At 36.7% G+C, this 72,089-nt stretch overlaps 3 protein-coding genes, 2 long non-coding RNA genes and 1 pseudogene across 11 annotated transcripts; 2 read left to right on the top strand and 4 right to left on the bottom strand.

Annotated features, from left to right (window-relative positions):
- Window positions 1–4,350: 4,350 nt before the first annotated feature.
- LOC147518622 (uncharacterized) lies at window positions 4,351–8,678 on the top strand. Its single transcript, XR_015214094.1, has 4 exons — window positions 4,351–4,587; window positions 4,899–5,055; window positions 7,665–7,697; window positions 7,772–8,678. It is a non-coding gene; the product is annotated as an uncharacterized LOC147518622 (long non-coding RNA).
- Window positions 8,679–33,093: 24,415 nt separating this feature from the next.
- Window positions 33,094–39,049, top strand: LOC147518621 (protein SCAR3-like). 2 transcript variants are annotated; one of them, XM_086590426.1, is made up of 8 exons: window positions 33,095–33,307; window positions 33,383–33,673; window positions 33,755–33,887; window positions 34,538–34,605; window positions 34,769–37,364; window positions 37,461–37,562; window positions 38,507–38,614; window positions 38,706–39,049. In XM_086590426.1, the coding sequence occupies exons 1-8, from the start codon at window positions 33,132–33,134 to the stop codon at window positions 38,757–38,759; spliced, it is 3,528 nt and encodes a 1,175-aa protein (XP_086446552.1). In that variant the 5' UTR covers window positions 33,095–33,131; the 3' UTR covers window positions 38,760–39,049. The 2 variants fall into 2 exon arrangements, with proteins under 2 accessions (XP_086446554.1, XP_086446552.1); XM_086590428.1 differs by lacking the exons at window positions 38,507–38,614; window positions 38,706–39,049 and adding an exon at window positions 37,948–38,263 and having other exon boundaries at window positions 33,094–33,307.
- Window positions 39,050–39,811: 762 nt separating this feature from the next.
- On the bottom strand, window positions 39,812–43,929 carry LOC147518620 (F-box/LRR-repeat protein At3g26922-like). Of its 3 annotated transcripts, none has more exons than XM_086590430.1 (5): window positions 43,632–43,929; window positions 43,359–43,437; window positions 41,606–42,635; window positions 40,784–40,954; window positions 39,812–40,313 (listed from the first exon to the last, which is right to left on the bottom strand). In XM_086590430.1, the coding sequence occupies exons 3-5, from the start codon at window positions 42,449–42,451 to the stop codon at window positions 40,056–40,058; spliced, it is 1,275 nt and encodes a 424-aa protein (XP_086446556.1). In that variant the 5' UTR covers window positions 42,452–42,635; window positions 43,359–43,437; window positions 43,632–43,929; the 3' UTR covers window positions 39,812–40,055. The 3 variants fall into 3 exon arrangements, with proteins under 3 accessions (XP_086446556.1, XP_086446555.1, XP_086446557.1); XM_086590429.1 differs by having other exon boundaries at window positions 43,359–43,505; window positions 43,632–43,778; XM_086590431.1 differs by having other exon boundaries at window positions 39,812–40,309; window positions 43,359–43,505; window positions 43,632–43,732.
- A 5,473-nt stretch (window positions 43,930–49,402) lies between these two features.
- Window positions 49,403–61,123, bottom strand: LOC147518619 (chaperonin CPN60-1, mitochondrial-like). Of its 2 annotated transcripts, XM_086594796.1 has the most exons (7): window positions 61,097–61,123; window positions 60,810–60,962; window positions 60,374–60,473; window positions 60,183–60,285; window positions 59,822–59,927; window positions 59,637–59,747; window positions 49,403–49,889 (listed from the first exon to the last, which is right to left on the bottom strand). In XM_086594796.1, exons 5-7 carry the CDS (start codon window positions 59,925–59,927, stop codon window positions 49,834–49,836), a joined length of 273 nt encoding a protein of 90 aa, XP_086450922.1. In that variant the 5' UTR covers window positions 60,183–60,285; window positions 60,374–60,473; window positions 60,810–60,962; window positions 61,097–61,123; the 3' UTR covers window positions 49,403–49,833. The 2 variants fall into 2 exon arrangements, 1 of the variants encoding a protein (XP_086450922.1); XR_015214093.1 differs by lacking the exon at window positions 49,403–49,889 and having other exon boundaries at window positions 59,392–59,747; window positions 60,806–60,962.
- A 169-nt stretch (window positions 61,124–61,292) lies between these two features.
- On the bottom strand, window positions 61,293–62,413 carry LOC147518618 (uncharacterized). 2 transcript variants are annotated; one of them, XR_015214092.1, is made up of 3 exons: window positions 61,826–62,413; window positions 61,446–61,744; window positions 61,293–61,349 (listed from the first exon to the last, which is right to left on the bottom strand). It is a non-coding gene; the product is annotated as an uncharacterized LOC147518618 (long non-coding RNA). The 2 variants fall into 2 exon arrangements; XR_015214091.1 differs by having other exon boundaries at window positions 61,299–61,354.
- Window positions 62,414–65,892: 3,479 nt separating this feature from the next.
- LOC147518617 (F-box/LRR-repeat protein At4g14096-like) lies at window positions 65,893–68,442 on the bottom strand (annotated as a pseudogene). The gene is made up of 3 exons (XR_015213118.1): window positions 67,634–68,442; window positions 67,373–67,537; window positions 65,893–66,431 (listed from the first exon to the last, which is right to left on the bottom strand). The product of XR_015213118.1 is annotated as an F-box/LRR-repeat protein At4g14096-like (transcript).
- Window positions 68,443–72,089: the final 3,647 nt, after the last annotated feature.

Here is a 72,089-nt window from a genome sequence, read left to right as displayed (position 1 = left end):
GACAAGCAAAGCCAATCAAAGATATAAATCATGTTTTTTAGTATTTAGTAGTGTTCTAAAAATCGGTCTAGGTGGTCTCTAGGCGCTAGGTGGTGCCCAACTGATTTGTCTAGGCCTAAGTCAGTTCAAAAAGCGGTCTAATCGGCTCAATTTTTATTTTTTTTCAAAAAATAATTAAATGTCAAAAATAAAAAGTTCGTGAATACTTTAGATTTGAATGAGTTTAAAAAACTAGAGTCCAATGTAAATTATATGCCACTATAAGATAAAGAATGTGTTTTTATATGAATTGAAGTCGCTCTTTGGTCTCCCTATTCAATTTGAGAAGATCACTTACCATCTTCTTCAACTGTTATGTCCATTTGTAATAAATATTTTTGTTTGTGTTTATTTTTTGAATTATGATAAATACTTAATATCTTAATTTTTTGTAGCTAGTATATTATATGTATGACTATATATTATAATATATTTATTAGGAAAAAAAAAACGTCTAGTGCCTAGACTGTTTTAAAAGGCATAGGCACTAAGTGCTCACCCACCGCCTAACGACTGCACAGCGTTTTTCAGAACATTGTTTTTACTAAAAATACAACAACCAAAAATGCAACAACAGGGATGGTTAGAATTATTCAATTAACAGAGTACATCAAGATGAGTATATTTAATTCTTTATTAGGCCTACACGCCCTCCTAATATATGGCACTTGTAGCATTCATTATATTCTCTAAGTTCAGACCCACCGTGTCTTGTGTACCTTGGATTCTCTGGAGGAAAAAATGTACCTAAGATTCCCCCTCAAATACTTTTGAGGCTAAGAGAGGAATAAATCTTCAGTGCGACTTCATTGCGACTTCATTGCAAGGCCCTGCGGGGTCCGGAGGTTGCATAATTGCCAGTGTGCTTATAGCCTAAGGACAAGTAAAATATAATCAGAGAACAGAAGACTCCATAAATGTCCATGTCAGCAAAGCAGTTACAATAGCAGATTCTGGAATGTCCACGTCACCGAATTAGTAACAACAAAACTCACATCTGTAACTATTAAGTCGAAGAAAAGAAGGGTGATCTTGGACACACCCATAAAAACACTCCCGTACCCCAACTTTGAAATAAATAAATAAAATTATTTAAGACACATTTAAATTCTTAAATTATTATTATTTTTTTTTTTATTAAGTATATCCAAACAAGTGTTTATCTTTCCAGCAAACACAAATCCTTCGCACTTATTTTTCTTTTTTTTTTCTGTCATTTTTTTTTCGCTCTTACGAAAAGAAATTAGAAAGGGTAAAATTATAGAATTTGGGAAAACAAAGAAGTCTTCCTCCTCCTTCACTTATCAGCCATTAATGCATTTTTTTTTCTCATTTTTCGCTTGAGAAATTTTCAATTGGATATATTTCTACTAAACTCTTTTAACCCTTCTACAATTATAAAGAAAAAGTAATTGCAATAAAATAAAAAATCGAAATTGAAACAATTTCTAGAAAAGGAAAAAGACAATTTGTTTTCTGGGCATTCTTTTACCTTTATTAGAAGTTCTATTATAGTGCAGTGTGCTGCAGTAACACTATAACACAAAGATTCAAGGTCGCCCTTCTAGAGTATTATTACTTTCACATTTTTTTATTCGTTGTTTCTTTTTAGAATAAGTTTTTTTGTTTTTTCTCTTTTTTTACTCCTATTGGAAATAAGCCAAATTAATTTGGGAGATATTAATTGATTGAAGTGGTTATTGGGGTATAGCAAAAAGTTAGTTAGTCATAGGGTACGGGAATATTTTTATGGGTGTGTCCAAAATCACCCGAAAAGAAACCGACTAACTGCGCATTTTTTTTTATTTTTTTATTTTTTTTATTTACCAAAAAAAAACTAACTGCTCATTTTTGTGTATTACAAAATACTGCCCAATATTTTTGTATATAAATACTGCACAATGTAATAGAATTTTCAAGCTAGAGAATAAAATCTTCTTTCTCTTCTAAATAAAATAGAGACTTTCCATGCAAGTTTCTTTTCACCCCAATAAGTTTCTCTCCTTTTCTTCTCCAGATGAGTATAAAACTAAAGGTAATTGTTTTGTTTGAAGTGTATTTTGTCACCAAAACGCTTAGGAAAGCAATTGCCAAAACATTGAGTTAAGCCTAAATGAAAATCCTCGTGATGGCTGAAAAATCGAGATAGCTAGCCACAATGGTAGAATTTAATTTTGTTACTTACGTGTCTTTCTTTATTTTATCTTCTTTTTCTTCTATTTATTTATATTATTATTTTTATACATCAAATGTGTACCATGCTGTTAGTGTAGACTAGGGGTGCGCATAAAACCAGTCGAACCCACAAAATCAAACCGAACCAAACCAGTCGGTTATGCTTATTAGTTGGTTCAATTCGGTTAAGTATATGTGAACATAGATAGAGTCGGTTCGGTCATCAATTTAATCCCCAAACCCAACTCGAATCGACCTGCCATATATAATATATATTATAATATACATATTTAACTATTTAATTGATTTAATTTAAAAATATGTGAAAACCGGTCGATTCAGGTTGGTTAATATCGGTTAAACCGTAACCCAGTTAGTTTGGTTCAGGTATCAGTTCAGTTCGGATAGTATAACATAGTTGGTTTGATTCAGTTCTGGAAAAGTATAAGCCAATATAATAGGGTCGGTTCGGTCATCGATTTAGTCTCAAACCCGACCCGTGCACACTCCTAGTGTAGACAATAGACATACATATCAAAACTCGCTGTTTAGGTTGATATATAAATCATGGCCGGGCTCCTCTCTTAGGAGCATGGCTTAGCATGGGTGAAAGAAATACATGGGCCTAAGCGGACTTGGATTGTTTATGTACAACCGAACATGACCCGAATAAGTAGGGGAATGAGTTGTGACTTGTGAGAGACCATAGCCAACCAAAACAAATAAATGACATTTTTTGTTGTATGTTATGTACAAATCAATGACAGTTTTGTTTTTTTATCATAAATTAAAGCTAGGCTGTTATAAAGTTCCCTTATCCCTTTTTTATTAATAAAGTTAAAACTTGTTACATTTTCACACTAGTTTGTAGGTCTGTGCATACGCACCGACTATTTTAAAACCTTGTTTAAGAATATATGTAATTTCTTGACAAAATTGTTTTAATTGTCCTTTAAAAACCCGTTTTAATTGGGGAGATATCTTGTTATAATAATTGACCTAATTTAGAATTGTGATTCTAATTTTAGTAGGAAAAAGATTCTCGTTTTAGTTTAGAATTGCTAGATTTTCCTTTTTCAATAGGGAAAGAAATTCCCATTTTAATAGGCAACGACATGGAATTTTTTAAAAATCGTATGTAGTTGAATTTCCTAACAAATCATTTTAATTGTTCTTTAAAAAAATCCATTTTTAATTGGGGGAGATATTCCATTATAAAAGTTGACTTAATTTAGAAGTGTATGTGATTCCCGTTTTAATAGAATAAAGATTCATGTTTTAATTAGATGTTCTTTAATTAGAAACTAGCATTTATGTACGCTCGATGAGCGTTGAATTAAGCATAGCATTAAGAAATTAAACATCTCAACAATTTAATAGAAAAGGCTATTTCTTAAACTAAATAGGTATGACAAAAAAAATCTTAAGCCCATAAATGGGCCAATCATATTGCCACGTTAGAAGCAACCAAATTACTAAGTGTTCAAAACATTTATGATTGGGTCCATTTTATTGGTTTTTATTATTTCATTTATAATGAAGGACAAATATGTAATTTCAACAATATAGCGAGGGCAATAAAGGAAACAAAATTAATGACGTGATGAATTCACTGTTGCTCCTTCCGTTTTCTTTAAAGAAGTTAGATGATCGAGGAATTCCCATTTTAATAGAAGCTAGATTCCCGTTTTAAGTTGGTTTCTTAAAACCCGTTTTAGGTTGGTGACGTGAAATTTTAAGGAAGCTCGAAAAATACCTTGTGTGAGCTTTAATATTAAGACTAGCTTGTACGCCAGTGCATATATACCGACTCTTTTGAAAATGTACTTGCCCAATAATAATTACTATACATATATAAATTTCATAACAAATCATTTTCACTACACTATAACTGTATTTTTGTGACAAAGGCTTTTGAGGTTTTGTGACGCCAAAATGGTGTCAGAAAATTTGTGATGGCAATTAAGCGTTAGTATTTGGTTTTTAGCGTCACAATAAATCAAAAGGTTATTTAATTTTTTTTAAGAAAATTCTAGAAAAAATTAGTGACGGCATATGGGCATGAAAGGTATAAAGATTTTAGCTAATAAAAAATTGAAATCAGCACACGTATTCTGCACAGGTGTCAAACTCGAAAGACATCGGGTTTCTTCTCGATCTCAACTCTCTGAAAGAGTGAAACCCTCCACCCAATTCGCATCAGATTCAGAAACGAGAACTGAGAACCCCACTCTCTCTCTATTCTCTTTGATCAAAACAAATCATCTAACCACATCCTCTCATATCTTCAAACCCCATTTCTATCGCTCTTGCCATTTCGATTGAATTTTAGTTTTTCCAGATCTGGATTTTGCGAAGTATTTCGTCTAATCTGTAAGTTTTTAATTTTCTTGTAATCTCTTCATTTTTCTGTCAAGTATATTCTAATTCCGAAATTAATTTTGCTGGCGTTTTAATCGTTGAGTATGGGTACTCAGACTAGATCATGATTTCCTTCGTTAGTAATCACATTGTTTTAATTATTTATATGTTAGATGATGTCCAAAATAACGAGATGTTGACAGTAAGTATAGTGAGAGAATGTTATAATTATTGGATAATTTTTCCAGTTTTGTTTTAGAAATAAGTTGTCTTTATCTTATTGCTGTGGGAAAATGATTAGTTGGTTCTCTCATTCTGTGCAGTGTGAACGAAGATGGAAGGCTCTTTGTATGGAAAATTAACAAAGGTCCGGATGCAGAAAAGAAGCAACAAATTACTGGAGAAATAGTTGTCGCCGTTCAAATAGGAGTAGAGGGAGCACTGGTACATCCATGAGTTTGTTGGCATTCTCATAAACAGGTAATGTCCTCGACTTGTGTTTTTTTAAGTTATAATAATATTTTGATAGGACACTCTTTGCGTTATTGCAATTGGTGGAAGATATATTTATATAAGTGGTGTTCTTACTGTTACTGAGTGTGTTAGTACTTAGTAACTTCTAATTGACCATTTACAGGAATATTTGATTGTTGGGATCGGAAAATGTGTGCAGAAAATTGATACAATTACAATTTTGTATCTAATTTTGTACTCTATTAAGCTTTGTTGATGGTTTATTTTCTTAGAATTGAATTTTGTTTGCCTGTTGTCTAAATTTTTGAACATGGTGATTGAAATTTTGCAAATGCATGTAGATTCAGAAAACTTTTCATTATCTTTATGATTTATGTTATACTGGATATGAAATTGATGATGGAATATATTGAAGGAAATGTTACTTGATGATGCTTTGATTTTATTTTTTATCGTTCTCTGAGTATTGCCAGTTTTTAGTTAATATACGTGTTTGTATTTCTAGACAACATATTATTCAAATGAAGTGGAGCGTATAGTGTGTGATTGGAGTTGAAATCATTGTTGATTTTACCCTCACAAGATGATTAAATTTTAAACTTGAAAGCTGGAAGTCTGAATTTTTTGTATATCTTATTTTCCTAATCTTGAGGTATTTATAAGCATATTAGAATTCTTTGGCAATATATAGCTAGTAGACAGGTGTAAAATGCGTAAAGGATAGATTAAGATTACAAGCCAAAAATGGAAATATAACTTAAAAGATTATACTCCCCCTCAAACTTGCCGGTCTCTAGTAGACAAGTTTCGAGCACAAGCTGAAATCAATGATTGTGAGGACCTTTAGCCAAAAGATTGATAGTCTGGTCAAGAAATGGGCTAAATTGAAGTATGTTGTAGTAACCGTTATTCAGAATGCAAATATTTATACGGGCTTGGGCTTTCCATGTTCGCCCCGAACACACGGCCCAAGTCCGTCAACAAATGGTTTATTCCACTAAAGGTCATTGTTACATTACCGCCCTAATCCCAAATTATGTGTCAGCATTTATGGGCTCCATATTATATGCTCGTTAATCTCCCCGTGTTTAAGATATCAAATGTCCGTTGATTAAGTCAAGTTACTGATAACTACATTAATCAACTTCTTATGTCCTTGAGTAGTACCACTCAACCTCATTGTCATGTCGGAATAAATCCACTTGCAGGGTTTACATGACAATCTTTTTGAGCTCCTTAAGGGGACATCATCAACCCGACTTCTTGCGGAACACGGATTCTTTCTATAATCAACAACACACCTTACATACAATGTCATTACCCAATCCATCGAGTTTGTTGATTCACAAATGAATCTCACTCATTGATGATTTAAAGCAATGTACAATGCATGTAAGTGCCCGTTATTATATCCGGATTAGGAAGACAAACATCCATAATAACAGAGGCGTTTGTTCTCTTATATAGTCAGTATAAGGATAAACAACCTCACTTGGTCCTGTTCAATACACACAAAGTGTACTAGTGTAATCCTATAGTCAAGATAGACTAATACCGGATGATACTACAACCGTATTTAATGGTTTGTCCAAATCTATCTAGGTTGTGAACGACATTACTTATACTTTATAAAGATCGATGGTATGATCTTACGTGTTCACACCATATCATCATCTACAACATAAAGTATTAGACACATGCATATAACTAATAACATATATAATATGCATAACATTTGCCCATATGATTTTCATTGAAAATATAAAGAATTAGAGTTAATACAAAAGTAATGCTTTTAGTATATAATCCTATCATCTGTGAGTGTCAAAAACACTCTAAATCATAGTCAAGCTCGTTGTGCATGGTATGAGCATGGAAAACTGTATATATGGTCATGTAAGTGGTTACTGGTGCTAAGATTAGTGCCACCTGGAGATCAGAGATGATATGCAACCGAGGCAGCTTAAAAGTAACACATGAGCAAGGGAACAATACTCTGATCAAACACTGGACAGATGCACAGTTGGTTGTTTCTTGGATGTCTAAGAAATGAGATTAGAACCCCAAAACACACAAAGCCTGTAGTATAGCATCTCGTGTACCACCTGTAGTATAGCATCTCGTGTGCCCAGTTCGTGTTTGAGAAGGCATGAAAGGACAATGGACTAGCAATCGAACAAAAACCAGGAGAAAATCAAGGTTCTATTGGGATAGTTTAAGATGTACTGTTAACTACAGTGAGATGGTCAGAGCGTAGAGCACTCATAAATTGAGCAACATGATACACATTGTCAAGCGAGCCAATGGAAATATTGGAACGCAAAGGCAGCAACTCAAGAGTCTAGACCCAACAAAGAGTAAAGGGGGCCAATGTCCTTGATATAAAAAATCCTTCCGAAAGAGGGGAGACAATTGGCAAAACATAGATGGTGTGTTTTCTATTAGCACAATGTTGCCAACATAGAGCAGAAGAATCATAAGCTTGGAGTGGGCGCTGTATAGACTGAATGGGAAAGCGGTCCTCAGCTGGTGGCATTGCTATGGGAACTGTTGAAGACTTGTGATAAGTTTGGCTAAAAAATTTAGCACTAATGTAAGTGGAATGGCTTGTGCAGATGCAGTAACTGGATCGGATGATGACACAGCAGGTGATTACTAGTATTATTGTTGTGTCCTGATTACTAGTGTTTTATTGCTGATGGTAAGACTTATTACATGTCAGTTTGAACAAGCTCATACAAGTCCGTTGATTAAACACCTCACGCGACAGGTAGGCCCGAGGATCAACTGGGTAGCAGAAACTGGTAAGTTATGGGGCAATTATTTATATGAATCTTTGAATATTAATGCATGGACTCATGTTTTCTTTTTGTAGTTCGGTATAGTAATGCATAGACTTTGTGTGCATATGCTGAAATTGTTTATAGGGTATCATCATATGGTATTAGTGCTGTATATTGAAGTTAAGATGGTATTGAACTCTCTTTTGTATGTGTCTGTTTTGTGATGAGTATATGTGCCATTGATATTAAGGGACAAAGCTTTCAGTCCCCATGATAAGGGAAGTGAAGTAGGTAGAACAAACTAATGAGGCAGTTAGATGGTGTTGATGTCCTTTAACGAACACATTATCACTAGTTCAAGCACTGAATTGAGATAACGTCCCTGGTAGAAAGTGTTCATTACCATTGACGCTATGTGCTGCAATTAGCATGGTATAAGCTTAATTTTTTGTTGATTTAATATCCTGATGCAAAGGCCATAGCTAAGTAGGTCGCCATACATGCAAGAGTCATTAGTTTACTATATTATTTGTTACTTGAGTAGGTTTTTTGTTGTCGTGTACTATGGTAGAGACTTAGGACAGGTGGTGTATCACTCAAACTCCGAATATTTCTAATAAAAATTTAATTTAAAGGTCATATCCCATAGTCATGGCAAGTTGACATATATGCAGTTTGGAGTAGCTTTTAGCAAGGCGGTAGCTCCGTTTCACCCCCTTTTGTACTGCGATATAATCAAATTTGAGAATTTTGTAGTGTGGTAGTGGTGCTGGCACGTGGTGTCAATGTGTGCTGGCAGGTGGTGGTAGTGTGGTGTATGTGAGAGTATGTGCAGGTGCTAGTGTGTGAGTGTGGTGTGTGTGTGTGCAGGTGCTAGTGTGTGAGTGTGGTGTGCTGTTGTTGCGTGCCTGCTTGTAAAGACTCAAATTCTCGTTAAGGGTATTTTTGTAAATTTCATATTTAACCTAGGGACATTTATGTAATTGGTCGGTCGGGTTATATTTCAAACGTACGTAACTTAATGAAACTTAACTCTGACTCATAAGCCACGTTAGGTTAGCAACTCATATGTGAAAATTTGACGAAAATGTCGGTTAGAGGCTTTTCTGCGTTCGAAGCTGGCACGAGTTAACAGCTTACACGTATGAGTGGGTTATCGTGATAGCCTGCGGTGGGATAGAATGTAGGAGATTAAATTGAGCTGGATGGGCCGAAAAAAAATAATCACGACGCTAAGTCAAATTAGTCAGTGGTTTAGAAGTCTAATTATGCCTTAAGCTTAATTTGGTCATATTGGGCTTGGGCCAAATTAGCTAAACAAGAAGAAAAAAAAAAAAAAAAACCCCGTATCGCACCAAACCAAAAACGCACCAAACCAAAACTTCCCCAAATCAAAAAAATCGCACCAATTTTCTCCAATTTTGCCCAATCTCTTAATCCCTAGGAGAGAGAAACTCAAATTCTCCCAAATTCGGTGATTAAAACCTCAATTCCTCACACCCAAACCTTGACAACACTGAACGCGAGAGTGGGGATTCGAAATTTCTGGAAATCGCCTCGTATCAAGGTAAAAGGTGAGTTTAATTTCTTCCTAAATAGATATTTAAACTAAATTTCGATGGATTAGGGGTGTATGGATGGAATTAATTGAATGGGGGTGTTTGTAATGTCGACAGTAGCTGTTGGTGGAGATAGAGTGGAGCGATTTTGGTGGAGCAGAAAGCTAGGAGCTATTTTTTTTACTGGCTTGGTAAGGATTTTGGTATCTTCAATCTATTGTAGAGAATTTAGGTTAGTTCACACTCGTTTAAGATTTTGTTGATTATTGGAGTTAATGTGAATGGAAGAGTGGAATTAGTTGTTGTTGTCGGAGTCGGGAAAAAAAAAATCTTAATCGTTATGGGACGCGATATGATTGGCGTTGACGTGTGCGCCTGCAGTGGCTCGAAATATTCCGTAGAGATCGTCAGAGTAACAAAGGTCGAAATGGCCCGAGCTCTGATAATCCGTAGTTAGATGAAAATTTACCGAAACCAAATTCTTAACGTCGAGATTCTTCTCGACTTTCGTAGATAAGAATTTCCTCGTTAGTTTGATAAACTCTAACGACCGACGTATACATCTGATGTTATAGGAGTGATCTCGAGTGGATTTGGTTAAGTGGGCTGGAGGAGAACGGAGCTTGCTAAGGTAGGAACTTACATACCAATATATAGCGTGTTTATTGTCATGCATGATTTGATTGTTTTAAATTGAGAAAAATAGTTTGCGTATCAACCATGCATGTATATGTAATATCCATGTTTTGCATTGTATTCCTCGATATAAACTATGTATATGGATATCTTTCGTGTGAAATGATTTATGTGAAATCGGGGTAGCGGGGATTTATTTTCTTGTTAAAAGAGCAAAACTGGTTTTGGGAAGGGTTCACGTCTCTTGTCTCAGTAAGGAGACATAGTGTCACAGCCCGAATTTCTAAACAATTAAAATAAATGAATATTTGAAATATAAATATCTCAAACATCACTATGTTCAATTGTCTAAAAACCCAGGCTATGACGGGGTGGATACAACACATGTCAAAACCTAAAACCCACATCATAAAGAATCTTAACAACAAAAATCATCTCCAAAATTATCTTTATTACTTTATAAAAAGACTATCTTCCGTCCCAATAAAATATCAAACCACTCTAAGAATAACATGTCTTCAACATCGGATTCTCATGTCATATGAAAAGAAAACTACGTTATTACATACTTCCAAAAGATCAGACCTAATAAACTAAACTCCCAGACTGCTCCAGGCGAGAATCCAAATCACACGCCGCAGTTCCACTGCTTTCCACCTGTGTTCCCAAGAACACACCCATGTTGCCAAAACAAAGCAAACATGGGTCAGCAAAAATGGAATTTGCTGGTATGAGTAGACTAACCACATATAAACATTGTCATACTTTAATTATCCAAACAATCACTTTATATTTCCCATAACTTAATCTTTTTAAGCTTGGAAGACAGGTAGTTCCGTCATTTCAATCGGCATAGTGTTTTTCCAAGCAAAACTTCCATTATATTAACTCATTCAAATCACTCGTTTTAATATCTAAATCATTGCATTAAAACTTACCGATATCCACTGCTGTATAAGGGTAGGACCGCGTCCCTGCACAAAAATATTATTAAGTCCTACCCTCCTGCAAAAGAAAGTTAGCAATTTTATATAATATGTGTAGATATCCTATAGGTATTCCAATGCAAGCCCAAATACACTCGCATAATCAAATCAATTTCTCTTATCAAATAATCAATTTCTTTTCTTATACACTCACCATTTAGTGCCTATATACCTTAGGTCATTCCCGTCACATTCAAGGAATACCCAACCCTACATTCCCGTACACTCAAGGAATACAACTAACCCGCAAGGCGAATACCTTAGTTCCTCTCTAGGGCAGTCCAAAGAATCTGATCATTCATGGCACATTCAATGAATACCCGCACTACTACAGGAAAGCTCATATACCACTGTTATTTACAGTGGTAAAAAGCCTTTAGCCACTGTTTTCATACCGTGGTAACAACCACCATGACAAATACTTCTAACAAAACCGTGGGGAAAAATATCTCTTATATACCACGGTTTTTAGTAAAACAGTGGTATTAGAATTTACAAACCGTGGTTAATAGCCCGAAAAGTCTGCTATATTCGATGTGAACCGTGGGAAATATCTCTTATATACCACGGTTGGATACAAACCGTGGGTTATATAAACTGATATATACCACGGTTGGATACAAACCGTGGGTTATATAAACTGATATATACCACGGTTGGATACAAACCGTGGGTTATATAAACTGATATATACCACGGTTAAAACCGTGGGAAATAAATATGATATATACCACGGTTGGATACAAACCGTGGTTTATAGTTTTTTTTTTTTTTTTTTTAAATAAAATCCCCTAATTATTTGATTCTAATCATATTCATTCAACCTGCAACCTGCCCATTTTCACCATATATATCCACACTGGATTTAAAAACACATTGCTCAAATAAGCAATTCATAGTGCAACACAAACAAAAGAAATAAATTTACACATCCAACACAAAGACATTGAATTGCTAAAAGAATTTTGAACTTTTTTGAGTCATCAATAATAAAAGAAACATCCAAATTTACTTGTTATATCAAAATAATAATGACCTAACTTGTTGCATCAATAAAAAAAAAACAATCTATTTGTTCTATCTAAAATATCAAAAAAAAAATGGTGAGACCAAGCACCACACCTTAATTGGAAAGGGTCAAAACCTAGCTAAGACTCGACGCTTGGCTCGAACGCTCCATTATCTTTGGATGAATCTAAGAATTTCAAGTCGAACAACATCAAGTTCCTCTTGTGTGTATGTATCTTTGAGGGATAGATTTGTCATCCGCGATCGATCAAAGATAAAAAGTATATAATAACTAAATAATGAAGAGTAACACAAAATAGAGAATGCTAGTGTATGACGAAATATACCTTATTTTCAAAAGAATTATCTAAACAAGCTTCCACTATTTCTCTCATAAACTTCATTACGTAATACCCACACTCTTTACTACCAGGTTGGTACGGGCCCTAAGTACAAACATGGAAAATATCCATAAGCATATATTTTTCCAAACACACAGTATATATGCATAAGAATTTGTTTATTACCATAATCTTCTCCCACTTCAATTTGGACCTTTACTTCCTTTCCTTCAAGTCTTTCTATTTTCATGACCGCACTTCAAAATAAGATCAATGTAAAACCTAATTAGCAAGTAAAAGATAAGCACGTAATGATCTAATTATTTCATATACATACACAATCATGACAAACCTGTTAAAATAGATATCCATATCATTAGATGGTAGATTATGCATCGAATCCAACCAATTAAAAGTCATTCATGATAAATTAATAGCAATCAAAACCCAATGTCCACTACAAAAGATCGAGGCATGTGTGGTTAAAAAAGAAAAATTAGGCATTAAAACTATAATATACATTCCAATGAAAATGATAAAACATGGATAGTATTAAAAATATAAGACAATATCCTTACCCTGGTTAATACGATGCATGTCTTCGAAACTCTTGGTTGAAGGTTTATCATACCCAAACAAATTAACAAGTGCCTACATGTATAAATGTTGAGACAGACAATGTACTCACCAATTGTTCTCCAATATCAGCAAATCCCGTCTTGCCCGTCCTATGGTTATATACTTTTGCTGCTCGCTGCTGTGAATTAAGTTTGCTAATTTCGTGGAAAACATGGAATTAGTCGTCTTTAGGAATAAAAAACAATATATAGGTTTAATGTGATTGGATGTCTTTAATAGTCGAGGAATTAATTATCACAAAGACACGCCAAAGGCAATTTGGGGAGGTCACATTCCTATTAACAACCTAGGTTGGCACACAATCCTAGACTATCAAAGGGGCTGCACTTTGAGTTTAGATGTGCAAAAATACCGCTTGTAGATGACATCCTATGACAGCAGCAATTTGGGGAGGTCACATTCCTATTAACAGACAAGTAAAAAGAATTTTTAGAGGACCAACTATTTAAAGGTGCTTACCGGTGGGGTTTTGTGCGTCATGATGATTGCCATGTTGTTAGGGCCCTATATTGACAACATTCATTGTGTTGTTTGGAGAGAACAAAAGAGTGAATGAGACATTTCGAGGCTTAGTCACATTATTTTCATGACTTAATGTTGGCATATGCATTTTCATGACTTAATGTTGGCGAGGAAGTCACTACTTAGCTCCTAACTCTCCTCCCCTAGCTCCAACTCTCACTCGTCATAATGATTTTCATGACTTAATGTTGGCGGAAGTCACTACTTAGCACTAGCAAAGAGAAGGTTCTATTTACACAGCCAGTAGTAGCTACCCTACAAGGAATGCATATATAAAGATAGCAAATCACTATCCATAGCTCCAACTCTAGCTCGTCACACTTAAGCTCGACAAGACCTCGGCTTTTAGCTCTGTTATCCTTGTTCAACATTTCCTAAAAGTCGACTACAAGTTATAAATCGAGGGGAAGGCAGGAGGAGTCCTTTCCTCTGGAACCGGCAATGCCCGGATTTCATCGAACTGGAAGGAGAATCAAAGGTAAGCCAAAGCTTTCCGCGATAACGCCACTACCCGTTCCCTATAAGCCATAGCTCCTCACTCTTCATCGACGCAACTATAGCTCCTAACTCTCCTCTCGCCTAGCTCCAACTCTCGTCATAATAGTTTCGTTTAGTTCTCTGTTGTAAACAAAATTTTAGTGAGCTTACGGCAGGGGCCCTGTGAGCTAATTAAAGCTTAGAATATAATGGAAGAGCAACTTCAGGGAAAAACATTACTGGAAGCAGCTGTAAACAGATAAGTGTATGCCAGCTTGTGAACCAAGTGTATGCCAACTTGTCAAGTGTATGCCAGCTTGTCAAGACCCAAGACTTGCTAATCAACTACAGTCGGTACATTTTCATACAATAGCGCCTGTGTTAAAAACAATCATCAAGCATTATGACTGGTGTATAACACTGTTTAAAGTGTATGCCAGTTTTTCCAGTTTTTCCAGTTTAAAGTGTATAACAGTTTTTCCAACCGGAAGCGGTGTTTGAAATGTAAAGTTTTCGTGCACCATCTCCATTTTCCACAAATCGAGAGTACACCGATGAAGACTAATAAACCGAAGACCCTCTCTACTATCACCATCATAGAGTAATCGAAGGTCGAGTTTTCGTGCAATCGAAGGTCGAAGTTTTTTGAATACCGTCGAGTGTACCATCGAGAGTACCACAGTTTTGGGGCAATCGAAGGTCGAAGTTTTTGAATACCGTCGAGTGTACCATCGAGAGTTACACAATGTCCGAGGAGAATTACCACAGTTTTCGGGCAATCAAGGTCGAAGTTTTTGAATATTCGATCTGCTACGACTAATAAACCGATGAAGACCCTCTACTATCACCATCATAGAGTAATAGTGAATTAAGAGAACTGCAATGTTCAGCCTAATAGTAATAAAATTCTATCAACTAGGAACATACAGACTGGAAGTACTTAAGTAGTACCATCCCTTCCACATCAACAAGAGCCTCTACTACCTTTACAAAGACTCTCTTTCTCTTTGGAATTGCTTGCCAACTCCAACTCGCACCGCGTTCCGTAGAAGAGTCGGATGAGGCGACGATGCTCGTAAGTCGTAAGTCCCACCCCGTCGAGGTGAGACAGCCAACGCCTTTACTACGCCCCGGATCGCCTTCTTTGTACCGAAAGTGCATTTCAAGATAACTCATATTGATAACTTTCCCTGAATCACGGGCTCCACTCGAATGGTTCTTGGACAAGAGCGGGGTTTGCGAGTCCCTCAAAACATAGCCGAACCGGAGGTTTTGTGTAGTGAATATATCTTTTCGTCTCCTATTCGTTCCTCCTTGAGTTCATTCACTCAAGAGGAGAGCAGCGTCTATCTCGGGATTTTATGGCCTGAACGTGTGAGATCGCATTTGATCGGAACAAGTTCTCGGTATCGATCTTGACACCTTTGAACGGACTTCCCTTTAGCTGCGGCTACAAACAACTCCTTACTTGCTACCAACTCCTTAATGCCCGGACTTCGCTCCTTTTACGACCAGACTTCGCTTTAGCTGAAGCTACAAACTAGGGACTTGGAACTTGCTAGAGAAACTTCGAATTGAGGCGGCTTCAGGCAAGCAGATAACAAATGGGGACTACTACTTGCCCTAGCCACTAGGTATTAGGATACCTTTACGGACTCTTCTAAGACACTTGGCTTCCCGGGTTGACTCTTGCATTCGGCCGGACGGATAGCGACTAACTCATAGATCTGAGATACCATACACTAACTAACAAAAATCCAAAGAGAAAGTAAGAGCACCAACCAAAGGCGTAGATTGGAGTCACGTGACCGTGCCGAGATAGATTTGAACCGACGGTTCGCGGTGAATAGGTGCAACGGGAATAATGGGAATAACGAGAGGGTACATAGGGAACATGGCTGACCAAGCTCCTTTTTTTTCTAAGGATTGAAAAAAGAAATCGGCCGGTGTTCTTCCCAATCGCTCCCGCTTATGGTAGTAGATAAACGAGTGGACAATTATCATTGCCTCTCTGGCGGTAGATTGGTCACTTTATTTTATATGGACACGGGCTGCAACCGGGGGTAGTGCTTGGTTGGGAATGCTATTAACGCTCTAGCACCCCTTACTAGATCAAATAAGGCACCTACGAACCGCTAAAGATAGTTTATACCCCTATCCTTTAAAGCGGGGGACTTCTTTCTCTCTCTCGCCTCGCTTCTTCAACTACTTTTCCGCATGCCCTATGTTGTAAGGGATGGAAAGTGCAATCGCCCGCTATTCGGAGGTCTTTCTAAGATCCTCAGATCTGCTCGGCTTTGAGCAAAGCCGGAAGCTCATCTCAAACAAAAGCTATAGGGGAGAGGATGGCCAAGGAAGACTTAGCGCAAGGAATATTCGAAACCACTAGCTGCAATCGAAAAGCCTTGATCGATATTCATTAATGTGCTCAAGCATAGGTCTCATCAAATTTCTTGGAGGGGAGATAGTGTGAACGGAGAACGATGGGTTTTTTAGATCCCTAATGCAACCGCAGCCACACATACGATATGTACCCCAACGTCTTGGGCTGATGGCTGAAGGTTTGGTCACATACTTTCGATAAACCCCATACTGAAATAAACCGCTATGATGAAAGGAAATCAAAACAAGGAGTTGATCTAATTGTCTCTTATCTTCACTGTTCACCCGGAAGGGTTTTAATGATATCAGAATCACCTGGGTCGATGATACTGAGACAGCACACTCGATAGTGTTTCCCGCAGGCAGTTCCGAGATCCACATTGTTTCCACTGAAGTGATGAACCCCAACTTTAGCCGACATTACAAACTCTTCCTCATAGACAATTATATATCCAATCATAATAAATCAAACACACATCTTATAATAATAATAACAAATTATCCTACATAAAACAACAAACACACATCTAGCTTTATTCTTCCAAAATTCTAAATCTCTAATAGAAGAAAGGATAAAGAAACCACAAACATACAAACAAGAAACCTCCATAAAGGATGATATAAGAGGATTACCTGGAAGTAGTAGCAACTGCCAACAAGTAACCTTTGTGTAGCAGACAAACGACAAAAGTGGGCTGGTTTGATCCTTCCTTTAATATAATACTCACTTCGTTCGGGACTAACACAAAACAAGAACCAATTTTTTTTATCAAAATTCTGTGCTTGGAGAAGAAAATCAAACTTTTAGAAAACCCTATTAACATCAAAACTAATTTATATTACAAAATTTAAATCGGAGAGAGAGAAAAACACAAATACCTGATAGTCGAAATTGGGGAGAGATGAACAAAATCACTACTTCAAACCTTTGTACAAATCCCTAGTTTAAAAGAGAAACCGATAGAAGTTGAGACTTGAGAAGGGTTTTGGAAGTTGAGACTTGAGAAGAGTTCTGGAAGTTGAAAAGACTATGTTTTAGCGCGAGACAGATTTTCGGGTTTTGCTAGATTGTTTTACCCACGGTAGGCCTATTTTTTGGCAAAGCATTAGCCACCTTTTCTGTATAAACCGTGAGGTATATTAATGTGAAAAAACAAATTAGGAATTTTGGGTTGTGCCGTGGTATATAGCATATTTTATCCCACGGTTTTACGAGCCCAGTGGTATTTGCTTGTACTAAAATTAGAAAAGCCTTCCTTACCGTGGTTATTGACTATTAGTCACCGTTATTGTGAAAACAGTGATATATACCATTTGGTCTACCGTGGTTAATGTGCATTTCTGTAGTAGTGTCGGGTCATTCATGGCACATTCAATGAATACCCATAGATAACGCTAACGGGCCATTTATGGCACATTCAATAAATGCCCACCTAACCTATGACATCAACAGTCATAAAACTCAATTCCAAAACTTGAGGCGTTGAGAGTTCTAAAACAGTGCGGTAAATTTATTTACGCATTATTGAACTTTATTTTATATATCATTTTAGAGAACGAATGAGTATCTTGATTCCTGTATTTTTTATTTACGCGTTATTAATTTCAGGGATGTCTTAGTGTCATAACGTTGCATATCATAAAATACTGCAAAATCACATAGTAGTTAATACACATACACACGTATATATAGAGGTCTTAGCCTAAAGTCAAGTATGCTAATAGCCCTAGACCTATCTTAATAACCCAAATCATAATCCGAGTTAAAAGGTCAGATTGGGTCAACTGATAAAAGTCAACCCTGGTCAAAGTCAAAGTCAACCATAATGGTCGAAGTCAAACTGTCGTTTCCATGTTCAACAGGTTCGGGGTCATAGCCATGGTTCATGGCTAAGGTCAATGTGCATGGCTCATGGGCTTATGACTAAAGTAATGGTTCGGACCCAACTGGCCAAGCCCAAACCTTAGAACCCGAAAGTCTAAAACCAACTTATTTATTCCACCCGACCCAATTGGGGACATAAGGACCAGCCCACATAAATTAGAAACCGGCCCAAAGAAAACTAATTGGAAAAGGCCCAAACAAAACTTAATTAAACTGGTCCAAAACACAAATGGGTTCGGCCCAAAAACTAAACTGAAAATGGCCCAACACTTAATCAAAACTGGCCCAACACATTAATGAAACTGGCCCAAGAAAACTAGTTAGTTTTTGGCCCAACCAACTTAATCTAAAAATGGCCCAAAACTTAAGACAAAACCGGGCCCAAGCCTCAAGCCCAAGCCCCAGGCCCAGCCGGCCAACAGTTCACCTTCTTCCCCAATTCTCTTCCTCCAGCCACCCAAAACCGACCACCACAAGCTCTCCTCCTCCTCCAACTTCATCACATCGGTTTGACTCATAAACAAAAACCCTATAACTTTAATTAAGGCATAAACCTCAATTCCTTAAATCTAAACTTCCCCAAAGCTAGATCTGGACATAAATTTCGGCCACCATTAATGGTTCTTCAAGCTCCACTCGACAGCACCACACACACAACCAATAACTACCCTTAATCCAACCACAATCCAACAAAACAATCAACAAAACAACCAAAAATAGTTAAAATCAATTTACTAGAGGATGTCTGGGCGTGCTGCCATTGATGCTCCTCTCCGAAGCTTCAACAAAGACCCAATCTCCAAAGACGCCCACCTACAACCCATCCCAACAGTCCGACCACCAATTCAAACCCACCGCAACAGAAAAAGTTCAAAAAAAAACAGTAAGGCATTACGGCAGGACCATTCCCTTATTTTGGGCTCGCGACGACGCGCCGAATCCAACTTGGACAGTTAAATTACAATTCCGATATTTCACTAAAGTTTTAACAACACGACGAACACGACGCCGAATAAAACCAGATAATGAGCAGTATAAAAACAAAAACCTATACACCGATACACGAAAACTATAACTTCAGTGAAATAGCAAAAATAGCTACTCACCTTTAGCGGCCCGACTATCAACCAGGCTACCGGGAAAAATCTTCCTTTCCTTCCTTCAAAAAACTCCCATTTTTTTCTAAAACCCTCCATTTGTTTTTTTTTTTTCCCAAAAACTCTACGTGAGAAAACTCCCCGAAAAACAAGGACAACACTTATCCATTTATCTACGGGCTTTTATCCGTCCGTAACTGCTAGATATCCTATAACTGTTTTATCTATTATCTATTTTCATTATTATCTTTATTATTATTATTATTAGGAAAATAAAAGAAATAAAACACGGGGTGTTATAATATACACACCTTAAAAGGATCTCGTCCCGAGATTCAAGGTAGAGTGTAGATTAACCAAACAACAGTATGTCAACTAATTAAAAAAAAAAAGACATACGTGTATACGCAAGTATACACACCTTAAAAGGAATACACATATACAATATCATATAGATAGACATACTAATATGCAAATCACATACTTTGAAAACGTGTCTATAGGTATAGAACCCAAGAAATATGTTTATACGCTAGCATACACAACTCAAACGAATAAACGTAATTAGTTTATTCAATTGCCAACACTTAAGCAAACTCATTATTTCTCAATTTAGCAAAACCCATATTCTTCAAGTTAAATCATACTAAGAAGGCAATGTAGTTCCTCTCACACCGAGGCAGTTAGTTCCACTCTTAGTATTTCCCAACTAATTCAAAGCGTTTAAAAAATATACATATTATAATTTCCTTTTTAATGATCTTTCCTGTCAAAACTATTTGTTTAAAAACTCATATGTTTTATCCACCACCTTAGTGTTTACACATATATCAACATTTCTCTCAGTGTCTCACAAACACCACATGTTCGAAAATAAAAATATAAAACGTATAGACTGATTCATATTATCAACGGCCTACACTATGTCCACCATCACATAGGATCAAACACCTACAATGTGAGGCATGCATACTGGCTCACACACCAACGATATGCAAGTATACACTGGTTCACACACCAACGATGCATACTAACTCTCTACCATCACATAGGATCAAACACCAACAATGTGTGGTATGCACACTAGATCACACACCAACGATGTACATGTATGCACTGGATCAAACTCCAACGGTGCATACCGAGAGATGTTATGTATATTGGATCACACACCAACGATATACATAACTTGGACAATATCAAATATTTCAAATCCAACCTTTATCAAAAGGGTTTCTTTATTCCTTGGATAAATTCCAATTTACTCCAATATGAAATTTTAAAATAACCATTTCTTCTTTAGTCAATACTTACTTAAAAATAGAAAACTCCGTTAGGAAAACAACACTATAACATGCAAAAATTTCGATTATAAATTTCATAAGAAATTAACCGTTAAAACAAGCATTTTATTTTCCTAATCATATCCCAACATTCCACTATAAAAGTACATACAAAACAACAAGCCAAACCAAATACCACAAATAAACACTCCTACTACCCATTCACCACAATCCGAGGATCACCTAGACCTTCACTATCTAGGCTAACCTAAGCTCCGATACCAAAAATGTCACAGCCTGAATTTCTAAACAATTAAAATAAATGAATATTTGAAATATAAATATCTCAAACAGCACTATGTTCAATTGTCTAAAAACCCAGGCTATGACGGGGTGGATACAACACATGTCAAAACCTAAAACCCACATCATAAAGAATCTTAACAACAAAAATCATCTCCAAAATTATCTTTATTACTTTATAAAAAGTCTATCTTCCGTCCTAATAAAATATCAAACCACTCTAAGAATAACATGTCTTCAACATCGGATTCTCATGTCATATGAAAAGAAAACTACGTTATTACATACTTCCAAAAGATCGACCCTAATAAACTAAACTCCCCGATCGCTTGCTCCAAAGAGAATCCAAATCACACGCCATGGTTCCATCAAGCTTTCCACTGTGTTCCCAAGAACACACCCACGCTAAGCAAAACAAAGCAAACATAGGTCGACAAAAATGGAATTTGCTGGTATGAGTAGACTAACCACATATAAACATTGTCATACTTTAATTATCCAAACAATCACTTTATATTTCCCATAACTTAATCTTTTTTCAGCTGGAAGATGTAGTTCCGTCATTTCAATCGGCATAGTGTTTTCCCAAGCAAAACTTCCATTATATTAACTCATTCAAATCACTTCGTTTTAATATCTAAATCATTGCATTAAAACTTACCGATATCCATCTTTGTATAAGGGTAGGACCCGCGTCCTGTACAAAAAATATTATTAAGTCCTACCCTCCCCGCAAAAGAAAGTTAGCAATTTTATATAATATGTGTAGATATCCTATAGGTATTCCAATGCAAGCCCAAATACACTCGCATAATCAAATCAATTTCTCTTATCAAATAATCAATTTCTTTTCTTATACACTCACCATTTAGTGCCTATATACCTTAGGTCATTCCCGTCACATTCAAGGAATACCCAACCCTACATTCCCGTACACTCAAGGAATACAACTAACCCGCAAGGCGAATACCTTAGTTCCTTTCTAGGGCAGTCCAAAGAATCTGGTCATTCATAGCACATTCAATGAATACCCGGGTCATTCATGGCACATTCAATGAATACCTATAGATAACGCTAACGGGCCATTTATGGCACATTCAATAAATGCCCACCTAACCTATGACATCAACAGTCATAAAACTCAATTCCAAAACTTGAGGCGTTGAGAGTTCTAAAACAGTGCAGTAAATTTATTTACGCATTATTGAACTTTATTTTATATATCATTTTAGAGAACGAATGAGTATCTTGATTTCTGTATTTTTTTTTTTTACTGCGTTATTAATTTCGGGGATGTCTTAGTGTCATAACGTTGCATATCATAAAATCTTGCAAAATCACATAGTAGTTAATACACATACACACGTATATATAGAGGTCTTAGCCTAAAGTCAAGTATGCTAATAGCCCTAGACCTATCTTAATAACCCAAATCATAATCCGAGTTAAAAGGTCAAATTGGGTCAACTGGTAAAAGTCAACCCTGGTCAAAGTCAAAGTCAACCATCATGGTCGAAGTCAAACTGTCGTTTCCATGTTCAACAGGTTCAGGGTCATAGCCATGGTTCATGGCTAAGGTCAATGTGCATGACTCATGGGCTTATGACTAAGGTAATGGTTCGGACCCAACTGGCCAAGCCCAAACCTTAGAACCCGAAAGTCTAAAACCAACTTATTTATTCCACCTGACCCAATTGGGAACATAAGGACCATCCCACATAAATTAGAAACCGGCCCAAAGAAAACTAATTGGAAAAGGCCCAAACAAAACTTAATTAAACTGGTCCAAAACACAAATGGGTTCGGCCTAAAAACTAAACTGAAAATGGCCCAACACTTAATCAAAACTGGCCCAACACATTAATGAAACTGGCCCAAGAAAACTAGTTAGTTTTTGGCCCAACCAACTTAATCTAAAAATGGCCCAAAACTTAAGACAAAACCGGGCCCAAGCCTCAAGCCCAAGCCCCAGGCCCAGCCGGCCAACAGTTCACCTTCTTCCCTAATTCTCTTCCTCCAGCCACCCAAAACCGACCACCACAAGCTCTCTTCCTCCTCCAACTTCATCACATCGGTTTGACTCATAAACAAAAACCCTATAACTTTAATTAAGGCATAAACCTCAATTCCTTAAATCTAAACTTTCCCAAAGCTAGATCTGGACATAAATTTCGGCCACCATTAATGGTTCTTCAAGCTCCACTCGACAGCACCACACACACAACCAATAACTACCCTTAATCCAACCACAATCCAACAAAACAATCAACAAAACAATCAAAAACAGTTAAAATCAATTTACTAGAGGACGTCTGGGCGTGCCGCCATTGATGCTCCTCTCCGAGCTTCCAACAACACCCAATCTCCAGCACGCCCTCACCTACAACCCATCCCAACAGTCCGACCACCAATTCAAACCCACCGCAACAGAAAAAGTTCAAAAAAAAACAGTAAGGCATTATGGCAGGACCATTCCCTTATTTTGGGCTCGCGATGACGCGCTGAATCCAACTTCGACAGTTAAATTACAATTCCGATATTTCACTAAAGTTTTAACAACACGACGAACACGACGCCGAATAAAACCAGATAATGAGCAGTATAAAAACAGAAACCTATACACCGATACACGAAAACTATAACTTCGGTGAAATAGCAAAAATAGCTACTCACCTTTAGCGCACTCCGACTATCAACCAGCTACCAGGAAAAATCTTCCTTTCCTTCCTTCAGTAAAACTCCCATTTTTTTCTAAAACCCTCGCTGTGTTTTTTTTTTCCAAAAACTCTACGTGAGAAAACTCCCCGAAAAACAAGGACAACACTTATCCATTTATCTACGGGTTTTTATCCGTCCGTAACTGCTAGATATCCTATAACTGTTTTATCTATTATCTATTTTCATTATTATCTTTATTATTATTATTATTAGGAAAATAAAAAAAATAAAACACGGGGTGTTATACATAGAGATGTATTTTGTATGCGGGTAAGGATTACCCGGTTGTTTGTAACTAGGTGGGAGGTTCTGGATTGTTCCCGGGATGGTTGTTGTTATTTACGATGATTCGCCGTTTGGGAATCATCGGTTGTTATTTACTATGACTGGCCCGTTTGGGAGTCATCGGTTGTTTTTACTCGATTGTGGGAAATCCAGGAACTCACACCTATATAATCAACAATTTTAAAAGAAAAACTAAATATGTAATTAGAGTATTTGAAAACAATCGGTAATACGAGTATATGTATAGATATTACTATGCTTATCACGAGGGGATTTAGAAAAGGAATTGTGAATTCCTATAAAGAAGGAACTGTTGTCGCAATTCCGGAGACTGCAATTAGCTCTAGGATTCCAACTGTGGTGTACACCTTTCGAGTTGGTGGGCCACCTTTAAAGGGATGCATCACAAGATGTAGTCCGGGAATTCCTTTTCTACTTTTCTAGATAACCATGTTTGTACGTGTCACGCTGTATGGTGATTAGCTTGTGAGGTTACACATGCCCTCTCGATGAGGTTTAGACGCCGAGGAGAGAGTTTAGTCCACTCTGGATGTGTGTCGGGGATCATGAAGCGCCTCTACTTGGTCGTCGAGCGGTTGACCACCGTAAGTTAGGTGACGGCCGTATGGGGAATTCGTGGTCACAGGCCCACCCGAGCCCTAAAAGCTTTGAGGATTTTGTGTGTCTGAACACAACAACGGCATTTCAGCTCCTGCCGGTAAAATCGAGGAAAACAACGGTGCATGGTTCACACCGGAAAGTCTTGAACCGAGATTTTGCTTGGATCGGTGCCGAAAATTACCGTACCCTCACCATTTTAATAGGATGCAAATGCCCACAATAGTTGTATGATGATTGTGAAAACTATATTTTGAATATTAACGAAGCATGTCGAAATGATTTATGCTAGTTAGTGATGTATGTATATAGTCACGATATTTTGATTCGTATTATGGAAACCCTGCATGTTTTAAATATTTTTATAAGTAGACTATTTATTGGTTATGTGCGTTTCTACTGGGCATAGTTGTTGCTCATCCTACTTAACATTTCAGACGAGCCAGTTGCGGAGGAGACTTTTCCTAACCCTAGCGATGATGGTTATGGGGATTTGGGAGGATTCCCTTATGCTTGACGAGGACAGAGTCAAGTTCATATTTTGGGTGGTATAGAAATAGTCTAGTCATTTTGGTTGTATATATAGAGAGCTCCGCTCATTTTGATGTATTTATTTGATGTATTGGAGTGTAGTTCATCTTAAACATTTTGGGATATATATATGGGCATCACAGTTGTGTATAGGGTGAAGATTTTGTATATATATGGTTGTTGGAAGGGTATTATGAAATGTCCAGGTTTATGACAGGTTTTAGGGTTTACGAATGTCGATTAAACAAAGGAAACTCTGCCGAAATTTCAGTAGAATTGTGATGGTGTTGGCCTCGAGATTCACTCATCGTCCTCGGGATGTGTGCTGGGGTCTCGTATGACACTGATCTCTTTGGCATCGGCGTGCACACTTTCAATTTAAATTCTAATTTCCAGTTTAGGTAACTGCCCATTGAATACTACTTCATATATATATTCCTATGATTAAAGAAGACTTACCTAGTTATTAGGGGTGTTATTGCTTAGTATGTCTTTATTACAATAAAGAAAAAATAGAGAGCTAATACTTTTTTATGTATCACCACTTTGAAGTAGTTGTGTTTTGTCTTTGCTCACAAGAGCTAATTATGGTGTTTGTTAGGTTTTGTTTCGAATGTTTGAAATTTTGTTGCAGGTGGGTTTAATGATTGGAAACTAATGAGGGCATATGAGAATTGTAATCAAGACTTGAAAATCAGTTGGTTGGGTCTTACATTGTTACACATAAGTCAGCAATTGTTTATTTTACTTGTTGGGAATTGTTGCTGGACTGCGTTATTCTCTGTTTTGGAATGTTCAACTCTCCATAATCCTGTGTTGCATGGGTATGGGTATGAGTGTCCGGTTTGGACACGGGTACGGCGATTTGGACACGGCGAGGTCTGAAAATCAAGACACGGGGACACGGCTAATATTTTAATTTAATATTATATTTTATTAAAAGATAAATTATTTTAAATAGAAAATATATATATATATATATATAGATTTTGATAAAGCCCATTTGCCATTTAAAACAAGTTTAGATTTTGAATATAACTATTCCAAAAAAGCCCAAGCCCACATTGCTTAAAAGCCCCATTTAATCTTATCTATGGAAGAAAGAAAGAAAATAGCCCAAGCCCACGTCACTTATTAAAGCCCACATCTTCTTAATTGTGTTAAACAAACCCTAGATCTGAGTTGTAGCCGCTGCCATGGAAGAAGATGGTGCACAGCCGACAACATCAGGTCAGTCTACTCCATTTCTCGCTCTCTTCCTTCTTTCTTAATCTTCCTTCTTTCTTAATCTTTTTTATTTTTTTCTTTGAAAGAGTATAGATTCAAATGGCGAATCTGTGTCGTGTCGTGTCGGTGTCGGTGCGACACGACACGGGACACGCCGGAATAATAGGCGTACCCATGCAACACAGCCATAATCCCAAGATAAGTAAAGCTAACTTGAATAACTGCTTTACCATTGACTTCATCAGTTTTTGTTCTTACATATTGTGACATGGGATTGACACCTTTGGAAATTCAGATCTAATGCTTAGGCGTGTCTATTGAATTGTAAAATGTTGCAAGTAGAAATGTATAAGTTCAACAGGAAATAATTACTTTCCTTTAAGTTTTGCAACCTTTAATGTGTAGAGAAGGAACAATTTCAGCAACCTTTCATTGATAATCGGACTTGGTAGACTTTATAGCTTGTCTTGATCTTGAAGTGTTTTGAGGCAAGTACTTTTGACATTAGTATGATAGAGTAGTATGCTGATTTTCTAAAAGTTGGACCTCTTGTACTTTGTACTGTATTACTGACAGCAAAATAGGCCTACCCACGTGATGCTTTGTTTATATGTAGTACTCTTGACATCCGAAACGAAAGGTACCATATACATCTATATGTCTTGCTTTGTTTTGTATACCTTATCTCTTTCCTATGCCTCTAAGTAGGCCCTTCTGTATGTATACTTTATACTTGTCAATTTTAAATTCTTTGCATGTCATAATGACCATCCTGGATTAATACAAAGGGAAAAAAAATAGGGGGGGGGTGCTTAATTTGCCATGGACCTATTTACCTTTGGTATTTTTTTTTTCCTCCACATGTTTGTTACTTGTATGTCAACGTACACAAGTATTGTAGATAATTGGTTGGGCTCTGAGTGTATAGAAAACAATTAGTACTTAAGTTTTCTATCAACGTTACAATGGAAATTATAAGTTGTTGAAGTTTAATTTGAAATCTTATTTGCAGTGTAGGTTGTATGATTAAGACAATGGCTCTAGTTGGCTTATTATAGCTCCACTATTGTGCAATTTTTTTATCCGAACAAACTTGTTAATATTGATTTTAGCAATATTGCCCTCTCTGTTGTTTTCTAGCTTACAAGGTTGGATATTTGGTGTAGGTTGCTAGGTACTTTGGTATTATTACTTAACATTTGAGCTGCTTCATTGAACGTGTGGAACACTACAAAAGACAAGAAGATATAAAGAACAGACCACTTGCCAATAAAGGAACAATATACTACTCCCTTTAAAGTTTGATGAAGTAAGTACCAAGACCAAAAGAGAAGTTTGTAAAGGCTATGAAGACGAGAAAGACGAAACATGGTGGCTGGGGTTTAAGAGATCTCTCTTGTCTTTTTATAAGTCGTCGTCCACCGGTTTCTTGTTGTTTTTTCAATAATCTCATTGGTTCTTTGTAAGTGTAGGTAGGGACTTATATAATATAGGCGTTGTTAATACAATTGTTGAGAATTGAGAATGCAAGGTTGTATGAATAAGTATTTTTAATACAAGATTTTTTTTTTCTATTGTGAAATGGTAATGAGTTGTGGATGAATGGAAATTTTTTATAGTAGTGATTGGAGCACCATCAGGTTGTTTCAATATGTAGGCAGCAATTTTATTTTTTTTCTTTGAAATATTAATGAAGATTAGTGACGCTAAAATGGCGTCACAAATATTTGTGATGCCAAAACAATGTCACAAATTTGTGACGTCAAAACGCCGTCACAAATTTGTAACACCATTTTGGTGTCACAAAAATACTGACGCCAAACTGGCGTCACAAAAATTTATGTGTCAAAATGCCGTCACAAATTTGTGACGCCAAATTGGCATCACAAAAAATAGTGACGCTAAAATGCCGTCACAAAAAAAATGACACCAAACTATGACACCATATTTGTGACGCCAAAATGGCGTCACTGAAATGCTATTTTGGTGTAGTGTTTAATAAGGGAAATACATCCCTATTTTAGTTGCTAACCTATTTTAATTTTTTAACAAATCGTTTTAATTGTGCTTTAAAACCCATTATTTTTAGTTGGAGTGATCCCATGATAAAATAAAATTGATTTAATTTTGAAGTGTGATCCCCGTTTTAATATGACTCCATTGGCATCATTGCTTACAATTTTCCTAATGTCTTCACATAAAGAACTAGAGTCTATATCAAAGCAAGATTGTGATATGATGTTTTTTGTAAGTGTATATGTATCTGCCAATTGGTTAATTAGTTTCTCTGTAAATATGCTTGACTTCAAAAGCTTCCATCTGATCTATCATTCTTCTTATGCTTCACATCTTGTAACTAATCTTCCATGGATTTTTCCCATTCCCATTGACAGAGGACACCACATTAGTAGAATTTGTTTGTGCATTCAGTTTCTTGGTGTTCTTTTCTTCCAGCAAGCTTAATTTCAATAATCCTTATTCCAGCTATCCCTTGTAATAATTCTATGCATGCAATGGTATTAAAAAATCTGATCTTCCATGACTTGTTGCTACCACATACCCATTGTCGCACCATCTCTAATCACTGCTTCCCATCCTCCATATCCCTACAAAATACCGTCATTATACAAAATATATACATCCGAATCATTACTATAATTTTCCACTTGGAGTAAGTGAGTTGTTGCTACTTAATATGGATATGAATGTCTACATTCGAAATATTCATAATTCTCTGCCTCTCGAGTCCATCATCCATGGTAAAACTAACTCAAAGAGTTGAGTTTTGTTTTCACATAATGTAGGATCAATTTCAATTTAACAAGAACTGATGATGAAGTATACAATCATTCTTATCAAATATTCTCCCATTTCTCTCTCTCTCTCTCTAAATCCAGTAAATAAATGCATTAAACATCCTGAATGCTTATCTTGCACATCCCTTCTCTTTCCCAATAATCATAGCCCATTGAAGTTCATCTTCCCATGTTTGACCTAGTTGAATTGCCTTGCGTAGCCTGCTGCCCTTATTACTCACAATAGATAAAAGGTATTAATGAAGAGTTTTACAGTAGAGCCTACATGGACATATAGTAATGTTTTTGGTGAATGTTGCTTGTTGTCGTTGTTGTGGTATTTTTAATGAGTCGCGGTATTTACACCCCCACTTTATGGGATTGACACCCTTTTGACCAATTTCAAGGTATTGACACCCCTCCATTAATCATTTAAAAAATCACCCACAGTAAGAAGTTGTCGCAAAAACGTAATACCCACAACAAAGAGTTGTCGTGAGATGAAAAATCCATGGAAGTTTGTTGTCGTGAATCATTTTTTGGTTTAATTTTTTTTTTTGATTGCCACTGCAAAAAAAGTTAGTTGCCGCGAGATGGTTATGTTCACCATAATGAAGTCTTTGCTTGTATTAATTACCGAAACTCTTCTTCATTAACTTGATCGCAAATTTTTTTTCATGGGTTTGATGTTGTTCTTAGAGCATATAAAAAAGCTCATCTAAAGAAAAATATGGGATATCCGTATCTTGTGTATGTTCAAAATTTGAAGTGAAAAAAAAAAAAAAAAATCTTCTGCGGCAACTCACTGCCGTGGAATGTGGGATTTCGCGGCAACCCGATGTCGTGGATTGTGGGATCTTGCGGCAACTCAATGCCATGGAATGTGAGATATCACGGAAACTCACTGCTATAAAACTAGCGGGCGTAAAAAGACATATAGAGAATAATCATTATTTATGTATCCTTTTGCCCAAAAGGTGCCAATCCCATAAAATAGGGTGTAAATACCGCAACCCTTTTTGATTGAATTGCATATATAGTTACATTAACATATATGAAATATAGATCCTAATATGGTGGCTCAAACATAAATGGAAAAAATGACTTCCCATATTGTTGTCAGCATCTCACAATCTTAGATGATTTAATAAACTTTAAATTTGACATAGTTATTCATTAATTATGGGGATGTGGAGAAAATTCTAGCTATCTAATTCATGGACCAAAATATCGCCGATATATCCGATATATCGCCGATATATATCGGTATTTTGGTACACCGACATCGATATTTCCGACATATATCCACTGAATATAGAACTCTTTTTTTTCCGATATATATCGGAATTTCCGATATGAAACTTTATATCGCCGATATAATCGATATTTCCGATATAATCGATATATATCGGTTGACTTTTTGACCATTTTAAAATATAAATCCGATATTTCCAATATATTTCCGATATTATATTTCCAATATATCCGATATTTCCGAAATTTTAAATAGTTTGGACTGGTTACCAAAAAAATGGATATATCCGAAATATCCAATATATCCGATATATATCGGTTTTTGAGTACACCGATATATTCATCGATATCGATATTTTGGGCCTTGATCTAATTTCAGTCCTATTCTAGCTCTAGCTATCTAGACCTATTCACATTTAGTATGTGTTGTTGAGTACTAGGGTATGCCCGTGCTGTACGACACTGATAAACTCGACGCCGTTTTTGGCGCTATCTTCTCTACCAGCCCAATTGGTCATTATCTATAAGCCTAATAATATTAATTGGGCCTGCCCTATATGCAGTACCATGTCAAATTTGGAGGCCCAACCGTTTATGGGCTAGCTTAGTATTTATAAGCCTAGTCGCAATTGTTGACTTTTGAGTAGGGATGTCCAAACGGGTACCCGACCCGGCCCGAACCCAATTTTTCGGGTTTTGAACGGGTATCGGGTTACCCGGGCCCTGCCCTATTCTTTGCGGGTCGGGTTCGGGTTCGGGTATTTGTTGGATACATGTGACCAAACCCTACCCTAACCCTATATTTCGGGTACCCGTCGGGTTCGGGTTCGGGTTCGGGTTTCGGGTATGGTAAAACCCGAAATATATGAAATAAAAGAATATTAAATCTCTTCATCATCGAACGCCATTTTCGGTTATTAGATCTCAAGATCTCAAGAAAAACCTCTTTTTTCATCTAATTAATCAAAAGCCATCTTCTTTTATTGGATTTGATCTGTTTAACTTTAACATCGTAAAAGCCACCCAACAAATCGTCAAAGATTTAAAACACACGAGGATTGCATTTTTAAAAGCAAAAGAAAAAAAAGTAAAAAGCAAAGCAAGCAATTCCAAGACAATAACTTCAATAAGATTGATGGTTTTTTTGGGAGTTTCGACTTCTTGTGGTGGTGTGAATCGACTGTTGATTTAATGATAAGATTGATGGCTTTTGGGAGTTCGGTTCTGTGGTGGTGTGTGAATCCGACTGTTGATTTCTTTCGGCCTTGGTGACCACATTTAGAAAGAGATATTTGAGGAGGTCTTTGCAAATTTTACGAGTGAATCTGAAACTTAAGAAGACCATCAAACCCACCAATCTCTTCATCATGAACGTGTGATTGGGTTGTCTTGTTTTTGGAGTTGTTGGAGGGAAGAAGAGAGAGTAGTAAAGAATGCGGTCAAAGGTAATTTGTCTTGAAGACCAAAGTAAATAGTAATGAAGCAAAAGACTAAAAGTTTATTGAAGATAAATAGATAATAAATGAAAATATAGTTGTTGGGAATTATGGTGCGGTTCGGGTTCGGTTTTGGTCGGGCATTTTACCCTATATAACTGGGTTTTGGGTTCGGGTTCGGTCGGATATGGTTTCGGCTTTTAACCCTTTTAACGGGTTTAGGGCCAAATTATCGGGTCGGGTTCGGTCGGTCCGGGTTTTAGATAGTGTGACCAAACCCGACCCTATGTATTTCGGTCTGGGTTCGGGTTCGGGTTTTGTCGGGCTCGGGCAGGGTTCGGTGCGGGTTTTTTTTTCGGGTTTTGGGCGGGTTTCGGGTAGAATAGACATCCCTACTTTTGAGTGATTTTTAGATAAATCTTATAAATATTGATTTGGTTTAACAAAATTGCACAGACCCCTAAATCATTTGGATTTGCCATGTCATATTTTTGTGAGAAAAATTTGTAGCCGCCGGATAAGGCCTTCGACCCCACAACATTCTGTGTTTGTTAGATAGACTATCTTCTTCTCTAACAATATTGTCCACCATCATTATTTCCACTGGTGCGATCATACTTTAAGAGGTCCAACAGAGTTAGAGAACTATAAATCTTTTTGCAATGTAATGTAAGTACACTAATATATCATATTGACGGTGTGCTTGTGCTTCACAGTTTCTATAACAAAACATATGTTTAATTTTTTTCCCGCCGTTGGATATAAATCCCTTACTTAATTATTCTGTTTTAACCTTAAATTAGAAGAATAAAAACTTGTACAATAGCTTAACTAATTTCATACTTTTATCTTTCTTATATATTCAATACTAAAGTCATGATTATAGTGGTTTTAAGTTGTTTGCTTTCAGCAAATTAGAGCCTCAAGAAATTTGTGTAGTAGCTTTACAAGAAGAGGGAATTATATATATGGTTATATTCCAATTATAATTGTGTTAGAAAATTATACTCTAATCCCGTCTATTATTCTACATTGTTTTTTGGAAAATTAAATGAAACAAAAAATGGTATGGAACTCAGTTTATGAACGAGGAAGATCTGAGCAGTGAACGTACCATAAAAACGAAAAATATATGAAAGACTCTGAGTGGTTAAACTCACGTGCCCCACTCATCCAAATTCTGTGAGGACACAAAAGTCAATAACCTCAAACACCAAACCCAACTAAGTAAATTCACCTCTCATTCAGTACTTGACACTCCGCACTTGCAAATGAAAATGAATTGGCTCTAAATAAAATCTATTTTTCTCTAAAAAAATGCCGTTGGTGAGATTAGAAGTGAGAAATGAGTATGGATTAGGAGGTGAAGAGCTATATAGTAATAAAGAAGGTAGTAGTAGTAGTAGTAGTGAAGAGCAGCCGAGAGCAGTACTTGAGGGAGTAGTAGTAGCTGGTCTTGTTGGCATCTTGCGTCAATTAGGCGATTTAGCCGAGTTAGTTTTTTTTTCTTTCTTTTTATTTTTGATGCCCTAATTTGTGACTAACTGTTATAATATATTATTTAATAGGTTTGCTGCTGAGGTTTTTCATGGCTTACAAGAACAAGTAGTGACTATAGGTTGTAGAAGTCATAAAATGATGGTTCGTGTAAAGCAAATTGAATCAGCACTTCCAACAATTGAGAAGGCTGTTCTGGCTCAAACAAGTCACATTCATTTTGCATACACAGCAGGTTGTGAGTGGCATCCCAAGGTGGTCAGGGTGAAACAAAAGCATCTTATCCGCAGTGACTTGCCAAGTTTCATTATGGATACCTATGAAGAATGTCATGATCCGCCACGCTTACAATTGCTTGACAAGTATGGCTTACTCTTAACCAGTCTTATGTATGGATTAGGAAGTGGCTTGCTTTTATACTGAAACTTTTATTTTGCTCCCAGATTTGATACGGGTGGGGATGGAGCTTGTCTGAGCAGATATTCGGATCCTTCTTTTTTTAGAAAATCAATCAATAGATCTCAACCAATGAATTCTGGAAAAGTTCAAAGAGAAAAGAGGAGTCGAAAAAGCAAGGTAAAATTTTATCATGTGTGCTTATTGTTACCCGTTTAAATGTAAATCATGTGTCTTGGGGAGATTATAATTTGAAAAGTTCTAAGTAATTTCGAAACGTCCTATATTAAGTTTTAGCTTCATCCTGTACTGTTAATCATCTGAGAATTCTCAAGAAAACAACAATGAAGATTAGAAAAGGTAAAACGAGAGATATAAAAATTGAAATGTTATTTGATTGATAACAATATCGGGTTTCAAGCACAATTTGCTAATAGCTTCTATAGTAAGCAGTTACAGAGGAATCATTTTGTCAAGGTATTTGTTCACTTTCGCAACACAACTATGACCCTACCATCCCTTAAGCTGAGTAAGGTCCCTACTCCAGAGGTTATCTTTGAAATGGAGATATTGATGTGGTCAGCTGTTCAAGAGTATATTTCACCCAGACCTTATTATTCTTGGGGAAGTTCCAAAGTCTCTCTTCGTTTCTATTCTTGCTCTTTTACTATTTTATCTCCATGCAACAAAACTATTTTCACTTGAATAAGCCTAAATAGGCATCTTTGTGAACTTTGCAATATATGTTACTAAACTCGATTACTAAAACTAGTTTCATATTCCATTCATATCAAAACCTTCATCCTCTGATACAACTTCTGAACAAACAGAAAAAGGCATCACGCTGGAGAAATGGAGAACTTTCTCACACTTTGTCATTATCCCAATGCAGTGGCAGGTATTGTCCATACTATTTTTGTCCTTTTCTTGCGTATATGATCCAAAGTTCCTGTAAAGAGGGGTAAAAATAATTCAGAAATATCATGTTTTATACATGTTCTGCGTGATACCTGAGTTCAGAGCGACAGATTCAAAAACTGAGTATAGTCTTGTTTTAACAGAATGCAGTTTTCATCCCCAAACAGTTATGGGCAAAGTTCTGCTGGTGAAACGTCTTCTACAATTCATATGAGATCAAAATCTGACCAGGGAGATCATTCTATATCTTCTGATTCCAGAACCAGGTCAGGCTACATCGAGTGTGTTTTTGATGGAAGTTCTCTCATGAAACAGAAAGATAAAGAGCACAACAAGTTGCCCGCTGCTGCCTTAAAGATGCAGAATGGCGGTGCAACTGATTCCGTTCTTCTTGATAAACAAAAAGGAGGTGCATATGACAGCTCGATTCCTGGATCGTTCCAAGATCTGAATTCATCTTCTATTACTTGGGATGAGAAGACAGAAATATGGGAACCTAAGCATCTTCAGTCCGATAACATTGTTGTGGATAGTCTAGCTTCAGAGTTGCTACATAAAAGGTCTGACCTAGCTAAGGAGGAGGATGGAGCTGCCGCATATGGGAATGTTGATCCAGAGGATGTCGTGTGTATTGGTGCGAACATACCAGAGACACTTTCCGAAGTTGATGAATTTACTGAGGCTGGAAGTGAACCTGACAGATATGCTGATGCACTTAACACCTTGGAATCAGAAGCTGAGACAGATATAGAGTGTCAAACCAAACGAGAACTAGAGAAACCATTGGCTATGTTCCCGAGTGAAGGAATAAAACCTTGTGAGACACGTGATATGAAATCAGTGCTGCCTAGTGTGAATAGTGTCGCATCGGTTTACTGGTCTTCGAAGAAACGCATGAGCCAGAATAATTCCAACTTGGTCTCTTCAGAGGATATGGTCTGTACTCAACCACCTGAGATCACTGTCATCCGCTCTGATCAAAGTAATTCTGTCGAAAATGAATTGTCTGAAAGTACTGATGGTCTCAATGGTTCAAGAATAAATGGTTGTGAACCTTCTACCAGTAATCCATCCTTTTCTCTTTCCAATGGTCCCGATTCAGAGGCTTTGCTGCACGATAAGATCATATGCAGTTCAAGTGATCCTCAAGGATCTCTTCTAGAAGTTTCCGAAGCATCTCCTATTAGTGTTTGGACAAATGGAGGCCTCTTAGGACTTGAACCATCAAAACCTCCAGATTACAATATTTCTAACTCTAAACATCATAACTCTATGGCTAATCTGGAGGATATCTCGAATCATCTTTCCCAAAATATTTTTTTGCCCAAGTCTCATCCTAACGGATCCACAAGGAAAGTGGATTTATTGGTTTACACCCCTAAACCGAAAGAGAACCAAAAGTCTCAAGTGGGAATTGATAGATCGCCTGGTATAGTCAAAGGGAATGATCTTCACTCTGATCCACAAATTACAAGAATAGCACACATGGTCCAAACTGTTGATAACTCTGAGTGCCTGACATCGCACCATGATAAACAAAAGGATGATGTATTGAATGAGGATTTGCCTAAATTTTTATCTGCTTTTCCACAAGCTGTGTCAGGGATATCTAAAGATTCATGTCAACTTCATAGCCTCAACAATCATCATGAAAATAATCCGACCAGAACAGGTGCTATGACATTGCAACATGAAGATTCAGTGGCATCAGGTGCCAAATTCTCATCCAGTGAAGCTAGCCGAGAGAAAACGAGGAGTTCCTTTAGTATGTTTGGCCTTAGCCAAAGATTACAACAAGATGGTTATCAAAGAACAGAGTCAATTCGGGATGACGTATCTAAGCCACCTGGCCGTGTCGAAACTGGTGTCAAAAGGTTGAATGAACCTCAATGCATTCATCATATAGAAAAAAGCAAAGGTTTGCATCATACCCCTCCTGTGGGAAGCCTCAAAAAGCAGCTCAAAAATGGATCTCCTGTGAATTCGTTGCCATCGTCACCGCCGTTAGAACATATGAAAATCTCTTTCTGCCCTACCGATGGCTTTGAGACATCCAAACTAAAACTGAGATTTCCTGGTGGTCACCATTTTCATGAAAGCATTAAGGATGTCATGTTTCCATCATTTCAGTTGCTTCCGGAGCCTGCTGTTCTGCGGCAGCATTTTGATTCAGAATCAGAAAACAACACATTCTGTAGATCATCTCCATACTTGTCTGATGAAACTATGAGCCAGTACTCAGACTCAAGTTCCGAGCAGTGGGAATGTGGTGACACACCTGATGGCAAGGAGAATGGGGTATATGATGCCTTACGCAGAGTCTCTTCGACTGAATCCATCTCGAGTGTGTTTGAACTGGAGGGAATCTCCAATGGGAGCATTCGTCTTGATGATGATTTTAAAAGACCAAATCTTGACAATGGCTTAAAGAAGTTGCGACCCTTGTCTGATCTTCCAAGTTTTGATATGGTCAGTTCTTTTGCTGATCAGCAAGAATGGAAGTGTGACCCTGCCAGAAAGGATCACCAAGGTTCAGAACGGCAATATTGTTATGAGCCGGTTCCACCTCCTCCTCCCCTCCCTCCGGTGAAATGGGCGGGTATGAAACATTTTGGTGTAGAAGAAAATGAACAAGTATTAACATCTCAAGTTGTTTACTATGCAAATGATCTTCCACTTTTGGAAGTTACCTCTTCTCAGACAATCAAGACAGATCCGCCGAAGAATCCACATATCAAGGTAATGGTGAAAATCTGTTTCTGTTCAACCCTTGTTGTAATGGTTGAGCATGTAACATGGATTAATATATTAATATTGTTTAATCTATGTTTTCAGCAAGATCAGCAGAAGTTTTATGGAGGTGAAGAAACCATCCAGCCTGAAAACTGTCCAGATATGGATAGAAGGGAAGATTTATTGAATCAGATCAGAAGCAAGGTGAGTCAGTAGTGGTATTCTCTGTTATGATCTGTGTGTCCTTCCAAAATCCAAGTAAACGTCACTAACCTTGTAGTATGAACGGTATAAAACAAACTTTTGTAATTGTCTGGGAGGCCTTTTGTGTTTTGACCCATGTCAACTGCACTGACTTCAGAGTGTATAATTATCAAGTCATTGTGTGATTAACTTGTTACTTCAGAATACAAAATAATACGAACAAAAGTATAACTACTTTCAAGTTTCAACAAAGCTCAACATCAACATCAGAACCCGCCTACCTCCTATTTCTTTATGCATATCGTTTCACAATGTTTCCGAGTATGACTAGTTTATTTAGAATACTTTGATATATTCGTCTCCTAAAAGTGTTTTACGCGTACAGGGAGGTTTCATCATAATGTATGTTATTTTTACATTATGAAATAAGACGAGTTTGTCAACTAGAAGTACTTCTGGCCTTGCCGCACCCATGACGATCTGTGTTACCGACTTGCCGTACTTTGGCATTCAAACAATGTTTTTTGTTTATTCGAATTTGCTATTGTTGTCTGACAACATTTGAAAGATATTGTAAAATTGTTTCCAACGGTACCACATTCCTTGAAGACAGATTAATAGATCCAGAGTTCAAAATTTTTGAAGTAAGAATGTACAATATCTTTTACTGAAAATAATATTGTACTTCTCACTTCACAAAACATCGTTATCCGAGAAACCTCATCCTTGACTCGTGTGTACCTTCTCTTAGAGCTCTGCAACACCTGTTTTGCAATTGTAGATTATATTGTCCGATGTATCCTTTCTGTAAGGTTTTTAGGTGGAAATGTTAAGGTCACAGATCAAACCCAGCTAACCTGCTAAAATAGTATAATAGGTTTAAAATGTTGGCTTTCTTATGCGTGCGGCTTGCCTATGCTGATATTTTCTGGTCGAAATTCAAGTCTTTCAGCCTAAGGCGCACAGTACCCACGAGGTCAACCCTGCCACCAGGTCCCACCGCCAACAACAAGGTGACTGCAATTCTAGAGAAGGCAAATGCAATCCATCAGGTCCTTGCAACTATTGTTTCTTATCTCAGGTCCTCGTCTCAGTATTGCCTATTGAATTTCTTACAGATTTGAATCTTGATAAACAATGCAGGCATGTGTTGGAAGTGATGGGGTAGGAGATGATGAGAACTGGAGCGATGGATGACTTCCTGGAAACTTGATTAACTACCGAAACCATGATAGCCATCCTCCACTATCCCACACATTTTTGAATTTGTATGTAACACATGTATAATTGTAGGGCTTAGATTGTACACCTGTGGTTGTTGCAAGGTTTTCAGTTATTTTTATGTATTTATTGCCATTTATCATTTTGAATTGTAGATCTATGGCCAGGTCTTCTATAATCCCCCAGATGTCGAGTTGACAAGTTACACTCTGACGTTCTTTGGTAGACTACAATTCCGAGTAAAGATAAAGTTCAATTGTTTGCAATTCTTTCTTGTGGAAATGTCAAGTGTTCACAAATTCAGTCCACATAACAAAAGCAAATAGCATTTGAAGAAGCTGGCTGGAAGTGCTGTTCTAAACATTTGATATGCTTCGTTCATCAATCTCAAAGCATTGTAGTCTGTCTCGTCCCATTTGCAAAACTTCTGTACGTAACCTGGGATGTCGTATGCACCAAATATTTCCTTTATAATAAGAAACCTACGAGAGTTTTGGATCAATCCAAAATATTGATTGAACCAAAGCTCGGAGGTTTCTTAAAAGGCCGAGGAGCTGCTTAGCATCGAGTTGGCTACTTGGCTATGTGAAGTTGTGAACCACAGAAACCCAAAACTAATTAAATTGCAACACCAGCATAAAATTACAATCAAACAAAACTCAACAAGACTCTAAAGAAGATATGATGTTCTAATAAATGACAGGATAATTTTGAGATTTTCACCTAACCAAGTTTACTAAAATGTTCTAGGGTATTGAACGAGGTATATGGCAAGTGGTAACAACCCCCAATTCATGGTCAAACATCAATCATTCCCTTCAGCGGTTTGGTTTAGTTCCTCTTCCTCTTAACATTTTGAATCCCTGCATCGTATTCCTCGCAGGAGCGCACTTGTTGCATTACACAACAGTTGTATCAGTGTAGGCCTGACTCCTTTAAAGTTTAAAGAAGTAACATCATATGAAAGGGGGTCGCTAAAAAAGATTCTGAAAACTCTAAAAAGGCTGTAGCATTGAGATTTCCTCATGTATATAAGAACTGAACTTCATGATTATTGGCATTCATATACAGAAAACTAATATAACCTACTCCAACATTACATGGTTCATTATATGGGACTCACTTCAACTGGAATGCTCGCTGGTATATGGTTGTGCATACAGAAATATACTTTGATCTCTACCTTGTAAGATAATTCCATTCCACTGTAATGTGGATTTTTAGGGTGCTGCAGGCCAGGGTTATAGATGAGTTTGGGGGAATCTTTAAGCACTAGATAACCACTCTCATAATTCTCCTCTTGCAGAAGTTGACCACCTCCTTCCCGCTGTACTCTGGCATCCTATCACTTGCTTTGAGAGTGATGCTCTCTAAATTTAACGTATTTTCCACTAGAAATTCGAGAAAGTTGAAGACATTGTCACACCGTCTTAAATTTTGGATTTCAATATTCTTGAGGTGAGGAAACATGCATGAAACTGATAATAGTGATCCCTGATCTCCACTCTTCTCGCACGAGCCAGTACCTTTCTATCAAGAAGAATAAAGACACTTGAGATCTTTTAATGAAATAATTTATTGAAGGAAAAAGAAGTTATTTTGAGAATAAACCAATTCATGAGATTAATGGAGACAAATAAATAAAGAACATCTGATATCTAAGATTTATGCGACATGGTGTGACAGTCGTGCCAAGTGCAGAAAACGCGTGAACAAGTCAACACATTTGTATATGTAAATTCGACAGGGAGGGTCACGGACAGCCAATATCTTTATTTAGATGAATAAGGTGTACTAAAAGAAACTATTAAGGCTTCGTGATTGGCTCGTCGAGAATGGATCATCCAAAAACATGATTAGTCTGACATCTATTTGTTGCTGCTAAAATCCACCAACCGGGTATAATGTGATTTTTAACAGCTAAACAGTTATATTGGATTTAAAAAACTACTATAATTTAATAAAGTATTACAAGAAAAACAAAATTTTGTTAAAAGTACCTGGCTAAGCATCACTGTCCTTTCGAAGCGAAGAGTTTCTATATTAGGAAAGCACATTAACAACTTATCAATTGCACCGATATCACCATCTACTTGCCAATCTGTCAGCTTCAAACACTTCACCTTATGAAATATAATTGGCTCCCACTCTTCAAATAACTCTGGCCAATTCTGTAGTGATCAAGGAAACATATTCATATTGGGTAAGAGCAAATTACAAGCTCGAAAATTAAAATTATCATTGGAAAGAAAAATGTATAGAATAGAAAATCGGTAAGGTCAGTTTTACAGTCAGAATCCACCGGAGTCCAACCAGATTTTTTCCCCTGTAATCACAATTCCGTATTTCTCTTTAGCCTAAATCTTAAAAGAAGTGTGAAGTCCATATTGGTCCATGTGGAAGGCATCCATAAACAACACGGAGGCATTGCTGGAAGATAGCATAATGTGATCTCTTTCCACCAAAGTTAAATGGGTATTGGAGTGTCTCGCTACTTCCATTATATGGGTACTTTGGAATGAAAAGAGTTTGAGTAAAAAAGAAAATGAATGTCACAGGGTGCTGGGGAAGATAAAGGAGATGCCATTCGATATTGCATGTGCTTGTCCTAACCTATTAGCTATGGGTGTAGAATTCACAGATTTCACATGAGAGCTTTATTGTAATTGGTGGAGCTTGAGTGAGGTCCAGTAACTCCTTCTCACTTTATCAAAGTAAATTTTAATCTTTGCAAGTATGGTTTATTAATAGAAAATGATGTTTATCCCAAAACAAAAATGATCCACGTGTTCAGTGCAAATTAATATGGAGTAAATGCGTACCTGAAAATAATATGTTGATAGCGTTAATGATTGCACATTACAAATTCCTTCAAGAAAGTTATTAAGACAGCGGAGTTTCTTCTTCTTTACTGGCCTCCCCTTCAAAAAATCGCTTCCATGACAGTCCAAGCGGAGTTCAGCCGTAACCAGAGAACTAAGGTTATCCAGAGAATAGTCTTCATACATTTCGCCTATGAACTGGAGCAACATGAGACTTGGGGCACATACTTTGATCTTGCTACAAACCTTATTTACCACCCTCATGTACTTGAGTTTTGGAGCAGATATTATAAAAGTATTATAAGCTAAATAATCACAGTCTTGCAAAATCAAGTTTTCCACAAGTTCTAAATTGAAGACTAGCTCTTTATTCTCATAAGGCATCTGATTTGGAATACGGACAGATCTTAGTTCTAAAGTCGTAACCTGACCAAGTAACCAGGTAGGAAGCAAGGTTATATGCCCAAGACAGAGGTGTTGAACATGTCTTGATACTGCTAATGCGATCCATTCATGAATTCGAGCACATGCATCGCTGGGATTATAATAGTACAGACTGAATTTGTCAACATTAAAACCATCGTGAAGACTTAAAGTTTTCTCCACAAATTCCATGAACCCTTCCTTCCTTATATCCCATTCCCCTTTATTTGGAAGTCGCCAAAGATGACTGTTGAAGTTTAGACTTGGAACAGATCGCCAGAGGTACCTCCATCGTTTGGAAAGAACGCTTGTATGCATTACTTCTTTCATGTCAACCAAAGAAAGAATGTGAACCAACACTTCATCAGGTAAACCACTGATTTTATCTGCATCACTGATTCTCACCTTTTCTGGATGAATCATGAGTTCAACTTAGTTCTTATCTCCTCAGAAACTAATCTCAGTACCTTCAAGACCCTCTGATCTTTCACAATAAAAAAGACAGCGTGGGGTTTTTTTGTGCTCTTCAGTTTAAACTCAAAATCTGAATCTTATATTTTGTCCTTCATTCGTTTAATATCTTCAACTTTTCATCATAGAAGCTACCCTGTGATTAAGATAAAGACAGTGAGACCAAATAGAGAAGAATAAATTCATCAGTTTCTAATTCAAGATCTAGAAGCAATAAGCAAACAGCCTTCTATGCTTAAAGTACTAAGCTACATTAAACGAGAAGCACAAATCTAACTCCAGTCTTTCTTTGTTACCATACAACAAAATCCTCAGATATATCCAAAAGTGACGGGATATCTGCCCAGATACTGAGAAACCACGGAACTGACTGCAATGTCATTATGGAAATATCCCCAGTGTTCCACCAATGTGGTATAAATATTTGTCAATATTTCGCTTTCAGTCATCACAATTTATTTGAAATTGGCATTTCATGATATGCTTGTTACTAGGTGTGTCTACGGACAATGGGTCTCAGGTCTGTTCCACTCTGGTTCATAAGGTACCCAGAACTAGAACGGATGTAGTCAGGGTTCTAGTGATTATTGTTCCTATCAATTATGGTTCCTAAACTGCATAAACAGGCAGTTAGTTTCAGGTATCTAGTGTACTAGTTCTAGCTCCTTATATATCTTTACATTATTTCTGCACATCACATTAAGTTCCCACAGTTTGCCACCTTAGCGTACGTGTTAGTGTGTATCTGATGGTGGTTCTGCCAGTGCACGCGACCCGTCAGTTTCTCGCCTAAATATGGTTTCTCAGCGTAGATCTACCATGTCTAATTTCCAATCAAAATATGAGCTAGGATCCTTACCAAGTTAGGTTTAGAATTCTAACAACCTTCTCTTCTTCTTCATCCTCTCACTAACACTAGCCACTTGAATCAACACAGGCTTGCACAGTGCAAAAAAACAAGTCGTGATTAGAATATGTAGCTTGTTTAGTCCATACCTACAATCAACTATAATCAACCAAATAAATATCAAACATAGTATATTTAATGGATCACAGGAATACAACTCAAGTGTAAACTTGAAAATTTTACACAATACTTGAAAGAACTTACGCTAACTGTATAAAGACTTACCATGGCGTCTGGTTCTCTTTTCTGGCGTTGGTTTTAATAAGTTTTTGTTTGATTAGTAACTTTTTAGTAGATATATAACTGTGCCGAAATGACGATATTTTACGATAATGCCAAGTTAACCGACAAAACTTTAAGAGCATTTGCAATGCAGGTGATAGTTTTCCTCCCCTCTATCACCTCATCACTTTTCACCCCCCTTTTTACCAATCCGGTGAAAAACAAGGTGAAGTTGTGCAATGCAAAGGTGATAAAAAATATTTCGGACGGGATGTTAGATTCCGTCTGGAGGTTTTTGATATGAGACGGAATGTAACATCCCGTCTGATATTTTATAACGAGACGGGATGTAACATCCCGTCTGATGGCTCAATATGAACAGACGCGAACAGGCTCCATTTTCACTTCCTTTCCAGCCAAAATTCTGATTTTGTAGCCTCCATTAACAACCTTTTGACACAAATTTCCATTCATAATGACTTCTCCACCCCCCAACCCATCCCCACCAACCTCACCACATGAAGAGCATTCCCGATGGTTTGGAAATGTTAAAATTTCCAAAAAAAAGGGGCAAAAAGGATCGTCGTCGAGAACGCGTAATGTGAGCGAGGAGGACGAAATTGAACTTGGGTTCAATTTTCCACCGCGTTGTGAAATCGAGGAACACCCACCATTAGCGTCAACATCGGTCCGACACGTAACAAATTGAGTGGCGGAGTCTCAAGTAAGTTTTTGATTTTTTTTATGTTAATTATTATTATTTATGTTAGTTTATATCAAGTTTGTTGTTGTGTAATTAGTTTGAATTTGTCGCATTGTTTTAAAAAAAAATAGTTGTAATTATATCGTATTGCGTGTTTGTTGAATGTAGGAAGTACACTTATGGAAAGTGCGTTGTGCACTTTCAAATGTTGTGTCGTGGTGGCGTTGTATGAAATAAAAAACGGATCCTAATTTTGTCACGGTTACCGATATTATATCCGCCACACCATTTGGGAGTTTTTTGAATTCTAATTTGGGACAAAATGATCAGGCGTTGTTGTTTGGGATAGTTGAGTGGTGGTGGCAAACTACCCACACATTCCATTTCCCATGGGGTGAGCTTGGGATTACCCCTCTTGATTTCACAATGCTCACGGGTATCCCAATTGGTTATGGAGATGCCGTTCCTTTTGATGAAACTTTAGAGGTTTTTACTACGACAATGAGTTTCTTTGAAGGTTTTGATTTGGTTGAAGATGATGAGCAAGACGAGTTTTTGAGATTATCGGCTGAGCAGTTTAAGAGAGGAGTTATAAATATGAGTTGGTTTACTTCGAGATATTTAAATAGACTCAAGGAGAAGCCGAAAGACTATCATATTGGTGAGGAGTCGATCCACGAGTATGTACGTGCCTTCCTCTTCTACTTTGTTGGTGCGGTATTATTTGGATATGTTGATAGTTATTTACGTGATCGGGTGGATGGCATTGTCTCGGGGCGTAGAGAGGATGTGGGATTATGGTACCGGGTCAATCCATCTTGGCATACCTTTACCGGCTAGACCTCTCGTTGAGACGAAAGCCGCTAAAGGCAATTTGTGCGGCTTTGTTTGGATTATACCGGTAAGTCTTATTTATTAAGTTATTGTTTCATTTCATTTATTTATCTAATTATTAATATTGACATGTTTATATATATATATATATTGATATTGTATTTTATCTATTGATGACATTATTGGTGGTACGAACATTTTCGTGTGATGCATCCTGTGTTGAAGAGGTTGGAAGAGGATGAGACTCATGACCTGATTCCACGTATTCAAGCATGGGGGCTTCATCGTAGGCAGAGGGGGTATGGGGACCTATCGCATAATATTCATAACACTCGTCAGCAGATTGAGCTTTTAGGAGCTAGTTGAATTGAGTGGCAACCCTGGGCCGAGTCCTTCATCTTTCAGACCCCTTATGCGGATATTCCAGATGTTCCAAAGAACACTGAGTACCATAGACTATCATATATGTGTCATAGAGCAAGGTTTCTTTCTCAGCGGTGAATGATACTTATAGGGTCAGTCACTGCATGGTACCTTGGGGACAGATGTTGGTGGCAAGTATCTGGAGAGATTGTTATATCTTACCCACCACCTATAGATATGACAGCCTCTGATATTCTTCCTGCTGTTCTTTCACACTATAGAGCAAACCCAAATGAGTGGCGGGACGCATCGACTTTCAGTTTTACGAGGCTATATGACTTATATTGGAAGAGGGTTGGTCGAGGTCTCTTTGCTAGGTGCGTTATACCGGGCACCAATTTTGAAGGGGTTACTTCGGAGCATTGATGCCCGACATTCATTTCCCGTGAGGAGTGGAGTTGCTTCTGATCCACGGCCGTGGTGTTTCATGATATTCGATGCCGCAAAAAAACTCCACGATATTTTGATGATGATGACCTTTGGCATTGGAGCATGATTACTTCTCAGGGGCAAGATATGAGAATACCTATTCCACCAGTAGATGCCGCAGTGGTAGCAGATTTGTCAGTACAGTTCGAGCAGTTAGCCGAGGTTAGTATGATTTGAATTTATTCATGATTTGTTATTATTAGTATTCACTATAACCCCTAACATGCATTTGTTTTGTTAAACAGGATGAAGTAAGGTCGGAGCTCCTTAACTACAGCTCTCTCAGTTATGCCATGCGTGAGTCCTTCATGGAGTCCTCTCGTCGCGGTTTGAGTACTTACAAGAAAAACGTGTCGAACTTTGCGACTTGAGGCGAGTCGTGCAAGAGTTGGAGAACGCTGGAAGTGGAGTACCTCAAGCTCAAGCTCAACTAGAGAGGCGACAACGACGTAGGGGGGAGAGCTCTTCGACCGAGCCTTCTCGTAGGGGGAGGAGGTCTCGATGATATTTTTTGTAGTTTGTAATAACTGTGCGCCATTACTTGTCTTATGGCGTTTGGGATTGTTGTTTGTAATGAATTTTTGATTAGCAGGTTTTTCTTTGATGAGTTTTGGATATGAATATGTCATTAAACAAAGGAGGTTATGTCCATTTTTTTAGAAATTATAAGTTAGTTTTTTACCGAAGTTTACGTGTTAGACTTGGTTGTTGTTCATGATTGTTGTTTGTCTTATTTATTATTTTCAAAGTATATTAGCAGGTTTTGGATATGAATATGTCAATAAAACAAATGAGGTTATGGCCAAAAAAAATTAAAAATTTATAAGTTCGTATGTTTCCAAAAATGGAACATTCGTTTCGCTTGTTTCACATTCGTTTCACATTCGTTTCACTCATTTCCTGTCTTTGTTGAAACAGAAAATTTTGAGTTTGGAATATCACTCATTTTTGCAGGTGGTTTTGGTTACGGCGAGTTCCGACAGAATAGTGTATGGGGATACCGAGACGGAATGTAACATCCCGTCTGGTTTTTTTAGACCGAGACGGAATGTAACATCCCGTCTGGTTTTTAAGTCCCTCTCCCTGCACTTTTTACTATTCCAACCAATGGAATTATGGATGGGGATGGTGGCCCATTTGGAATTATTGAGGGTACATTTGGATAGACATTTGGATACAATGTGTTGTCACTTGGAGAGTGAACAAAAATCTAATAAAATGTGTTGTCAATTGGTAAGTGGACCAAAATCGAAGTATCACATGTGACCTTATCATATGTGACCTTACCTTTAATATTTCGTTTTACTCTTCTTTCTTTTAGATCAAACAAACAACACAACCATCTACTTCCCCACAACCAAGCTAAAAATAGGAAAAATGTCTAGAGAAGAAAGAATTGCATATAACCAAAGGTTATGGGGAGGATCTAGTAGTAATAGTTCGTCTTCTGGTTTCACCGGGTCGTCTTCTGGTACTTCTGCTGAAGATGACTACATGGAAAGAGTAAGAGATGAGCATAATGATATGATGAGGCGAAGGAGGAGGAGGAGGTTGCAGTTATTATCCACTGCTGGGGCATTATTGACTCAAGCAGCCATTGAAATTGAAGATGTGGATACAGACAAACGTGGTGGATCTGTGAAGGGCAGAGAGTGCACGTTTAGAGATGGTGGTGATTTCATAAAACAAAAGATAATGAGGGATTACTTCACAACACCTTGTAGGTAGCCTCCTCATAAGTTTAGACGAAGGTGCACAGGATGACAAGAGAGCTTTTATGTATATGTTGCATACCGTTGCATCATTCGACGATTACTTTAAAGACAAAGGTGGATGGATTGGGTCGGCAAGCAATTTCGGGTTACAAAAGGGACTAGCTGCGGTTGCACAATTAGCAACCGTTGTTCTTCGATTCAACGGATGAGTATTTACAAATTGGAGATTCCACAGCAAATGTATCTATGAAGCGTTGGTGCAAGGCAATTATCACGGCGTTTGAGGAAGAGTACTTGAGACGACCAACTGAGGCGCATTAATCGCTAGGATATTAGCTGAAAATGCGGCAAGGGTTTTCCAGAATGCTTGGATCAATCGACCGTATGCACCGGGTGTGGAAGAATTGTCCAAGTGGATGGGCGGAACACATGTAGGGTACAAGAAGGAACCAACTTTGATACTTGAAGCCGTTCTAAGAGACAAACATTGTTGGATCGGCATTGCTTCTTCGCCTACCAGTTCGCGATAATGACATTAACGTGCTTCATCGTTCTCATGTTTTTGAATCATTAGAGCAAGGTGAGGCTCCTGCTGTTGCATTTAATGTGAATGGTAATGGCTATGATATGGGATATTATCTTGTCGATGGTATTTACCCAAAATGGGGCACATTTGTTCAAGCCATTTGTTATCCAAGAAATAAGCATGAAAAGATCTTTACTCAACGCCAAGAAACCGCAAGAAAGGATGTTGAAAGGACGTTTGAGTTTTGCGCGCACGATGGCATATTGTTAAGGCTTCGCGTTGTCATAGTGTTGTTGTTCTTGGAGATATAATGAAGGCATGCATTATAATGCATAATATGATTGTTGAGAATGAACGTGAAAGTGGAGTTTGGAATTGGAAAGGTCGAGGAAAGAAACAATACCGCCTAGCTCTTCGGGAAGATGATGGTTTTCATTTTGTCTATCGATGATTGAAGCAAGAAATAAGATCAGAAATGAAGTTACACATACTAATCTTCAAAAGGACTTAGTTGAACATGTTTTTAATTGGATTGGCATTGAAGAAACAGCAGATCCGGTACCAATTTATGACCCAAATTGGTCGGATCCAGATGAGGGAGAAGGAGGCGAAAATTAAAATGGAAATGAAAGTGTATTTCCTATGTATTTCCTAATGTGAACTATTAAGTTCCAACGTATTTCCTATGTATTTCCTAATGTATTTCCTATGTAATTCCTATAAGTTCTTATGTGTTTAATGAGTTATGTTTTAATGAACTATATTACAATGTATTTTAATTTTATTGGTAATTGTATTTCTATGAAAATAATTATATTGGACAGAACATACATAGTGCATTAATTAAAAAAAAAGTTAGATAAAAATACATAGTTCATTAATTAAAAATACAATGAAATTAAAATACATAGTGCATTAATTAAAAGAGACAGTGAAATTAAAATACATAGTGCATTAATTAAAATATATAGTGCTTTAATTAAAATAAAATACTAGATATTACATAAGCTTAGTTAGAGCTAGAACCACCTCTAGCCCTTGCCCATTCAGCACGTATTTCAGCTTGTTGTTGCTCGATTATAAAAGCGGTATCGGGATGGAGGACACTTTGTATCGGTCGCTAAAATCTTAGCTTCATATTGCATCTTTTGAAGCCGATTTTTTCCCAATTGAACCTGATTTTTTTCTGCTTGAATCCGATTTTTTTCTTCTCTTGCCATCACAGTTCTTTGACCATATGCAAGTTCCCTTTCCCTAAGTTCTAAGCATTTTTGTGTTTCATTTGCATCCTGTGAAAATGTATCCTCTAAACGTGTAAAGTAACCCTCCAACATACCAACTGATTTTTCTTGGTTCCTTTTGGACTTGGCTTTCTTCGATCCAAGAGGACGCTCCATTTCTTTTGGACGCTCTATTTCTTGAGAACCCTCCAATTCAACTCCACCAACACTTGGTGAATTAGAAGTTGAATCTTCACCATCATTTTTGCGACCTTTTCCCTTTGTGGGGCGGCTTGACCTTGCCTCAAAAACGTTACTCCACTTTGGATTATCCTTGAGTATAACGTAACAATGATCAAGTGAAAAAGCCGATTTTTCTTGTAGTTGGTACGTCATCCTTGCCTCTGACAACTAAAAAATAAAATGGTGGTAATTAGACTAAAATAATCACTAGGACTAAGATAATTAAACTAAAATAATAATTAGACTAAGATAATAATTAGACTAAGACTAAAATGGAAATAATAAATACACTAAGATAATTAGACTAAGACGGAAATAATTAGACTAAGACTAAGATAATCAATAAATTCCAAATTGACAACGTTGTAATTACCCGGCTTTGTATTGTTGTACCACTTGCATATCGAGCCTCAACCGCATTCACAATTGCAACAAATTTGTTCATCATTTTTGAAATATATTTCCACCTACCGCTAATTGAATCGGGAGACCTATCCGACCCACGTGCTTGATTGAACTCGTTTGTTACATGATTCCAAAATCCTTTTGCATTTTGGAAAGCACCAACAATGGAGTCTTCACTAATTTTTATCCAAGCAAGACATAGAGCTTGATCATCGGACATGCTAAAGTGAGCTCTCGCTTTTTCTTGAGTGCTACCACTTGCTTGAGATGCTTGAGTTGATGCCATTTGATATTTGGTTTTTTTAAGAACTGATTTTAAAGAAGAAGAAATATGATATATGATTGTTGGAAGTGTGAGTTGAAATGAAACAAATGTTGTATATATACCAAAGTTTTTATTTTGACCGTTTTTGACCGTTCGACTTTTTTGACCGTTGGTAAACTAGCCGTTAGGACTCGGGCCGGGATGTTGGATTCCGTCTCGTGAGTTTTTATAATCCGGGCGAATCCAACATCCCGTCCGGTTAACAAGTCGAGTGAAAACTTCGGTGGAAGGTTTCACCTTGTTTTGAACCGGGAAAAATTATCACCGAAGTTTATCACCCTCGCATTGCACAAAGACTTTTTTGACCCAAGTAGGTGATAGTTTTCACTTCCCCCCCTCTATCACCTGCATTGCAAATGCTCTAATAACGCGTTACAACACAGAGAATTAAATAAAATAATAAGTATGCAAATCTTGCTGCGGTTTTTTTAAGTCTTGAAATCTGTCCCTTGAGATAGTTAATATAGCTTCTTTGGATTCTAATTGTAAATGGTAATTGTAAATTTGTAATTATATAGAAAAAACTCATTTATTTATTTATTTTTAATAAAATGGGAGATAATTATATTATTTAAGTGATATTAGAAAGATTTTTCTAAATTATCAATAATAAAATAGAACTTGTTTTAATTTTATTGTGGAAAATGAGAGTAATTATTTAATTTAAGTGACATTAGAGTATTAGAGAAGTGTTTCTAAATTATTAATAAAAAATGACTTTATTCAAATTATATTAATAAAAATGGAGTTTATTCTAAATTTAGTGAGGGAGGTGTTTCTAAATTAAGTAAATAAAGAGATCTTAAATTGCTTACTCGATATTGGGAAGGGTATTCCGGAATACTCGGCTATCATATAGTTTAGATATGTAGGTCAGAGATAGTGAAAGTTGTGGTGGTGGTTATGTTGGCCACATCATCAGTTGTAATTTTCTTTAGGTAATGTTATTATTAATTAACCATGTTTTGTGGGTGTGTGGCTGATCAAATTATCGAACAGTAATGATATACTTATCTACTCATTTGACCTACTGATACTGATGATAAACATTAATTTAAATAGAAGAGATACGTATTTCGTGTATATTGCAATGAAATATTGTGAGTTGGCAATAGTATGGCTAAAAAGTAGGTTCCTATATATTATAAAACTAGGGTATGTATGCCCGTGCTTACTCCCGCGAGAGCTTGACGCGCCTGCGGTGCTACCTCGATAACTCATCGCTCTTTCGGTGCAAGGCGTATGTGCGCCTTCGACGCGAAATAACACGTCACACCTTCGGTGCAAGGGCAGTCCAATTGCCCAATAGCATCAATTGAGTCAGTGAATTGTGCAGTACCATGTCAAATTTAGAAGCCCAATAATTTATAAGCCCAGCCGTAATTGTTGACTTTTGGCTGATTTTTTGATAGATTTCATGGTATTGATTGCCCACTTAACAAAATTATACAAATCTTCCAAACACTTGGATTAGCCAAGTTATATTTTGGTGAGAATGATTATCTATCATTGGATAGTGCCTTTTAGCCCCATATTTTCCTATTTTGTTAGATAGAAAGAAGATAGGCTATTTTAGTTTTCTATTTTTATAGAATTTAGAAACACCACCCTCACATCTCTCAAATTACAATCACCCTTTTTTTTCTTTTTTTAAACAATTTTACGATCATGGAATTTACATAAACTTTAAAATAAGTGATGGGCGTAGCACAGTTGGCATGCTTGCATTAGTTACTGTGATTACGTCCAATCGTCAATTCTGATTACGTATTTGTTGAAGATGTAGTCGGTTTTGATGAGTGGTTTTTTTCATGTTATGGTTGATTGGTTGTGCTGAGCAAACAATGCGAAAGCACTTAGCCCCAATTCCCCAAACCCAAAAGAGATATATAAACCATAGTACAAAATATCCCGATATATCGTGATATTTGGGGATATCTATCCATATTTCAGAAAAAGATATATAAATATCACGATATGCTTAGAGATATATACGACTGCAAATATCAGTGATATTTCGATAATATTTGCGATATTTGTGATATTTGAGGATATTTTGCGATATTTTGTATATATAACAATTTTATTTAATATTTACCATTATATTTCAAATAAATATAAATAATGTATCATGATATATCAAGAAATATCTACAATATCCACGATATTTTAGATATATCCACGATATTTGCATGTGAAACAATGTCAAATATCCCCAAAGAAGGGGATATATCCACGATACATATCCAGAAATTGAATATCGATAAATACCCATATCCTGATATTTTGTACTATGATATAAACTAGGCCGTTTCTGAACAAATAAAACTTGGTATCGTTCCATAAACCTGAGTTGGATGTGAATTTTTAAGCGCGTATTTTGGACTTGAGGGCCGAGGCGAATGTCCACAACGTTTCTATAATATACTAGCAAGATGCACGTGCTATGCACGTAGTTGACAAACACATTTATTACGGGATATATATATATATATATGAAGGTTAGTAAAGTATGTGAATTTGGGTGATGTAAGTATTATTTAGTGAACATGTATGAAATGATAAATAGTTAAATACAATTAAAACCGGATCACTGACGATTGTGAAAGATTATCGTTTTGTGTAGTCGACACGTTTCCTGCTAAATGGGGAAAGATAAAGGGCCACTGTAACGCCCGTATTTTTAAAATACGTTTTTATCTATTTAATTAATTAATTTAATTATTTTCAAAATTCGTCGGATTGGACTCGGGATACGTGGGCCTAGTTTTTGGGCCCGAGTCGGTGTTGGGCTTGGGTTTCGGACCCAAGTATATAAACATATTTTTCTAGAAAATAGGGTTCAGAGAAAAATAATATATTAAAAATGGAGGCAGAGATGAAAGCTTGTTTGCTAGAGTGGGAGCCGCGGTTGGTTCGACTACTGGAGGATTCGTTCTGGTTTTAATACACGTGAGTAGTTATATTTTTACTCTATTTCGCAAAAAGCTTTACTGTCAGTTCTTGCTCCGTATCTGTTTTTCGTTATTTTTTCGCATCCTGTGGAATTATTGTGTATGGTTAGATGTTAGTATAGTTGAAAACGTTGGTTTTATGTAATTAATTGAAAACGGTTTTTGAATCTGTTGGAGCTTCGGAACAGTCGTTAATGGCGGTGCGAGCTCCAAAATCGTTTTACTTTTGTTGATTGTTTTGATATTGGTTGTTGATGTATGATGGACGTCGGGCATGAGGAGTGCGGCTGTTCTAGTTAGGCTGAAGCTCCCAAGAAAATCGTTAATGGCGTTACTGCCATTACTGGGACTTGGGGTTTATGCGTCTTTAACAATCGTTTGAACTGTTTTTGTATAAATTTGGTGGGTTGTTGATGTGGGATGGTGTGGGGCTGTTGAATGAGGGCTGTAAGAGCTTGTAACAAGCATTAATGGCGGTTGCGATTTGTAGATCTAGATTTAGAAGAGCTTTGATGTTATGATTTTCGATTTTCGCTTTTATTAAAGTTGTAGGGGTTTTCTTGAGGAGAAAAATCGGTGGGTCAAAATGGGTTGTCGAGTGGAGATGGTGGTGGTCGGTTTTGGTGGAGGAGAGAAACTAGAGAAGATGAACAGTAACTGTTGATCGGTCTGGACCTTGGGCTTGGTTCTTTGGGCCGGTTTTAGTGGTGATTGGTTGGGCCTTATTTGGTTTGTTTTGGGCCGAATTTAACCTTTGGTTTTGGGCCAGATTAGATTAGTTCTTTGGGCCGAAATTTCAATGGTGGTTGGGCAGAAATTTCAGTTTTAGTTTTTGGGGCCGAAAACTTAGTTGTATGGTTGGGCCAGTTCTAATTTTTGGTAGGCATGGGCCGGTTTTCTTTCATTTGTTTCTATGGGCCAGTTTCATTTGTTTTGATTGGGCCGGTTTCAGTTCAAGTTTTTGGGCCTGGGTCGGTTTCTCTTGAGGCTTGGGCTGGAGGCTTGGGCCTTAGCTTGTTTAGTTGTTGGGCCGGTTTGGTTTTAAGTTTTGGGCCCGATTTTGGTTGTTTTGTTTGGGCTAGTTTCTTTTGGTTTTGTTTGGGCCCGGATTCTATTTTAAGTTGTTGGGCTCGGTTTAGATTAAGTGGTTGGGCCAAAATCTAACTAGTTTTCTTGGACCAGTTTAATTTAAAGATTTTCAGGCCGAATCCAATTATGTTTTGGGCGATTCCAAGATAAGTTTTGGGCCTAAACACTAGTTAGTTATTGGGCGGATTAATCCGTTGTTTGGACCCGTTCCATATTAATTTGTGGACCGATTCAATATAAGGTTTGGGCTTGGCCAGTTGGGTCCGAACCTTTACCTTGGTCATGAGCCCATGAACCATGGACCTTTGCCCTTAGCCATGAACCATGGCTATGACCCTGAACCTGTCGAACACGGAAACGACAATTTGACTTTGACCAGGCCAGTTTGACTTTGACCATGACGTGTTGACTTTGACCGTTGACCATTGACTTTGACCGTTGACCGTTGACTGTGGAATGTTGACTGTTTTCCAGTTTTTCACATATTTGATTATATGGACTAATATAGTAATAAAATATTGTCGAACATTATATAACGTTGTTTGTCATTATCTAATTATGATTTGACGTGAGTAGTGTGTAAAGCATATATATGTTGGGATATATATATTAAATGGAATAGTTTGGAGACATAAATGTATAAATACTCTATTATTATATATGTGAGATGCTACTATGAGGTAGCATAGTATTGGTGAATATTTGCCCACGGGAGTGTGGTGTAGTGCAATAATATATTGACACGTGAAAGTATGAAAATAGTTATGAGATATATTAAGATATTTCTATATATTGTGGCTTAGTGCAATAAGGCAATTGACCTGCACGTGATATAGTGGATTTATTATGAGTCATTAATGTATGACACTTGAATAAATTATGTAACGAAAATCCTAGAACCTAGCTACCACAACTCATGTGATTGGCCTTCCGGCGTTTCATTAATCTGAATGGCCTTGGGCGGCCCTTTCCATACGTTTGATTAATCCAATGGCCTTCGGGCGGCCCTTCTGGCGTTTTAGTTAATTTGAATGGCCTTCGGGCGTAAGTAATGTGATTGGCCCTCCTGGCGTTTCAGTAAAGCTGAATGGCCCTCCTAGCGTAGCCGAATAGTGGCTTGATTATTCCGTTCGCAAAATAGAACGATGATGCTAATATTTTATGCGAATAGTGGCATTACTTACATAATTGCTTCCGCGTGAGGATTTACGGTGTCCGGCATCCCATTTCCCGAGGTGGTTACGCATACGGAGTGGTTCATTATGTAAGGGGAGGCATGTGGATGTATATGTTCGGCGTTGGGTAGCGATTGTGGTAGCCGGGAAACTAGGTAAGACATAGATCTGGCGTGATTTTAGGGACACACAAAGAAAGTCTAAATTAATATAATTATGGTAATATGTTGGTAAATGATATATCTTTAGATAGATGATTGTATATGATTTGGTGGTTAGTATTTTAGTTAGAACCTAAAACCTCGTGGAGGAACTAAATGCCTTTTATTATCGCGTATGGTATGTTGTATTAGTTGTTGGAAGTTAAAGCTTCGATTGGAGGAACTACCTGCCTAGATTATTGTACTTAAGTATGTTATATTAGTCGTTAAAAGTTAAAAGCCTCGGTGGAGGAACTAACTGCCATTATGGATTATGTATATATTTGTATAAGTATATGTTGTTTTAGAGCTACTCACACCAAAGATTTTTATAATCTTGACCCGATTTGCATGTTTGCTTATCGGTGTGTTCATTCAATGAACATAGTTGATAAGTTTTGACAGGTTTAGTGTTGAAGAAGAGTGGTTCTTTGTTTGTGGTTTTGCGTTAAGCGTTGCATCTCGAGGATTTGTTTTGTTTTCCCTTGAGGTGATATAGAATTTCAGTCTAGACAATGTTTTTGTATTTCATTTGTAAATTTTATTAAAGAGTTATTGAAAGGAGAGTTGTAACCTAATCTTATTTGTGAATCTTTGTCATGAGGAAGACTTTTATTTAAGTTAAAAATTTTATTGGTTTTTATTATCCGCATATTTAAACTGTTTATGGGTTTTTGGGAGTTGAGAGTGCGTCACACCTCGGAGATCGAAGAGTCGGGAACAAATAATGTTTTTCCGAATTCTGTCGAAATTCGGGGTGTGACAGCCACTATTGCCAGGACCATCTAAAATTAAGTTATAAATTTATAACATTGACTTCAGTCCCAAAAGAGTTATGCATTCTATAGAATATAATTTTATTTAGTGGCACTGAAATACTTAATATAGTCCTAATACTCGACCATATAATGGAAGAGTTACGCTAAGGAATGATAGTTAGTTAAACAGATTAAAAAAGAGTGAAACTCATCATCTGTGATATTTAATCCATTTGGCTCTTTAATTGCTCGACCCGACAAAGTAGGGAATCCACTCAGCTGCAAAAGTCTCATAGTTGAAGTAAATGCATCACACATTTATCACGTGTGAAAAAGCAGACATTAGCAAATGACTGAAAATGTTAGTTGATCAAATCACTCAAAAGACACCATTGCGTAGTTTCCTTTCGGTGCACATTTCTTTCTTATAGAAAATAAAAAACATAGTTATGCTATAGTTCAATGTTGTAGCTGACATATACACATCATTCATGTGTAAAGTATGTATTCATGTCATCGCTACATGCATGTGATGTTGTACACTCCAAAAATATCATCACTCAAGCCAAGTTACTAAACTCCAGTCAGTGCCCCAATATACACCCCCAAAGTTTGGGGCTCTCACCGCCCCCATGAGATGTGTGTCATCAAGTGCCGATGATATGACAACATCACGGTAACCAAGTGGTTGGAAATAACAGTTTTAACTTAAATAATTTGATTTACTTACTTGAGGATTCTACAAGAAGAAGTTTGTTTCCATCTCTATTGGGTGGATAACGATGCTAAATCCCCTATATGCCATTAGATGATCCTCAGTTAGCCAATCGACCGCGCTAATCCCTCCTACGACTTCGAGACTATGTATAATGTCCCAGGCCACTATTTTATTTTGTTATTGTGATGTCCAAAGACCACAGTCAAACCAGAAGAAAGAAAATACATATCCAGAAACACACAATAAAGAGACCTAACAGAATATATTATACTCAACATGTTTTCATGCACAATCTACAGAGACGTACTTTGATCCCTCAGGCAGCATAGTGGTAGATGACCCCTCAGATTTGATGATAACTTTATTTATGTAGGATGTGCAATAAAAATTGAGGAAAATGAGACCAAAAGAAAATAGCAATAAAAATGTTAGACAAAAGAAATCATAAAAGCGGATTTTTTTTTTTGAAAATAAAAAAGAAAAGAAGAAGTTTTTCAAGCAATAATCTTCAAAGACGTATTGGTGATCCCTCAAGAAGCACAAGGATAGATGATCCTCAGACTCAATAAAAATGTTTTCCAAGTCAATGTATAATGCCCAAAAGAACAAAGTGGAAACAAAATAAAAAAGAATTTGGAAAGAACCCGACATAAATAAAGTAAAAAAAACTTACATACATAAGTTCATAAATCCAGCGCAAACTACTTTTGGTACACGCTTTCAAAAACAATCTACAAAGACATGAGATCAACCCTCGGGCAGCATACTTGTAGGTGATACCCCAAGCACAATGATGGCTTGCATGTCTAAGTATGATGTGCATGAAAACACACTAAAAGAATTGAGATATAAAATAAAAAAAACAGCTTACAGAAACGAAATCAGGAGATCTACACAAAGAGGATGTATTCAAGCAGTCTACAAATCCATGATATTATAATCCCTCAAGCCGCACAGCTTAGATGATCACTTGGGACTCATTAGCAATGACTTCCAACCAGACAACGATTGAATTTCATCGACTACGTATGATGTGCAAGAAAACACCCTCAAATAAACAAACAAAAACGGGACATGAAAGCAAGTAAAAACTCACAGAAACGAATTCATAAAATCCATAGAATGAAAGTATACTTTTTATAACATGGTCTTGAGGACAATCTTAAAAGGCGCAGCACAGTCTAAGTATGAAAATAGAAAAAACAAAACAAAAAAATTGGGACAATAAATCTAGTTAAAACTTAAAACAAACTAAAAGGAATCTATAGAAATCAAAAGGAAATACTTTTACAATAAGCTTTCACGCAAAATTTACAAGGACGTCAGATGAACCCCTAGGCAGTCCGATTATTGGTGATCGATCCCAATAGTCATGACTATCATTGTCCCCATAGATGTGCAACGAAACGCGTTCTTAAAAAAAAGACAATTTGCATGAATAATTTCAAATTAAGATTTCTCCTTCGAATACTTCGGGCACAATCTAGAAAAACATGATATGATCCCTCGACAGCACATCATCAGAAGAGGAACCCTCAACGTCAATAGTAATGACTTTCATCGTCATTATATGAGACACAGACACACAAAATTTATGAGACACAAGATCAAGTCATTACTATCATAGAACAATTATGGGCTGTCGGTGAACCACGTTCCCTGATATAACACGAAAGTCCTCCTATACATTATCCCCATCTAATAAAATAACCAAAAGCTGGATGTATTAGGTATACACTCATCCAGGCAATTTAAATATAGAAGATTACTTAAGTATATGTAAACATGATGCAATTTATTAATTTTATTATTATTATAATCATTATAATTATGAATAATAAAATGTCAAGTGTGAACAATAAAAGGAAATGCCTATCTTTTCAAAGACAAAGATACCTATATATTAAAACCATTTATGATTGATGAACACAACCCTATCCACCGCGATTGGAACACATCTGAGAGAAGAAACCCGTAATTGCAAAATTGAAAGTTAAGCTCGACAAATAACCTCTACAAAGTGAGGACAAAAATCTACTTCAAAGTTGAAAATCATATTGACCAACGAAAATATTGATGATTACACTCTCATGACATGCAATGAACCTCTAAGTCTCATATAGAAAACGTCCTCACCAACGACACATTTATCTTAATAGAATAACGCCAAAGGTTACAAACTTCGCAACAAAACCAAATTCTATAAACATAACCCTGGATTCCACTTCAAAGCCTATAAAGGAGCACACAATTTAGTTGGATTTGCAGAGAAAAAGGGGATTACCACTTACCAGCTTGGATGTCAAGACCCTCAACTTTGTCAACTGAAACATCAACCAACGCAGTTCTAATCACTTTTAGTGGGTCAATAATTCCAGTTATCACCATGTCTACATATTCACCTGGTTATACAAATTAAGTAAAGATTAGAGAAATCTATATTAATTTAGCGAATAACATTGTTGTAGCTTCATACCTTTAGCTGCATCATATCCAAGGTCATAGTCATCCTGCTCCAATAGCTTGCCAACAATCACAGCACCATCAACTCTAGGATTAGCAGCAATTATGTGAAGTGGCATCTGAAGTTGAAAGAGGACCCAAAGGCCAAAACAAAATATTAGATTAGTAAATTAGGTATCAAAAGGTCTAAAAAAATAGGATGCAAATGTTGAATTGAACTCCACTTATAAGTACCCACTTGTATACTTAAATAGTGTCAAAAGGAAAAATCATGCAGAACAATTTCAATGAGACTTCTATAGAGAATATCATGTTTGTCGAATGTTTGCAATAAATACGTGTTCTAATAAACCAGTTGGCAATGAAATATTAACCTTCAGAGCATTCTAAATAATTTGGACTCCAACTTTCTGGTCAAAATTTGCAGTTTGCAATTTGTCCAACTCCTTTGATGCATAAATAGGGCAACACCACCACCTGCAGAAGAAAGGCTCTTATAAATCACATTTTCAATCCCCTAACCAACCTAAAGAAAGAGTGACAATTTATCAAATATTGAATTTACCTGGTACAATTCCCTCTTCAATAGCCGCTTTGGTTGCATTTAGTGCATCAGTAACTCTATCCTTTTTCTCCCCGACTTCAGTTTCGCTAGCACCTCCAATCTGCAAGAAAACCAACCACTCAATTGAAATATTATAGAAATTTAACCCTAAACATTTAACTTTAATATAAATAAACTACAGAAGGAAAATCATGTCATGCTCTTATTTGTTGTCTACTTCCCACCGCATCATTTTTGTCATCTGCTGCTTTTCTAATTTTGACTGAGTAGTAAACCACCTTATTATTCACCCTAGCAGCCCAGTCGAAGCCAAGTGTCCAACAAAAACTTAATATATTCTTGTAGTACTATTTCCTTCAAAATATATTTCTTGTGCCCATCAAAGAAACGTAAGTACTAAATTAGATTCTTTCCCCAGTGACTGTAACACACCTACCAAGTTAATGCATGTGAACAAAGAATTTGAGCATATACAAGATGATGGAGCTCCTCCATGCTGATTCCTCCCAGGTTACAACGCTCTTCATGTAGGAGAGTTTCAGCTTGAGTGCTCCCTGCTGTAAACAACTCAATGGCATGAGCAACCATCCTGCAAAAAAAAGTACAACATCTGGTTACCCTTAAGGCATCATAGACGGGGAAAAAACAGCAACCACATAATAACTTAATAATCGATCAAGAATGTAGCTTTTCCACGATTTACAAATCAAGTAAAATAATTACATGCATGAGAAGTAGAGCAGCTCACCAAAATAAAAGCTCTTGAACATTCAAATAAAACGACACGAATCACCGCGGGTAAAATAAGCAATTCGAGGAAGCAAAAGAGAAAATTAAGTACATGCGAAACAAATAATTCATCATTACCTCAATGTTTTCTCCTAGAATTCCAAGGATATGCCCCATCAAACTATCGGGTTGGATAGTGGTTTTAATTGCATGCATTTCGAGCTAAGTTGTACATTCCTTCTAAGCCCTAATCTAGGATTAAAGCTTATAAGCCGATGATAAAGACACAAAACACCAAAAAGAATAAATTCATACCGTATAATATAAACACGACAACACTCACCATTGTAAATGGTCCGACATAAAGAAAGTTTGATATATACAGCTCCATCCAGTGACATGTCACACTACTAAGAATGTTAGTATTTCCCAGCATGACCTGTAACAAGTTCTTCAAGCTAGCCCTCCCTGGTCTGGCGATGATCGCATCGAACCCAGAAAGCAATGCAGTCTAGCTTAGCTATATGTCCTCGCACTGAACCCAAAAAGCACTGCAGTCTAGCCTAGTTATCTGTCCTCGCACTGAACCCAAAAAGCACTGCAGTCTAGCCTAGCTATCTGTCCTCACCATCTTTCCCATGCCTGGGCATAAACTCAAAATGGTAAGGCAGTGCAGACATAACTAATAAGAAATACTTTTATCATGGAAAATCCAATTAGTACCTTCATAAACTCAGACTTGGTTTTGAAGCATTCACCTAATTTTGTGTCATCTAACTCAGAATGCATACGTGGCATTTTCAACACAAGAACAACTACTGCTTCCACGAGTCCATTCTCAGTCTGCTCAATCAAATGCACAACCAAAATTTGCATAAAAAGACCATATCAATTACATGGACATCCAGATCGAAAGGTATCTAACAGCTCGGATTTTAGTTTGCCAAATGGATTTATTCAATCATTAGTTTCATTAGTTTCATATAATAAATAACGATACAAAAAAGTTTATAATAAAGGGCAAAGATCAAACAGATTTACACCATGATTCGATACATCATACATGCCTTCAACTAATACAAACACAGAGAAGTGGAGTCGGATATCAAACCAATTAACAACGCTTAACTACTGTCTTCAGTCGTCAAATAGCAAAGCATTGATATATAAGTTGTAAACAAATCCATTTTTTGCAAACTTCCGAAACATTCCTTGGTACTAGGATAATGGTATGACACAAATGCCTGAACCCGAATGGGTTAGTTTGTTTCGACTAAATTTATTTTCCGAAATAAAGAGTTTATAAAAAAAAAAAAACTTATCAAGCTCGGTTATTGCTTCCCGGCGTCGCCATTTTTTGAATGAATGGGAACACACGCTTTGGAAGACAAAAATATAGTTTGCAATAGAATGAGAGTAGTAGTTGAAAAAAAAAATTTATGCAAAAGCGAAAGAGATGGGAGAGAAGGGGAAAAGAATCGGTTCCTATTCTTTAATTAGACTTTTCTTTTTCGTAACCTCTTATTAAATAACCCAATTAATTATTGTTAATTAAATGGCATTTATAGTGCGTACAATTGAGAATTGCGTGGATTTGGTTTTCTAATATATTGCCACATGAAAAGACTGATTGGCCCTATTTAAAGGTGTTAAGCAATTATTTTATTTAAGGACAATATCGGTACTGAAAATTTATAAACACATAAAAAGACAAAATAGTTCTCATTAATAAATAGTTAGGCATCTGATTTGATTATTCATCAAGGGTAGGGGTGTAAAAACGGCCCTCAAGCCCTCGGCCCGCCCGACCCAACCCGGCCCATAGACAAAAAAAGCCCTCAATTTTAAGCCCGCATGCAATTTGAGGGCAGGGCCAGCCCGACCCTCATGTTTTGAGGGGAGGGTAAGGGCCTAGATATGGAAACATGAGGGCGGCCCTCAGCCCGACCCTCTAAAGCCCTCACAAAGCCCGTATTAAGGCTCTCATTGATATTTAGATTTTCTAAACAAAATTACGTATAATACCCTTAGTTGTACGTATAATGTCCTTGATGGAGGTTCTCTCTCTTGTAATGAATATATTGTTAGAATATGTGAATATATTCTATAGGATACAGCTGTATTATATGGATATATCTCTATCCTATAGAATATATTCATATATTATATTGTATATGTTAATGAAGTTTGATATGTTTTCAAGAATTTTTGTAATGAATATGTTAATCGAGTTAATGAAATCTGATAAAAACCAAATATGTTAATGAAGTCTAAATAAGTTGTATTCAAGAGTTTTGAATAATTGACAAGTTATGCAATTTCGGCCCAAGACCCCACGTTTTCTAAAGGGGCGAGGTGAGGGCAAGGGTATATATTCAATTGTTGGCCCTCACAGTTCGACCCTCATAAAGCAAAGAGGGCGGAGCCGGCCCGACCCTCAAATCATATGGGCTTTATGATTTGAGGGCCGGGCTGGCCCGACCCATTTTACACCCCTAATCAAGGGTATTATGCGTCAGAAAAAGTCCCGGATGAATTTAAGAGGCCACGATCATTATAGATATACTAATAGTAGAGATATATGTTTAACGTTTTCGAACCTCTCAAATGTGCATTAAAAATGTTTAAATACATTAAAAGTTTTGCCAAAAGTGGGAGAACCAATACCTAAAATTGATTATATAGTTACATACATGGACCAAAATATCGCCGATATATATCGGTATTTTGGTACACGGACATCGATATTTCCGATATATATCCACTGAATATAGAACTCTTTTTTTTCCGATATATATCGGAATTTCCGATATAAAACTTTATATCGCCGATATAATTGATATATCCGATATTTACGATATATATCGGTTGACTTTTTGACCATTTTTTAATATAAATCCGATATTTCTAATATATTTTTGATATATTTCCGATATTTCCGATATTATATGTCCGATATATCCGATATTTCAGATATTTTAAATAGTTTGGAATGGTCATCAAAAACTTGGATATATCCGATATATATCGGTTTTTGGGTACACCGATATATTGATCGATATCGATATTTTGGGCCTTGGTTACATATACAGGAAAACGGTCAGAATCCTGATTGCTTCTTTAATCTTTAACCGACACTGCTGCAGCAGATATATGTGTGGAGATCATCAAAACAAATGACGTTTTTTTATTAATTCATTAATAGAGTTTACAATTTCTCAATTAGGGGTGTTCATGGGTCGGTTTTGGGTCGATTTTTATCAGTTTCGATTCTGGGTCTATTTTTAGCGGTTTCTATCGAGTTCGGTTCTTTCGAATTTTTTTTTATATTTTGAAAACCTAGACCCATACCCATTAATTAAGTCGGTTCCGATTCCGATTTTGGTTCCTTATCGGGTTATACATTTTTATTGCTAAAATTATTATTTTTAGTTATATAATCGATATAAAAGTTGGTTTACGGCGACTATAACACTTGTCATCGATATTTTTGTCCTCTCATAAGAAGTAATCGTTCTAAATTCAATAATAATATTTGAAAGTTATCTAAAAATTTTAAATACATTCTCATACATTATACACATGTGTATATTTTAAATCGAATATATGTATATTATACTATATATAATGCGTCATATATAGAATAAATACCACATGTACCACAATTGTTCGTTAGCATTGCACGTATTCGTTATCTAATGTATATACATGTAATATATCAAGCATGTACACGTTCATGCATTAGTTAATATAGACAATGTATTAGTTAATTCATAATATACGACTATATGTGTAGACGTAGACAAATAAACATTATTATTAATATTTATAATACACATATTTAATGTAATATTATAAAAGATGCATTTAATAACACACATTTACTATTATGCTAAATGTTATATATATTTAGTATAATTTTACACCTAACAAATATAGACTATATATAATAATAATGTTTGGGTTTGTCTTTATTTAGTGTAATATAATACTAAATTATATATATCAAAATCAAATTAATCGGTTCCGGTTTTGGTTCGGATACCCATCGGTTTTTTACTATTCAGTTCTAACGGTTTCGGTTCTTTATCGGGTCGGTTCTTGAAGACCCACTTTAAATAGGTCTAATATTTTAGGAATAAATGGTTCCGGTTCCGGTTCCGATTCCGATTCGGATAATTGGGTACCCATGCACACCCATACTCTCAATTTCTCTCTCTTTTCTCAAATGTGAAAAATAGAAATGAAATATAGAAATAAAATCCCTCTTAAAAATATTTTGTGTCGACACAAATATTGTGGAAAGAATTGAGATGGAATCTTCTATAGCACACTTTCCTCTTCTATAGTTGTTGAGCACATAGGTTCACATGGGCTTAATCCAATAGATTTCTGCCAACGTAATACTGAGAATATTATCGGTATACGATATTTGGGCACTACAACATGTATTAATCGCCAACGTAATACTGAGAATATTATCGGTATACGATATTTGGGCACTACAACATGTATTAATCGTCAGTTAGTGATGTTTGATTCTATCTGATCTCTGTAATTTCATTTAACTGAAGTTACATGGAATATCCAGTTACTTCTAAATGAGGCGTTACCGGCTTGACGCCTTCCACCAAAGGAGGGCAATCAGGGCATCATGGTTCTGTAAATGCAGATATAGATTGGCGCATAATATAATCCACCAATGGAGGGCATCAAGTTAGTAACAAGATAAACTGGTACCGACAAAAGAAAATGCAACCAACCATTAATAAACTGAGAAGGTAGAAAAGTTTTATACTAGCAAAAGAAGATATAGCTAGATTCACAACAAAATCTTGTCAGACTGCAGAGTTCACGGTGTGCAGAGTTTAGAGCTCAACGGCTAAAAACAAGAAACAGAAATAAAAAAAAAACAATGAACTTTTGAGTAATTGAGTCCACAGAAAGGAAAAAGATCAATCTACTTCCTCACGGTTCTACGGTATCTTGGTAGGACATTCCCTCCCAATGAAATCTATGAATCAACACTTTCAGGCTTGGGGGCTTCGTCTTTCGACAAGTCTGAGGACTCTTTGAATGCTATGGTCAATCCTGTTTTTCTCTTTAGCATGAGTAATATTGTGACAATTGAAGAGGCTTTGTTTAGCAAATGTAGCTTCTTACAGTCGGCTAGCTCCTTCTCTTTGTCCTCTGACAAGACCTTCATTTCTTTAATATTGATGTTCTCCAAAATCTTTGCATTTCCCAGTAGAAACCCAAGAAATTTGAGTTCATTCTCACACCCTTCAAGATTTCGAACTTCAATCGTTTTGAGGTGAGAAAACATGCACTGAAATGATAGTTCTCGATCAAATTTAGTCTTTCAACAAGAATTTTAACATTAGTAAAATATTGTAAGTCTGTACGTTGGCAAATACATATATAGAATGATTATTATTGGTGCGGTAACGAAGAATATGTATTATGAAATTTTCAAGGATTCATGGTTGATCATCTAGTATGTGTCATCCGTAAAACAAGACGAGTTCATTTTTTGTATTTACGTTGTTAGGTGTGCCGCTACTGCATAGTCTCCTAAGTCCTAAAGGAATCCTAAGTCCTAAAAAAGGGTCATTAGTTAATATGCAGACGTTTAACCTCTTCTACTACTAAGATACAATTATTATCGGAAAAAAAAACTAATATCTACACCATATGATAGTTGGGTCTTTCGGAATATCCTTTCCAATATTGAGTAGGCAATTTAAAATCTCTTTATTTACTTAATTTAGAAACACCTCCCTCACTAAATGTAGAATAAATCTCACTTTTATTAATATAATTTGAACAAGGTCTTTTTCGTATTAATAATTTAGAAACACTTATATAATACTACTTAAATTAAATAATTACCCTCATATCTCACATTGAAATTAAAACAAACTCTATTTTATTATTGATAATTTAAAAGAACTTCCCTAATATCACTTAAATAACATAATTATCTCCCATTTTATTTTAAAAAAATAAATAGATGAGTCTCTCATATATAATTATAATTACCATTTACAATTAGAATCTAAAGAAATCATTCTAACTATTGATCTAGAGGGCGGGTGAGACTTAAAAGAAACCATGCTAACTATCGATCTAAAGGGGCGGATGAGACTTAAAAGAAACCATGCTAACTATCGATCTAGAGGGGCAGGTGAGACTTGAGAAAACCGATGCGTAGCACGGTTTGCATACTTGTAAGTTACAAAGATAATTATTCAGTGTTTGGTGAATTACCTTAGTCCTTTCCAAGACAAGAGTTTCTACAAAAGAAAATCACTCCAATAGTTTTCCCACTGCACCAATATGCCCATCCATATGCCACTTTGTCAACTTCAAGTACCTTAGATTATCGAATGGCTTGTTCAAGCTTCTCAACTCCTTCCGTAATTCCGCAGAAATCTAAATACCAAACAAACACACACACACAAACATTTTAGTGAAAATTCAAAATGTAGCTCATCTCCACTATTTTTAATCTACAAAACAAGAACATACCTGAAAAGGCTCTACAGATAAAGTCAAAGACTTCACATTACAAATCCCTCTCAGGATTTTATCTAAACACTTGCCAAACTCCCAAAACTCTCTTTTCTTCATCTCTTTAGTCTCAATACTAACATCAGCCTTAACCAAATTCCCCATATTCCCCAACCTATAATCCCCATACAAATACCCTTTCATCACAAGCCCCCTAACACTAGGAGCCCTTAAATCAAAATTACTTCTCACATATTCATCGTTTTCTATCATTAAATAATTAACCAAAGGTGCATCTATTATTAATTTTCTAATAGTCCAATAATCACAATCCTCAATAATTAAACTCTCCACTTTTTGTAAATACATGTAACGCTCTCTTTGACTACTAGGCAGTATAAGTGGGATATAAACTGAAGTAAGTTGCAAATTCTTGACGTGGCCTAAAATTTTGTCATCAAAATCTAAGTCCAGACTTTCTAAGTGAAAAAATTGTGCACTACATAAAACTGCACACGTGACCCATTTTTCAAGTTGATAACCGTTTTGCAATTCGGATATGGTTAGACTAAATTTGTCAATGTTATGGTTTTCGCGGCGGAGGATTATCTGGTTAATAAAGTTTATAAACTCGTTAGTTTTGTATTTATAAGTGGACTCATCTAGAAATCTATGTTGGTCGAAGAGTAGATTGGGCATTGATTTCCATAGGTGTATGAAACGTTTGGAGAGAATGCAGGTTTGGACTACTTCTCTTGTGAGAGGATTTGGTGGAGGATTGGGTCAGGTAATGAGCTTAGTCTGTCTGGGTCTTGTGGGGGTTGCATTTTTTTGGTGTTCAAGAATTTTAGGGTTGGTCAAATGATGAGAATGAGAAAGGGTTTCGTATGGAAATGAAGAGACAAAGGAAATGGGTTATATTTTATTTTATTTTCTTTATTTGATAACCCATTTTTCCGCTGTCAAATCCAGATTTTCCCACTTTCTGGCAAACTTTTTTGTGATTTGCCGGCAAATATGTCACGTGACCCAATTTTCCCACTCGAAGCTGGAAAAATTTATCCATCTCGGAGATGGATATATTTTGCTTGCCCAAAATTTTCCCACTTCATTTGCCAAATTTGATCAACCCTAGGTCGCGTAATCCCTCGTACTCACTCTCTTCTCTCATACTCACTCTCTCGGGTTAGTTTGGCACACCCTAATTTCGAGAAATTGAAAAAACATTATTTGTTCCCCGACTCTTCGATCTCCTCAGGTGTGGCGACTTCCCACTTCCAAAACCCATAAACAGTTTAAATATGCGGATAATTTAAAAACCAATAAAAATTTTGAATTAACAAAAGTCCTCTTCATTACAAAAATTAACAAATGAAAATACAAATAACCTTATCTCAACTGAAAATCTATATCACCTCAAAGGAAAACAAAGCCTATCTTGAAATGCAACGCTAACGCAATCTACAAGCAGCAACCAATCTTCTTCAACACTAAACCTGTAAAGACTTATCAACTATGTTCATTTAATGAACACATCCGATAAGCAAACATGCAAATCGGGTCAGCATTATAGAAATGCTGGTGTGAGTAGTCCTAAAATACAACATATAATTATACATATATATACACAATCCATAAGGTCGTTAGTTCCTCCACCGAGGCGCCTTACTTCTAACAACTAATACAACATCCTTAAGTACAATAATTAAGACAGGTAGTTCCTCCACTGAGGCGCCTTAACTTCCCACTAACCACACAACAAACCATACGCATAATTAAAAAGCATTTAGTTCTTCCACGAGGGGCCTTAGGTTCTAACTAAACTATAACCAACCAAACATATACAATCATCTATCTAAAGATATATCATTAACCAACATATTACCACAACTATATTAATTAAGGCTTTCTTTGTGTGTCCCTAAAATCACGTCGTATCTATGTCTTACCTAGTTTTCCTGGTTACCACAATCGCTTCCCAACGCCGAACATGTACATCCACATGCCTCCCCTTACATAATGAACCACTCCGTATGTAATAACTACCACTGAAATGGATGCCGCGACACCGGTAACCCTCACACAGAAGCCATTATATAAGTACTGCCACTATTCGGCATAAAAATATCGCGCGTCTCGTTCTATTTTGCGAACGGAATAATCAAGCCACTATTCGGCTACGCCAGAAGGGCCATTCAGATTTACTGAAACGCCAGAAAGGCCAATCACATTACTTACGCCCGAAGGCCATTCAGATTTACTGAAACACCAGAAGGGCCAAATCACATGAGTTGTGGTAGCTAGGTTCTAGGATTTTCGTTACGTAATTTATTCAAGTGTCATACATATATGACTCATAATCATTCCACTATATCACGTGCAGGTCAAATACCTTATTGCATTAAGCCACAATATTTAGAAATATCTCAATATATCTCATAACCATTTTCATTCTTTCACGTGCCAATATATTATTGCACTACGCCACACTCCCGTGGGAAAATATTCACCAATACTATACTACCTCATAGTAGCATCTCACACATATAATAATAGAGTGTTTATATAAATCTATGTCTCCAAAACTATTGCATTCAATATATATATCCCACATATTATATAGTGTCACAATTGTTTCAAACATATCGCATAACATTTTTGTAGCGTTTTAGGAATATTATATCTCCTAAAGTTTCTATCTCGTCACGTGTCAAAATATACACAGCATCAACGTCAAATCTTTCCTAGATACTGACAACCAAATTTATACAAGCTTCCACAGCATTTTAGCATTTGATTTGTCCATACAATTTAATATATAAAAACGTAACACAATTAAACAGTCAACAGTCCACAATCAAAGCCCAATATATATATGCTTTACACACTACTCACGTCAAATCTTAATTAGATAATGACAAACAGCGTTATATAATTTTCGACAATATTTTATTACTATATTTGTCCATATTCTTAAATATGAGAAAAACTGGAAAAAGTCAACATTCCACAATCAACGGTCAACGGTCAATAGACAACAGTCAAAGTCAACGGTCAATGGTCAAAGTCAAACTGTCGTTTCCATGTTCGACAGGTTTAAGGTCATAGCCATGGTTCATGGCTAAGGTCAAAGGTGCATGGCTCATGGGCTCATGACCAAGGTAATGGTTCGGACCCAACTGGCCAAACCCAAACCTTAGAACCCAAAAGTCTAAAAGTTGAAAGACCCATTTGGATCTCTATTAAGTCCTATGGACTGGCCCAAACAATATTAGAAACTGGCCCAAAACAGTTAAGTGGTTCGGCCCAAAAACTAAACTAACTAAGGCCCAACTAAAGGGGTCATCTTCCTCACAGCTCCAGCAGCTCGCGCGCCGACCACCACCCCTCATCTCCTCTCCATCCCATTTCAACCCAACGGTTGGACTCTTTGCAAAAACCCCTATCTACCGTTACCATCATAACCCAATTCCCCTTACATCGAAACTCAACCCCCGACCGCCATTAACGCACCTCCGGAGCTTCAATAGCACCATAAACAGCCCATACACACTACTACACTACCCCATCACCAACAAATCCAATTTCAAATCCACAACCAAAACCCACCAACCAACAAATAGAGTTTTAAATAAAATCAAGATCCCTTTGTCACCGCCATTAACACCCTCTCAAAGCTTCGACAAAGACTTTCCACCACCAAATCATCCCCTAATCATCAATCAATCCCATAACAACATACGACGGTTTAACATCACAAAAAAACATAGTTTAAACAAAATGAACGGGGCGATTCCGTTCCTTTGGGGGCGGCGCCATTGAAACCCTTCCGAGCTTGAATAGCTCCCAACAATGTACCACCACAACCTAACATCCATCCATAAACCCCACATCAGCCAACCATCAAGATCAGACACCGGTTCAACCCATATATCTTGGCCGATACCTTCTTTGGGCTTTAGCCGCCATTAACGGGCCCAAACAAGGTTCGACAGTTCAAACCTCCATTTTTTCCGAATTTCAATGGAGTTTAACAACACGGCAGACACGACATCGAATAAAACAAAATATTAAGCAGTATAAATAGACAGAAATCTTAGACAGTATACACCGATATACGAAAAACTATAAATCCGGTGAAATAGCAAAAATAGCTACTCACCTGTATTAACAGCTCATACGAATTCCTCCGAGTCCGAGTCGTCGCGTTCCACCCTCCAGCAATCCAGCTTTTTTCCTCTGCCTCCATTTTTATTATTTTTATTCTCCAAGAACCCTATTCTCTAGAACAATGTGATTATATACATGGGTCTGAAACCCAAGCCCAACACAGACTCGGGCCCAGACATCAGGCCAGCGTATCCCAAATCCAATCTAGCCGATTTTTAAATAAATAATTTAATTAATAAATTAATAACTAAATACGTATTTTAAATACGGGCGTTACATTAGCGTCGCAACTCTGTTTTTCTCT

This window comes from Coptis chinensis, chromosome 2 (assembly GCF_015680905.1).
Source record: "Coptis chinensis isolate HL-2020 chromosome 2, ASM1568090v1, whole genome shotgun sequence".
NCBI lineage: Eukaryota > Viridiplantae > Streptophyta > Magnoliopsida > Ranunculales > Ranunculaceae > Coptis > Coptis chinensis.
The sequence above is the reverse complement of the archived record's forward strand: the minus strand, read 5'-3'. Positions and strand labels throughout refer to the sequence as shown.

Bases quoted from the DNA above. Each gene is read 5' to 3' on its own strand.
- LOC147518621 (XM_086590426.1), top strand. From the start codon at position 33,132: ATGCCGTTGGTGAGATTAGAAGTGAGAAATGAGTATGGATTAGGAGGT. The intron at 33,308-33,382 runs GTTAGTTTTTTT...ATTATTTAATAG, and splicing joins CAATTAGGCGATTTAGCCGA to GTTTGCTGCTGAGGTTTTTC. The intron at 33,674-33,754 runs GTATGGCTTACT...TTTTGCTCCCAG, and splicing joins CGCTTACAATTGCTTGACAA to ATTTGATACGGGTGGGGATG.
- LOC147518620 (XM_086590430.1), bottom strand. From the start codon at position 42,451: ATGATTCATCCAGAAAAGGTGAGAATCAGTGATGCAGATAAAATCAGT. The intron at 40,955-41,605 runs GTACGCATTTAC...TGATCACTACAG, and splicing joins TATCAACATATTATTTTCAG to AATTGGCCAGAGTTATTTGA. The intron at 40,314-40,783 runs GTACTTTTAACA...TCTTCTTGATAG, and splicing joins GGACAGTGATGCTTAGCCAG to AAAGGTACTGGCTCGTGCGA.
- LOC147518619 (XM_086594796.1), bottom strand. From the start codon at position 59,927: ATGCCACTTCACATAATTGCTGCTAATCCTAGAGTTGATGGTGCTGTG. The intron at 59,748-59,821 runs GTATGAAGCTAC...TTGTATAACCAG, and splicing joins TGGATATGATGCAGCTAAAG to GTGAATATGTAGACATGGTG. The intron at 49,890-59,636 runs GTAAGTGGTAAT...TTTATTTTTTAG, and splicing joins GGGTCTTGACATCCAAGCTG to TTGTCAGAGGCAAGGATGAC.